The 72,089-nt window shown below is 46.3% G+C and overlaps 1 protein-coding gene across 1 annotated transcript; it reads right to left on the reverse strand.

Annotated features, from left to right (window-relative positions):
* Positions 1 to 1,535: 1,535 nt before the first annotated feature.
* Positions 1,536 to 36,858, reverse strand: RGMA (repulsive guidance molecule BMP co-receptor a). Its single transcript, XM_074966508.1, has 4 exons — positions 36,589 to 36,858; positions 27,194 to 27,309; positions 9,504 to 10,015; positions 1,536 to 5,754 (listed from the first exon to the last, which is right to left on the reverse strand). Exons 1-4 carry the CDS (start codon positions 36,600 to 36,602, stop codon positions 5,044 to 5,046), a joined length of 1,353 nt encoding a protein of 450 aa, XP_074822609.1. The 5' UTR covers positions 36,603 to 36,858; the 3' UTR covers positions 1,536 to 5,043.
* Positions 36,859 to 72,089: the final 35,231 nt, after the last annotated feature.

Genomic DNA, 72,089 nt, shown 5'->3' on the forward strand with positions numbered 1-72,089 from the left:
CAGGCATTGGCTATGAGGGGCAGGTAGACAAAGGGGCATCTTGGCAAACCACTGACCAGTCCTGTGGGTAAACCATGTACTGAGTTCATAGCAGGGCAGATGGAATTAGTAACAGGCTGCAGTTCCTGTGATTAGTAGGATCTACTCCCCCTCCAATAATCCTAGTTAGCTAGTTCCGGGGGGGGCTTCTTGGGGTGGCATGTCAGGTATGTCCCAGCTCCCTTTTAGAAATGGTAGGGAAAAACAATCAGGCAGAGGAGAGGGAGGGTCAGTGGTTTGACCAGCTGTGGTGTCAGGCATGCGTGACGCTGTTTGTATGAAGGCCTTTCAGCAAAGGGCAAACCAGGCTTTCCTTGAGCTCCTCTCCCCCTGAGCCACAGTCAGCCACCTTCAGGCCTTGTCTGTTGGGTCAGGAAAGATAGCAGCTAAAAATAACAGTTTAGGGCTCTGGGGCTTTCTTCATCTAGTACTGGCCTGCTCCTTTTAGCGGGTGAAAGCCTAGGGATTGGGGTAGTCTGCTAATTTGCCTTCATTTAATAGCTGGAACATGGGCTACTATTTGAGTCCTAATAGGAGCAGCATTCTGGTTTAGGAGCACTAATCTAGCCTCAGAGGAAATGAAATAAAGGAAAAAATACTCAGTGGTTTATGACAACCCGGGTGGGTATTACTGGGGAAGCACATTGTGGCACTTCCTAGTGTTGTGGTCCCTGTGCAGATCTTGCCTGATTGAGTTTGAAATGGTTGCTCTCAGTTCGAGTTTAGGTGGATCTCAACTGAGGTCTGACAAAGTTTGGTTCATGTGCTTTGATGGTAGATTCAAGAAATCTGAATAAGATGCCCATAGGGGAAGTTTCTTTCTCAATCCCAGCAGTCAGTGAATAGCTCATGCCCTAAAGCATAAAGCTTTATATCCCATATCAAATGTTCTTCATCCTATCTATAACTGTGAATGTTTTCATAATCCATATTAATGGCTAATTCTTTCCTTCATTCTTACTGTATCCTTGGCCCCAATGGTATCTGGTGGGAGTGAGTTCCACAAGTTAATTATGCATGATGAAAATGCGCAGTTCTGATTCCATCCAGGGCAAAAGCTGACCCCGTTGGGCCAACAGCAGGGTTTGAACCTAGGCCCTTCAGCATTAAAAGCGTACACCTTTTAAGCCTCTGAGGCAGACCAGCCACTAGAGGAAGACCAAGACCCACTCTCTCCTAATATGTTACACACTCTCCTAGTATGTGTATTCTCAACCTGGAAGGCTGCAGTCATCCTAAACTTCCCATGTTGCCCAAATGGGAGGACGATCCCAGCTAGATGGGGGAGGTTGCTGAGGATGGGTCACGGCAAGAAAAAAGGGGCTCTGATTTTCCATAGAGTGAGAATATTCCACAAGAAGGCAGAAGCTCATCAGGCTGTCCTTAGAGTGTTATCACACTTTCTCACATCTTTCTCATTTTCCTTCCTGATTAGAATCAAACACAACACAAGGCAGAAGGAATACACTCACTAGGTTGTTGTCCAAAAAAAAAAAAAAGAAGAGAACCTTTACTTGCATTTTCATCAATAAATAATTTACAGTATGTACATGCAGTGACACCCCATATGGGTCCAGAACACAAGGAGCAGTCAGGAGATTCTTCCCCCGTCCCAAAACCAAAATCTTTTGTTTTTATTCCAATCACATCAGGTCTTCCTTGGCCACACTTCACCTTTAACTAGAACTGGGTCAAACACAACCAAAATAAAGTGCTTAACTGTTTGCTTCTAAAAGAGGGATAGCCCAACCACCATAATATATTCAACCACCACTGGAGCACTGACCTACTAGGGGGGGCCTGGGCTATGGAGAGACAATCAAGATCACGGAGGACTTTCCTCCTCCAGAGAGTAGCTCTGACCCTGGCATAGCATGCTCTCTTATGCTGGCATGACAGGAAGTGGCACCGTTGACAGCAGATGTCACGTGGCCATTATGGACGATACTGATTGGCTAACAGCAATGTCACTCTCCGATGTGCTGCCTACACAGGGCAGTACTATTCCTGTAGTGATGGCAGCTCCATGACCCACCCCTCAATATAGTTGGGATTATTTGTGGGATACCCAGGTGTGTCACTGCCCCACCATAAAGCTGATAATGTGACTTTAAATATTCACCTCTCCAATTTCTAGGGGCAATAAAGATTCAATTTTTATGTAGTGAAGGAACTAAAGTGATTGAATAACTCTGGCCTTGGCTAGTCGCACTGAAGCCAGAGAACCTGCCGGCTGCTAGCTACCAAACACACTAAGGGAGTGTAGTTCCCCCACTGACACGTATGCACGGGGTCAGCAATGGAAAGTTCCTAGGACTTGTGCTCACCCAAGAAGGTTGGAAGCTGTTAAACTCGGCAGAAATAGACCATTGGTCATGCCATATGGCCAGGATCAAACCCAACTCAGAAACAGGCAGTTCATAGCCACTATAGGAGCCTTAAGGGAGGCAATGTGGTCTAGCGGACTGGACTGGGACAAAGGAGACCTGGGCTCTGTTCCTAGCTCTCACACTGCCCAGCTGTGTTACCCTGGGCAAGTAATTTCATTAATTCTGCCTCAGTTTCCCCTTCCTTCCTTAGCTATCTAGATTGTAAATTCCTTGGGGCAGCAACTATCCCTCACTAGGTGCCTTGGGGTCCTGATCTCAGCTGGGGCATCTAGGCTACTCTAATTTAAATACAGATAATTCAGAATGTCTCAATTATTTCTTTTTCGAGCTGCCTCCCCCTCCCCAAGAGCTCTGTGGCCAGCGAGTTGGTAGATTTACCCTCCAGTGGTTGGTCTCCCCAGCTCCCTACATTGTGAGATCCCTATTTTAAAATCGCCCTAAACAGAAACACGGGCCACCAGCGGACAAAGCAAGGAGCGAAGTAGTAAACACATCTTTTTGTTATTTCTTTTCTGTTTTTTGTTAAACACCTAAAAACCAATGACATCTCTTTATCTGTACAGTCACACGAAATCCATGCCAGGGGTCCATAGATTAGAGACAATATAAATTACATCCAATGACACACGTTGCATTTCTCTGCTGCTTTACAAATGGGAGTTCTAGAGCTGGCAGGACACAATGAATAGTTGCTTAGAATACCAGGGTTGGAAGGGACCTCAAAGCAGGACCAATCCCCAATTTTTGCACCAGATCCCTAAATGGCCCCCTCAAGGCTTGAACTCACAACCCTGGGTTTAGCAGGCCAATGCTCAAACCGCTGAGATATCCCTCCCACCCTTGAGTATTTACAGGAGGCTGCCACGTGGCGCTAGTTTGTATGCGCTGCAGGGCACGTCACACACCCACTCCTCTTTGGGCGCCGTCAAGAGACCATCCATGATCGCTGGTTGTCCCAGTGATCTACCTGCACTTCTGGGGAGATCTCTGGGAAATTCGTGCTGTGGGAACGATGGAGCATTCCCCCAGAGGTGTCCCAGCTCCAGGCTGAGGTACAGATGGTCTTGTCATTTGCTGAGCAAACCATCAGGCAAATCCCAGAAGAACACAGAGAAGGGGAAGGGGCACTCCATCCTAGTAGAGGAGATTATTGATCGTTTACTGCCAGGGAACAGAGCCTTTGGACAGCTGGGATTCCTCAGGGCCTGCCCTGGCTGGATTTTCAAACAGTGCCCTCCTCAGAATCGAGCCAGGAAGAACTAAGGTGCAACCGGTCTGAAATGAGATCATTCGGAGAGGAGCAGGGGCTTAGCAGCAAACAAGCAAAACTCCCCCCCACGCTCCCTGGGCACTGCCTTTCTTAGAGCTTTGCCCCAACCCCACAGCTGCCCTCCTGTGTGATGAAGAGGGACAGGGCTAGAGTGGCGACACTCCAGCCTGTCAGTGAGGGGCTTGATGTGGTCTGACTGGTCACCCTGAAGTACAAATCTGGGAGATCACTGGCACCTCCCGCCTCGCTTTGCCTGAGCACCCTGGGAGCTAATGGAATCAAAGGGCCACGTCACAAGGAGCACTTCAAATGCTGGGAGGAGGCCAAAGGCAAATGACAGAAACCAATAGAATACTGGCCAGGTTTCTCCCTTTGCATCTCTGAGGCGAGGAGGCAGGGCAGGGAGGGCCCAAAGGATTCAAAACCTCGTGGCTATGAAGTGAATCAGAGCGTTAATGTGCCAGGATGGGATTTCCCAGATCCTATTAGCTCCCAGATGCCCTGTGAAGCACAGCAAATATAATCAGTGACTGACTCCCCCACTCTCCCCGGAATGGTGCCCATCAGCGAAAGATGTACTGTGCGCCTCAGACACCTGCAGGGAACTGGGTGCTGGGAAGAGCAGGGTCTTTAATAAGGGACAGATACCATTCCAGCCAACTGCCCGCCCCTGCACCCTCTCTCCGCGTGGGTGTGTGCCCAGCGCCCGGAGGGCACCGTTGTAGCTCCTCTGTCTGGTGTTTAGCACCCACGTTTGCACAGACAGCCAGCTGAGCCCCAGGGGTGAGTGGGCCCCGCTTAGGTGCGTACCACCAGCTGTTTGCATACACAGTCGTGGGGTGGGGTTGAGGGGGGTGAGCCCTTTAGCAGGTGGAGTCATTTGCGTGAGCAAAGCGGGTGTGAAAATCAGAGGCCAGCCTGTCTCTGTGTCCCGTGATGGTCTCTAGGCATGGGCCCATCTCGCCAGCACGCCATCCTGACCAGCTGGGGCGCTCTCCCCTCCTCCCAGGCAGCAGCTGCCAACTCTCCTAACATGAAGTCACTTTCACAAATGCCAACATCACAGTCACCACAACCGTTTGCAGTACCACGAGGGAGCACTAGGGGGAGGCGGGGGCATCCCACCCTCCTCACCCGCATGAAGAGGAGAGGGTGAGCTGGGGAAGGGCTGTATGAGGTCTGGCTGCTCTCTGGGGCAGGCCCATGGCGTTCCAGGGGGTCTAACTCTGAGGACAGGGGCTGATTCTTTAGCTCCCAGCCGGACCTGCTGTTCAACCTCTCCTCATCCAGCACAGACCATCATCCCCTCCTGCTGAGCTCTTCCCCCCGCAACCGAGGTCACATCTATAGGAACACTGACCAGCACTGACTCAGACACACCAGCGCCACCCAGAGGGCAGGGAGGGTCCGGGGATGCCCCGAGGGGGCTGTGTTTCCTGGGCTCAGCTCCCGTGTCCTTTCATAGAGGTGCAGCTTGTCCTTGTTGGAATGAAGCATCTTCACGTCCTCGAAAGCGTAATAAGCTGCCAGAGTGAAGTTGACGTCCCCTGTGGTCAGGAGGTCGAAGACGCAGGACTGGAAGTACAGGTCCTCCACGGGGAGCTTCTCCCGGCACTTGGCCGTGGCCGTTTCGTAGGTGAAGAACTCGGGGGAGGAGACGAGGCTGGGCCCTTTCCTGCGAGCCCGGCCTTCCGTGCCCTGAGCAGAGCGGAAGGTCTGGAAGTCAATCTGTTGGTTAAGCGGGCAGCCCCGGAGGCAGAGGTAAAGGCCCTGGTTGTCCCTGTCCTCCACGGCGTTCACTACCTCCTCGGGCATGCGCACGGCGAAGGTGAGGTAATGCCCCACCTGCCTCACCACAATGGTGGTGCCGATGTACTTGGCTTGGATCTCGATGTGCTGGCCAGACACCTTCTCGGTGATCTTCAGGCTGTTGGCGCCATGCTTGTCGCCGCCGTTCTTGGAGCCATCAGCGAAGGCAGCTGGGAGCTCGTCCATCTCCGCCTGGTACACTTTCTGGTCCACACACTCCTGGAAGCTCTTGAAGATGATGGTGAGCTGTGAGGGGATGGGGGGAGAGAAAGGGGCATTAACCAACGCTGATAACCCATTGAGCTTGGTCACCAGTACATCTCAATAATGAGTACAAGGGGGTTTAGGCCTGAGTGGTTCATTCATCAACCACCACCATGTGCCTCCAGAAGCGGTTTGGAACACGGAGAATCAGTCTTTTGGGGCATTTTAAATTTCACAAGCACAGAGTTCCCACTACGAGATTTCCCCCTCTTATGCATAAGGCCACCAGGCTTCAGCCTACAGGCGGATGCATCAAGGGGCATATCAGCTACACACAGGAAGGAACCAGAGACAGGACTAGAACCCAAAGGTCATGCTGCCAAATCCCACAGAAGTTACTTGTTGGAGCTGAGCTGTGACCCTGAGACCTGGGAGCAGAGGGGGAGGGAGAGAAGAGTCCATTGATTAGCCCCAACTAATATGCATCATGTCCCCAAGCCACTGACCTATTAATTGTTCTTTACACTTAGCGCATGCTTCCCTTCTTCAATTCACTGCAGGCCCCTTTGACAAGCCTGTGAGCCAGAGGGGTATCCAGCCCCTTGTGGTACGACCACAGAGAGGAAAAGGGACTTGCTCAAGACCATGCAGCAAGATGGCGGTTAGACTCCCAGGTGTTCCTGGCTCCCAGTTCTGTGCTCAGGCTGACCCCCTCTCTCTAGCTGGGATTTCCCTGTGAAGCTACAGCAGGTTTTAATACCTCATAGGAGAGCTTACAGGGAGTTTAGAGCTTATACGGAGTCTATTTATTAGGGATGTGTCTGAACCAAAGTGCTCTCAAAACCTCAGTGAAGTTCCAATCTGGATCTAAAATACACAGCTGACAACCAGGCTCCTGGATCTGACTCCTGGGACACTTGGATCCATCCTGCTATTTATTTACATTGCTTCTGGAACAAAAGCCAATTTCAAATGGCTCCCAGTGGGGCCCCAGCATTCCCCTTGGCTCTCCCCCTCGGGGGGATCTGCACCAGCCATTCTACCCCAGATTTCCCATTGCTGCTCCCACCAGTTCAGTCCCACTTAGTACAGCAACGGGGGAGCTGTAGCACAGATCAGCCTCCACCCCTGCTCAGCATAGCTTTACACAACACAGGGCTTAAAATCCCCACAGCCTCCTGGAGCCAAAGTGGGTACCACTGATGGAGCTGAACTGGTGGTGGGAACAGCGGGGAATTCTAGGTAATATTTCCTAGCACAGCCGAGGCTACCCACAAAATACCAGCCACCCCAGGCCCTGTTTTGGCAGCAGCACAGGGCCCATTTCTTTGCCCCTGCAGAATACTCTCTTAGTCTGAAGGGTTTAAGTGGAGTTAAAAGGTGTGTCCCTGTTTTCCTCGCCAGATATCTCTATTAAAACTTTCAGGTGTTGGCAGGTATGCACCAGGTTACTGGAGGTTGTATCCTCTCGCTGAGAACACCCTGCTCCAGTGAACAGCACCAGAGCGAAAGCCTGGTTGCACACAGACACCATCTGCCTTGGAGCCAACCTGCGGAGCGAGGGCTGCCTGTTCCAACAGCTCTTCCTGCTGGGTAAACTTGCTGAGTCGCCACCCTGAGCAATGACTCATCACTTCTCAGCACCACGGTCTTGACGCAACATGGTGCAGCGCCCCAAATAAGTTCCAGGACCTAAGGGCCCTGCAAGCTACAGGCCAGCCCTCATTGAAACTGTGATGCTTCCCCCTCTAAACAGGGATGGTGGCAAACCCTCTCCTCAGTCACCCCAGGAGTACTGTGAAAAGGGCCAGACACGGATCGGTGCTCCCCCAAGGCCTGCTAAGCAAGCAGATCCCTTCTCACCAGCCACCCTACCTTCCTCTGGATCAGGGTAACTGAAATGTGTTCCCTTCCAGCTTTAGCTCTCAAAGAGGAATTCAGCCACAGTGTCCCTCAGCTCCAGAGCCGTCCTCAAGCAGAAGCCAGATCTAACACTTAAGCCATGTCACTTTGAGTTCCATTGTGCTACAACTGGGCATTTGCCACTGGATTTACTCACCGCTGCACCCGGTCCCTGGAGAACATTTATTTTGGCTGCCACAGTGCAGCGAGAACAGACTGCGCCCCACAAAATGCCTCGTCCTGACCACAGACACAATTACTAGCTAAAGCAGCTGGGAAGCCAGCACTAGAAACCCAGCTCTTCAGCTCCAAACCACAGGCTTTCCCATGTCAGCCAACACTCTCTCTTACCCGTCATCGGTCCTACAGCACGTCAGGTGACTTATCCTCCCCGGGGGACTAGCCACTGGGGACACCACCACACACAGACAGCCAGAGCGGTATGGAGATGGTGACAAGGGAACATGATCCCTGAGGCTCCCCCACTTCCACCAGGTTTTCTTCTCCTCTGGCATTAAAACCGTGGTTGGTTGTGAGGGGGTGGATGGATGAGAGGGTTTGGAGTCGAGCTGGGGCCGGATGGTTCAGGCAGACTGGGCAGGGAGCCTTTCACCTTATGGTGACTGCTTCAAATCAAATGCTGGTCAGCTGAGAGCAACAGAGGTGACCACCCTACGGCTGTGTGGTGGCACACATGAAACGCATTGTGTGTGTGTGTCCTGTTCCCATCACAGCTGGCACTCACTCGCCCCCTCGATGGCAGAGGCACCAGAGAGGCCAAGTTGAAACCTGGCCTTGGATACTGAGCGACTCGCTCTCCTCTCCAGACGGCGCCTGCCCATCCGGCTTTGAGGCAACACGGAGAGATCTCCCCCTGCTCAGCCTGCTCTGGAAATGAAGAGAGGGCTTCTAGCCTCAGCGCTGTCAGCCTGGCACGACATTCGCTTCAAAATTAAAAGGACACAGCCGAGGAAGCCACTAACCTACGGGGCTGAATTCCCCCCCACCTGGTGGGGGTCTCTGCAGAGAGACACAAATAGCAGCATCGTTCTTCTGCAACCAACAAACTGCTCGTTATCTGCCCACCCCCCTGCAGCTGAGTGCAGGGCCTGGGACAACTAGACAGGACAGGCAATGTGCACAAAGAGCACGGGATCTCTCTCTCTCTCTCTCTCGCAGTGGGGGCCTTGGCAAGAAGGTGAGTTTTCACCCTGCTCTGCAGGCTCCTTCAGCTGCCATCTCTGCCACTTTGCACAGGCCACAAAATAAACAGGAGGGCGGGTTCAGCGAGTTTTACTTGTTGCCAGCCATCTCTGGCACCTTGTCATCCGCCTCCTGTTCCCATCCCTGAATGGGAGTGTCGCAGTGCCCTGCAAAGGAATCTGGCGGGGGGGGAGGGGGGTCTGGAACACAACCGCAGCTGCAATGCCATGGGGAAGGGCAAAAGGGAGAGACGTGTGTGTTTGTGGTTTGCCCTTCAGGGGCTGCTGACAGCTTTAGATCCCTGGGCCTGCCCCCTTCATGATCTGTCCCTTTCTTCGCAACCCAGACCTATGCCAGGGATGATACATCTCCTCTGACGATGCTCAGCAATCTGAGGAGGGCCAGATGCGGTGGTGAGAAACCAGAGTCCATCTAAGGGGAGGTGGGGAGTGGGGAACCAGGGAGAGGGGTTTGATTTTCTGGCCAGAACTCTGTACTTGTGCTGGGCTCGGACTCTGTCTCAATCCGCTGAATAACCTGGCACTAGTGGATGAGACTCACCAGCTTTCTGGGACCCTTTTGTGGGTGGCAGTGGGAGAGAAAGTGATTAAAAGGGCGACCCCAAGGGAACAGTGTCAGAATGTCACCATCCCCCATGGGACAGCCAACCCGCCCCATGCCTTTACCTTGGTCGTTGCAGTTGCTGAGGACCCAGGTAGCACTGGCGTGTTGGTGACCTGGACATTCAGGTAATTATTGTCTATGAGTGGCCAAGCCCCCTGCACTTTGCAGGTCTGGAAGCTATCTGTGAAAGTCCTGAGGTGGGGGTCCCCAAAGAGCCCACAGTGGGTGTAGTTTGGGGGGGCTGAGTGCTTGTGAAAGCTCTTCTCGTAGTGGCAGATCTCTGGGCTGTCGGAGCGCTCCTGGCTGTCCCCGGGGGGCAGTGTTCGGAGGCGGGGCTGCGAGGTGGGGCCATCTTTGGAGCAGTTGTGTTGGACCATGAGGTCATCTATGCCATGAACGGCGGAGTGGTAGGCCAGGTCCCCTCTGCAGGTACGAGCCGTGCGGCGGGTGCAGTGGGCGTAGGTGCGGAGAGCCGTGCAGAACTCCGGTGCCTCCTCCGTGCCCAGGTGGTGAGAGCCAGATGTGGCTGCCCAGAACTCAGAGTTACACTTCAGGATCTTGCACTGAGAGGTCGCTGGGGGAAAAAAAACACAGGCGCTGTCAAGATGCCCAATACACGGATCAAATACAGCACACCACCAAAATGCCACCACTGCTGGAAATGTAGGGCTGGAAGGGACGTTCAGAGGTCATCAAGTCCAGCCCCGGATTCTGAGGCAGGACCAGGTAAACCTTGACCATCCCTGGCCGGTGTTTGTCCAATTTGTTCTTAAAAACCTCCCAAGACAGGGATTCCAGAACCTCCCTTGGAGGCCTATTCCAGAGCTCAGCCACCCTTAGAATTAGAAAGGTTTTCCAATATCTAACCTAAATCTCCCTTGCTGTAGATTAAGCCCATTACTTGTGGTCCTACCTTCAGTGGGCGTGGAGAACAACTGAGCACAATCTCTTTATAACAGCCCTTAACATATCTGAAGACTCTCCATGTTGGCTGGGATGCTGAGAATAGCTTAACATCATTGATTCGGGGGGGGGGGGGAATACCATTGGGCTTTTAACGTCAGGAGGCTTTTAGGGCTTGACATTCAAAAATATGCATGAGCAATTGCGCATCCAAAATGGTGTTACAGTGGTGCCATTGATTTGCATTCGCATTTACCACAACTGCATGCCCGAAACAGGTGTTTGTGTGCAGTGGGCTAGCTAGATGAATAACTGGTCTCCCCATACAGCTGATTTGTGTACAGGGGCATTGGCTGTGAGGCTTGGCACACAGCCCTGGGCCTGTCTGTGGACAGTGGGATAAAACCAGGTTCTCAGCAGCCGTAAGTGGGGAAGCCCTGGTTTTACACTCCACCCTGCTCTCAGGAAGGGAACTCAGTCAGTTCAGCAGATCCTCGCATGTCTATTTTCTGACTGACAGGTATGGTTCCGAAGACGGGATTTTTCACGGATGTAAATGCACTAGTGCAAGACCCTAGTGCAGACACACCACACTAGCATGAACAGTGACTCACACCAGCACAGCACCCCCTTGTGTCAAATTGGGCTCTCTGCATTAGGGCAGCTACAGCAGTGCAACCCCCTCAAGTGTAGACAAGCCCTGAATAAAGCCACACCCCTAGCCCAGTAGGAAAAGGCATGGGGCCAAGATTCCTGGCATCGGGTTTGCCTTCTGGGGCTGTTTGTTCACACTCCCGATACCTCCCCACCACTATATTGTGCTGCTCTAGCATGGTCCCCAATTGCTGGATCCCTCTTGTGAGTCTCCTCTACTGCACTAAAACCTCTTGCAGTGCAAATGCCTGGCTTCTCCAGGGTCGGCAACTCACTCAAACCAGCCAACCCGGCAGCTGTCTGGGGAGTCCGAAAGGCACAGAGCTGAGGAGGAAATACAGTGCAAAGGCGGAACAAACAAAGTACAAAAGAGCCTTCTCAAGCAGCTATCACTCACCTGATCTCCTGTACCTAGCACCTTGACACAATGCACGTTCCAGCGGCTTCACTAATGCTGGGAACAGTGCGTGCCGACCTCTGGCCCATCTGCCCCCGCCTCAGTGCTTTTCTAAAGCTGCAGAGATACGGGTATCAAAGGGAAATGTGTGAAAGGAAACAGGCAAAATCCTAATCAGCTGCTGGCCTCGGTTGTGTAGAGAACAGATCAGCTTCAGCAAGACACTAAAGCAGCCTGCTCCCAGGTCAATGCAGCCAAAGGGGCTGTGCATACTGACGGCCCACTGCCAACCCTGACTTCTGCAGCTGAGCACTCAGAGCTGCGCTCAGGTGCCCAAAGCCTAGGTGCAAGACAGGGAAAGGCAAAGTACAATGGGAGTTTAGATTCAGTTCTTTCGGGGGGACATATTTTCCGCAGAGGGACATGAAAGTGGCAGTGCAAAGGCACTTGGCCTGCACTGCACATTGCACAGACAGTGCACTGCCAATGGCAATTTGGAACCTCTCACTGCTCACATTGCTTAAACATTCATGGTGTTTTCCTTTCCCTCCTCCTCATCAGTCCCATTGGAGCTTGGAGGGCATGGAAACTGTGCAGGATCGGGCCCAAAATTAATTTCCAGATGCATTCTAGGGGTGTCTCAAAGCCCTACATGTTTATGCCTGTCTTGGGCTTTGTTTAGAGGGGAGTTCACAAGGCAGTTACACATGCACAAATAAAGCTACAAAACCCAGCACCACTTCATACGGAAAACAGTATGTTCAAGTTTTAACTATTCCCTTGCAGTGTTGGAAACACAACAGGTGCTGGAGAAAGAGAAGGGGAACAGAACTACAAATGAAAAGAAACCCGGCATGGAAGCCATCGATCTCATGTCACTTTCCAAGAGGAATGAAATGCAAAAGGAAATGACGGAAAGTTTCTGAGTTTAAAAAATCCAAGTTTAAGAAGCTCAGGTGCTAGTAATAACACAGGGAACACAACAGAACCTCACCTGATTTTATCAACACCAAGCTTATGAACCATTTTTCCTGACTGGGCGGAGGAGGGGGTAATCAGAGTGAAAATGATGTCAATGAAGAGCAAGTCGACATCCCTTCACATTGCGATCTTTCAATGCATTGGAAATCATTTTGAAGAAGTTGGAAGAACAAGAGGAAAACAATGCAGTGCACTAGACAGCAACGTATTAACTGGACCTATGGCAATTTGGAGGTGTTAAATTTTATGAACTTTCCATTCCATGAACTCCTTAATCCCCAGTTAGTTTGTAAAATGGGTGTTCCACTGCATAGGATTATTTTTATTTCAACAGCGTCCACTTAAAACTGAACATATTATTTCATCAACACCCCTTTTCAGTGGATTGCATTTTGCTGGAACATAGTGAATCCATGTCACATAAGCGTGGGTTTTTCATCACAGGCCGCTATGTGAGTTGCAGAGAAAGCCTGTTGCTGTGTGTTTCAACCAGATGAGATTTTGCTGTTTGATCACATTACCCCAGTGGTACTTATCCCGGGGTCTGGATTTATGACCTCTAACTCTAGGCCCTGAATATTCTACCAAGGCTAAAAGCCACACGTTAAAATTGTCGGGGATTAAACATGGCTGATATAATACTGTCCAACAGGACACATGTGAGGGCATGGTGCATTAGAGACAGAGAGCGAGTCAGAAGTGAAGAGTGCTACGGAGTCAGGGACGCTGCTATAAACCATCACATTAGCACGCGACGGGACACCTCTGCCAGAGTATCAGTCTGTCGTTGTGATGATTCAACCAGACTTTGCTGTCACCTGGAATGCAAACAGGCAGCATTTCAAGGTGAGACATTCAAGGTGTGGGTTGGAACGACAAGTTCAGCGTGCAAGGCTGTCATGAAGGGAAATTGCAGCTCCCTTTCTTTGGTGACAAGCCACCCAAGCTCAAGGTTTGTAATGCCACTGAGAACCTCATGACGGAAGAACTAAGTAGCTGAAAGGAGCACTGGGGTGATAAAAACAGAACCATGTCCAGAGACCCCATGGTCACCAGCTAAACCATAAATCCATGGCATCAGGCAACAGGACTTGCAACAGACGACTCAATAAGACTCTCAGCTGTCAGTAACAGTAGCGCTTAGATGCTCATTTGTAGGAGCCCAGCTATTATCAGGAATAGGTACTTTGTGCTGGTCTCTCAGTTTAGCTTGAAACAGGAGGTACAAGCCAAGTTCTTTACTGGCATTTGGGCTACAACCCAAAGCTGGCAATGCAGTAACCAGGGTTTTGCGGCTGTGTCACAGATCCCGTCCTCCTTTTGAGACAAGCTCGCCGGGAGGGAGTTAAGGATCCAGTGGCACTCAGAGCAATAGCCTCAGGGCTGCTCTCTCAGCACTGCAGGCTCTCATAGCTATGGCCATAGGCACGTTATCGCTGAGCACAGGAGGGCTGCACATGGCTGGCGTCTAACTCATTACTTTATAAGGTACTCTGGGAAAAAAAGAAAAGAAACAGAAAACAAAAAGCCTGTTCCATTTCTTCCCTTGGCCTGTAGGGGGAGCATTTTTCTTAAAGATCTTATCATTTGGGTTTTGGCAAAATGTTCCGATTTGCTGTTTCGTGCAGGGCCCCATATAAGGCCAGATTTCCAAAGCCAGGTGGCTAAGGAGCAGGACTGCACTGTGTGTGTCTGTGTCTGCGTGTAAGTATGAACGCAGCAGAAACACTTTCACATGCAGTTCTCCCATTTACAGGCGATACGCCGACTGGGACGGCACCTCCATTATGGAAAAGGCAGCCCATCTCGCTCTGGGTTTGCACCTGGAGCAAGCCAGGGAGGTGGCCCTTCCTTCCTAATCTCTCCTCTGCCAGCAGATAAAGACGGCGGGGTCAATTCCATTTCACAGGGCACTGAATAACCGTGGGTCTCAAGTAGGCTGTTTGGCCTTGTTCTTTTAATCTGTTAGCAAAGCCTCTCTCTCCCCTCCACCCCTCGGTCCTTGCCTCCCTATCCAATCTGTTCAATAGTGTGATTGTCTGACACCTGGAGCTCACACAAACACCTGCGTGACTCACCCCACCCCCCAGCAAGACACGTGTCAGGACCGAGGAATCCTACAGCCCCGAGGAGCGAGGAACCCAGCAAGCAGAACTATGCAGGAAAAAGACAGCGACCCTTCCCACTCCCCCCCCATATGTTTCTCCTCCCGTCTCCTATTGCAGAAGCTTTCGTATAAAAGCAAAAACTCATTTGAACAGAAGCCAAGAAACTATGTTTATTCAATTTCATATAATCTATTTTCCATCTCCTCACAATGGATCTGTTTTTCAACCGCAGATGACTTAGCATGAAAACAGGCCCCTCTGCTGCTATCGTTCAGCGACGCACGTAGCAAGTCGCCTGAGCACAGGGATTCTGGGCACAGGCCTCGCCCAGGGGGCTTGGACCTAGGTGTCATTTCGCAGACTGCCCACCCACATGCCCCCACATCCCATGCCCGCGGGCCTGCTCCCTGGCACTGTGATCATGAACGACGGGGGAGGTGGGTCCTGGAGACTCTTTCTCTGTCTCAAGATATGGTCCATGCTATGTAAAGATCTGGGAGCCCGTGGCCTTTGGAAAACTGATCGGTCACTATTGAGCAAAGTGAGACCATCTATCTATATCAGGGGTGACATTCATGGATTCCCCAGGGAATCCGGACTAGCCCTCCTCAATTGAAACTCTGTAGGGTGCCGAAAAAACAGGCCCCTGAATGTGGGAGTTTAAAATGGAGGCTAATGGATGTGCAAGAGTTCAAGTAGCCAGTCAAAATCTATTGACCTTAAGGCTGGCAGGGATCATTAGATCATCAAATCTGGCCTCCTGTATATCACAGGCCACAGAATTTAACCCAGTTACCCCTGTATTGAATCCAGTAACTTATGTCTGGTTCAAGCATCTATTTCAGAAGGAATGCACCACTTCCATTGGCTGTTTGTTCCAATGGTTAATCACCCCCAGTTAAAAATCTGCACCCTTATTTCCAATTGGAATTTGTCAGGCTTCAGCTCCTGGCCCTTGGTTCTTGTTAGGCCTTTCTCTGCTAGATTACAGAGTCCTTTTAGTACCTGCTATTTTCTCCCCAGGAATGTACTTATATTTATACCGTAATTAAGTCAACTCTTAATCTCCTTTTTGATAAGCTAGATAGATTGAGCTCTTTAAGTCTCTCGCTATAAGGCATTTTCTCCAGCCCTCAGATCATCTTTGTTTGTCTTTTCTGCCCCTCTCCAATTTTTCAACATCCTTTTTAAAATATGGACACCAGCAGTGGATGCAGCATTTTAGTCTTGGTCTTGCCAATGCTGTGTACAGAGGTAAAAGGGCTTCCCTACTTTTACTCATTACTGGGGTAATTTTTTGACCAAAACTTTTTTTTGGGGGGGGAGGCAGATTTGGTGACACCAAAACATTTTGTGAATTCGTGGCGATTTTGCTGCATTGGTTTGGTAGAAAAAGAAAAATTTGGAATCATTTCATTTTGACATTTTTTAAATGAAACTTTCCAATTTTTTTTATTTGAAATGACTTTTAATTTGAAAAGAATTCAAAATGCTTAAAATCAAAGCAAAATGTTTTGCTCTGGTTTAGATGAAACATTTTGTTTGACCTGAAATAATTTTTTTCTGACTTGCCAAAAATGTCAAAAATGTTATTTTTGGTTCCACTCAGAATGATTTAATTTTTTTTTCAGAATTGCCAGCAAACCAAATAATTTGTTATCCCTTTATATTTACTCACTGGACCCTTGTGTACAGATCCAAGGATCACACTAGCCCTTTTCGCCACAACATCACCCTGGGACCTCATGTTCAGTTGCTGGTCATATGATCCCAAATCTTTCTTACTCCTTTCCAAGACAGAGTCTCCCATTCTGTTCCTAGAGGTATAACTAACTTTGCATTTGGCTGTATTAAAACATATTGTTTGACTAGGCTCAGCTTACCAAGAGATCCAGATCGCTCTGCATGACTGCCCTATGCTCATTATTTACCACTTTGTGTCATTCACAAATTTTATCAGAAGTGATTTTATATTTAGTTCCAGATCACTGAGAAGACGTTGAATAATGTCTAGTCTGATAACAATCCCTGCAGAAACCCACCAGAAACATTCCCAATTGATGACAAATCCCCATTGACAACTAATTTGTATGAGCTGTCTGTTAGCCTGTTTTCAGTCCATTTAGCATGTGCTTTATTGATATTGTATAATGCTAATCTTTTAATAATATCATGCGGTACTAAGTCAAACACCTTACAAAAATCTAAGTCTACTACAGCTATGCAATTTTCTTTATCAGTCAAATTTGTAATCTCATCAAACAATAAAATCCGGTTGTTTGACAAGACCTAACTTTTTTTTATAAAACCATGTTGACTGGTGTTAATTCTATTCCTATTCTTTAATTCTTTATCAGCTGAATTCCATATAAGCTTTCCCATTATTTTGCCTGGGACTGATGTCAGGCTAACCGGCCTATAGTTGTCTGGGCCATCTTGCTTGCCCTTTTTGAATATTGGCACAACATTAACACTCTTCCAGTTTTTTGGAATTTCCCTGGTATTCTAAGATGTATTAAAAATTAACATCAGTGGGCCAGACATCTCCTTAGCCAATTCTTTTAAGACTCATGGGTACAAATTATCCAGGCCTGCCAATTTAAAAACGTTTATCACTAGTAGATGTTGTTTAACATCCTGGATGGACTAAAAAGTACTTCATCCTCTTCATGTGATAGGAGTACATCCCCCTGCTTCTTTCCAAATACAGAACAGAAATAGTTACTGAACACTTTTCTGTATCATTAATAACAATTTTACCATCTCCATCTAGTAATGAGCCTAGCACTATACTATTGCATAGATTTCTTTTGTTCCTAATATGCTTTAAAAATGCATCTTTATCCATCATAATGAGATCCAAAATAGAGTTGGGTGCAATACCTTTGGTATCAGAAAATCATCTATAATTTTTAGAAACTCAAATGATAATTTACTACAGGCTGCAAGAGGCCTCCAGCATGACTCCCAAGTCCTCTCATAACAACACAACTTTGCTTTCCACACATTACAGACAGGTGATTTTAACATTCCAATCATGTGAATCTTCCCACCAGATTTCAGTAATGCCAATTATATCACATTTCTTCTCATCACTGAGAACTTCCAATTCCTCTTGACTTCGGCTACGTTTGAAAATGGGACATAGGCTCCTAAGTCACCGAGGTGCTTTTGAAGCATTTACCCATAAACTAATTGTATATATGCTAGTGTGTAAATATGTCTGTATGTAAGACTCACATTCAGTATGAATTTTTATTGGCGTACGTATCAAAATACTCTATTACCTATGGCCAAACTCCTCAGATCTGAGGACCTAGATTTCAAAGATGCTGTATGCCTGGGATTTTGGGTGCTCAGCACATGTGAAAATCAAGTCATTTAGGTACAGTGCCTAGCTAGCATTTAAGGAACCTAACTTTGGGTTTGAAAAATGTGACCTGTATATTTTCATATTCCCAGTTCATTCTTCCTACACACAGAGAGAGACACAGGGGAGGGGGTGGACGGAGGGGGAGGAACAACATATAAACTACTATTTGAAAAGTCACAGAGCAAGGTCAATTCCACCAAGACTTCAGGGAATCCAAAGACAAACTGATGAGCCCTGGTCTACAGTTAAAAGCTAGCCACCCATGAGCACCATAGTTAAGCTGACCTAACCCTGGCAGTAGCTGCGGCTAGATTGAGGTTGGAAGTATCTCGCTACAGTGGCACAGCCCAGTGCTGCCATTGTAGTGCCTATACATAACCTTAGTTACAAGTCCCTGTAAGAAACCCTCATCCCAGCACATCGTTCCATACCAAACACCTACCAGTGGCTTTTCCCTGGTTCTCCTTCTGGAAAAAGAAACTGAATGAGAAATGCAGTGGTTGTTGTCTTTTGGTGGGGGTCATAGGATGCATCGAGGGGGCAAGGAATAGCCTGTGTGTGCATGTGTATATGTGCATGAGTAGGAGGAAAAGTTTGGGACTGGAGGATATGGAAACATATATAACACTGCATATTAACATCTACTAGAATATATCTCATGTTGTGTTTGTGTACTCAAGCAGTCAGAATCTGCACTCTTTGTGAATGCCTGTTTGTGCATCTACTTTGTGTCACGTGCGTGTGTACAGTGAAGGCAGTGTGTGCATAATGTGCACTGGGTATATTATGTGTAATTACTCTGTGTGCATGTATACCTGAGGTCTGTCATGCTGCTGATAGAAATAAACCCATAACTGCCTGTTCTGTGGTGTATGGAGAAAGTTGACAGAGAAAACAAAAACCTCCATCCCACTAGCTTGACTGATTGATGGCGTCCCTTGAATAGAGTCCCACCGTTTCAGCAGGAGGAGGGGGAGGAACCATGCAGTGAAGAAGAGCCCAGTGGCCATCTGACCCAGGCTGTGTGAAAGGATTTGTGCATCATGGCAGCATTAGTTTCTTCCAGGGACCTCCTTTGAACTGTTAATCAAGCACAATCTTGCAGAATAATAGCCTGATTATTATTGCCTTGTTTGCATAACAAAGAGGCCCAATAAAACTGATTTGATTGAGCTCAGAGGGGGTGTGAAAGATCTGTCCTGAGAAAGTCCCTGCAGGAATGCAGCAAACTGCTCCCAAGTCTCAACCCAGGAAGAAAGACAATGCAATTTGCCATCAAGAAAAAACCCAATAGACCAATAAATTACCCATGTGCAAAGGGATTAGATCAGGTTTCAGCTGCATTGGCGTGGGGGGTGGGGAGATACTGAAGGGGGAAAATAAACCTGACTCTCTTAAAGTGGCAGTGCTCATTTTTGAAGGAATGGAGGGTGGGGGATCATTTTGAAAGGGGACACTCTGTATTATGGGCTGGATTCTGCCCTCCTTTACACCAGCTTAAATCTGGAGGAAATGCAAGACTTCAAGGTAAATGCACTTTGATGGAGTTGCTCCAAACATCTGTGGGTGTAACTGAGAGCAATGTTCATCCATGCAATCTCCTTTTTAACCCAGTCATCGTCCTACCTGCACCTGTGCTGGAGAACATGGGAAAGAGATTTCTCAAGGTGTTTACTTATGTTTAAAGAAACTGAAGGGCCAAACAACCTGACTGGGCTATTCCATTTCGAATGTCTGTCATTCAAGTGAATGGACATTGGAGCCCCTGTCCCTCATCCTCTCCCTTTTGTTTCCCACTGGGGAGTTCCTCCTCCCCTCGTATCACAAAATCATGGAGCAAGTAGAGGTGGAAAAATGCAGTCAGGGTCTTCTTTGGCAACAGATGCTACAAGAAGAGCCCTTGATTGTTCTTATCACTTTGCTTTTTGTGTTCAGAGAATCAGCTGACCATGGATCCAGAATACCTTGCAAGGAAGCAAATGTTTCTCCTCCCCTACAAATGTCCTCCTCAAGTGCAGCAAGGTTTTCTCCTGCAACCAGCAGAAGCTTTCACCTCTGATCTTTGCATGGAAAGGAAAGAGCCATTAATCAAAGCTGGGGAGCTCTTCACTAGTCCCCACAGCAGCTGGAAGCAAGTTTCCCAACCTGGGTAGGCAGACCGTGCTAACACGTCTGGAGCTAGCATGCTAAAAATAGCAGCGTGGGTCTTGCAGTTCTCAAGCCTACGGAGTCAGGTGGGCTTGAGCCCCGCTGGTGTGAGTCTTGTCTACCCAGGTCTTGTCACTCCCAGCTGCAGGGTAGACATAGCCAACTGAGCCTCCTGTGTGAGATGCTGCTCCAAGAATTACGGGCAAAACTTGAAAAGGTGAACGTCACAGCTTGGAAATAGGTGTTCCTAAGAAATGAGATCACTAACCGGGCTGAAAAATGATCGGGGCATTTACATTTGAAGCCACAAAGAGCCACAGATCCACCCCTCCTTCACTGTTAAACTTCTTGAGACTCAGGATCAGGGTTCAGTGTTTCTCTTGCAACAGATACTGCTAACAGCTAAATGAAGGTAGCCTGGTGTCCAAGAGATCACAGGTTCTATTCTTTGGTCTGCCACTGACTCACTGTAGATGAGGCCCCATGCCTCAGTTTCCTCACCTGTAAAATGGTGTTAGGGAAACTTAGATCTATGGGTGAGAAACAGTGGCCAGGAATACTGGTGTGTCATCACAGCAAGCACGAAATCTTGAAAGCCAGGCTTGCTTGGCAGGTAAGGGAAGAAGGGTTGCTTTCACAACACCAACAGGTCATCCAAGATCTCCACTGCTTAATAAAGGTGGGTAAAGCACTGTTTATAGGTGAGAAAACTGAGGCCCAGAGCAGTGAAATGACCACCCAAAGCCACTCAGTGACAAAACGGGGAATTCACAACAAAGCTTTCCAACTCCTAGTTCCCTCCTCTAACCAGGAGACTCAGCGCCCTTCTCAATACGCCCGGATGGGACTTTGTATCCAGCTCCATCAAAAAGGAGCAGACAAATCCATTCAGGCTCTGCCAGCAGCTTGGACTCTTAGATCATTTGTCCATTGCAGTTCCTTTGCCCTTCACCTTTAAGGTGGGATTCCAGAGTCACTTACAATATCCATTTTCCCACCTCCGAGTTTGATAAGCCATTGGGATGAGCCAGGCGTGAGACCTTTCTCCATGAGGCTCAGGCTCACAGCTGAGCCATGGTTGTTTTCACACCAACAGCGTTTTGCCCAGGCCTTGTTCTGTTCAGACTGTGTTACAGGCACAACCCCTCACCACAGCTGTATGACTGTTGTCAGGCCTGGTGAGCAGATCCTCTGCCTTTCAATATCTTGTGAGAGGATGGTGCAGACAGTGCCATGAAGGCTGCTGTGGGAAAGCGCTTTGCACGAGAGGTGTGTGTTTTCTCTAGGAATAATCTGCCCCACCACTTTCTTCTGAAATTTCAACCCTTCAACACTTGGCTAAATGAGATGCAAAAATCAGGAGACAGAGAAAAGCCCCAAGCACATAAATCTGAACGAGGCAAATTTACACAATTAAACAGCCTGCCAAGAATTGCGGCATTTCAATTAGAGGCGTTGATTTGAGTGCAGGGTGTGGAGAGTCAGCTGCCTGTCTTTCACAGATGTCAGCTAGAACCTCGCACAACCTAGGGGGAATTCACACAAACACACATACAGCCCTGTGTCTTGCACTGTAGCCTCTTGCTGTCTCTGGGAGTCTGATGAGGGTGAGGAACAAATCTTTTAAGTAGATCTGTTTACAGGTACGCTGTCTCTCACCTCCCCACCCCGCCCTATACAACCCCATTCGCATACCACCAACCCAGCTGATACTCAACTTGTTCTATCTGACTCATACTGCAATGGAAATGATGCACGAAATCCATAAACCCTCCAAACACTATTGGCCCACCTAGATGTCAGTCCCTGATAGTCACTGGGTTATTTCTAAAAGATGCCCAATGCTGGAGCCGCTGGGCGCAAGTTCTAAATGTCTGAGAAGAAATGAAAAAAATCAAAACCAAATGTATCCCCCCGGCTCTCCACTCCCTGCTCATTCATCCATCCCCGCCCCCAGCAAACGCCTGTGAAGAGAGATGGGTTTTGTGTTGTGCCATAAAGGTCAGCAAACTCAGCTCTGTCAGAGTGCTGTGGGGAGCAAATTCCAGAGTCAGGGGTCCTCCAGCAGGAACACCCTGCCACATGCACTAGCCACTGAACCCCACGGGCATGTAGGGGATATCACATGACCTCACAGCCATGGTCGGGGTGGGGAAGGAAAGATGGGTTTCTCAGAACCCAGGCCATTTAACTGTAGGGCTTTGGAGACTGAAGCCAACAGCACTCAAAAGAGTCCAGAAAGCCAATATCTAACAGGAGGCTTACGCCACAGAGCCCCCTTCCTGGTGGGTTATGCCGCAGAACAGTCATGACTCAAGTGAAATGCATTATCTGTCCTACTCTCCACATATCATCACACATTTAGGGCCAAATCTGGCACCCATGAAAATAAATGGCAAAACTGCCATGGGATCAAGGCTGGGCCTTTCAGCTCCTCCAATAACCCAGCTGATGCTCCACCCAGAGGAACTCACTGATCTCGCCTCTGTAGAGACTTGCATTCTCCCTCCCCAAGTGCAGCTAGCTCCCTGTAGCCATGTGCAGGACATTAGACAGAGCTGCTCAGTCTGCACTTAGATGGCTACTTGTGCATAGGGAGCCAGCTTGTTCTTTTGCAGTAAAAGCCCTATGACTTCATCTAAGGGATGGCATCTGGTTTTGCAATTGGACATAATTCAATTCTCCCTCCTCACTACAGAAACTTCTGTGGGTGGAGCGGTGATTTTGTGAGCAAGATTGCACTTGAGTGCAAAGAAATCTGTAGATTACAACTGAAATCCCCGTTATTGTTATTACAGTTAATGCACAAAAAAAAAATGGCCCAGTTATGGGACTCCTGCTCTTAATTACAATATTTGTCAATTGTAGGTTACAAAGCCTTTTAAAAGCATTTATGAGTGAATTTAGTCCTCATGAAAGAAAGGCACTAGCAGCCCGTAGAGCCAGGCTCAGTGTGGACAGGGCTCTGCCAATGCAACTCAATCCTGACCTGCAGCACCCCATATATTTCAATCCCAAATCCTCTGTCAGTGTCCATCAGTTCTCACTTGTAGCACTGCCTGCTATTCCAGTCCTGGGCTGCCAACACTGCCAAAACCACTCCATCCTGACACACACACACCCTGCAAACCCATGGCTGGTATGTCAGTCCTGGGTTCCCCACGCAGCTCCGCTGATGCACCTCAGTCCTGACTTGCAGCGCCTTCTGCTAGTCCAGTCCTGGGTCGTTTCCCCACAGTTCTGTCAAACAACAAAGCAAAAAAGAGCAAAACCTGCAGCATCCCCCTGCTCTTCTAGTCCTTGACACCGCCTCGGATCTGCCAATGCACCTCCAGGCTAACCCACAGCAACACCCCGATAATTCAAGTTCTGGGCCTGTGCTGAGATGAGACTGACAATTGTGTGCAACTGTGCCAAAGAGTTTGGTAATTTAAGTGATGTGTCCCTTAGGGATTCGGATGAGAAACCCTAAAACTTTTTGTCATTGTAGCTTGACCCAACATTTCAGCCCAGGTCTCCAGAGGCAGCAGGTTGGTGTAGAAACCCACTAAGCCCCCGGGTAAAGAAGTTTTTATGACTGCACAGCTCTATGATCACTTTTATGTGCACGTCTGACATGGTGCAGCTGTTCAGGCCACAGAAGAAGAAAACCTCAGCTGCTGCTATTATAAACCCAAAGTTCCCCATAACGTCTCCCGGTTCCTATTAACCAGGGGCTTGGAATTCAAGAGAGGCAATTCCCATGAAAAAAGCCCACACCATCTGCATTTAAAGACAAGGCACCTTCTTTTAGCCCCAGTATGATTCTCAGCGGCAGTCATACAAAACTCCCCATTCCAAATAAGAGACCCGCTTCAGCACAGCAAGAAACCTGTGAAGCCAAAATACTTCCATGTCTACATCTGAGTCCTGTCTCCATGATAACGCCTAACGCAAGAACCATCCCTGTGGCCACTCTGCCATATCTCCCCAGGACTGGGAATACTCCAAGTGCTGTCACTTTAAGGGTTTAGAAGGTGTTGTTTTAACAACCTCTAAGCCCCACTTCTCAGTTTCAGTTTAGTGCTGAGATCACATCCCTCACTGCCGCTAAGAGACAAAAGCCATTTATCAACCTATCTGATAAACCTCCAATAGGCTGGATCCTTATCTGGAATAAACCACACTGCCTGGATGGATTGGAGGCATTCATTCCCACTCCTTGGAGAAAGGGGCTTATTTACAGTTTGGGGACAGAAAATATCAAGGGGAACTGGATCGGCTTCTCAGCTAGACCCAAAAGCTACAGCAGCTTCCTACAGAGTGTGGTACAGGGGACAAACCCTGGAGTCCTTCCTTAGGCAAAACTCATAGGGCCAGATTTTCAATACAGTTCAGCTCCCATTTAGGCCCTGAAATACAGGGCTGGATTTTAACGAGAGCTGGGCACAGGGTGTGCTGAGTGCCACATATGTTACCCTAAGGGTCGCAAACGGGAGCTACTGGATACCGAGCACTTTTAGAAACAAGGCCCTAATAATGAGGGCTGAGCACTTGCAAATTGAGCCTTGAGAAATCTGGCCCCTAGACTCCTCCGTAGGAGATTTGCTTACGGAACAGGGAATAAAAAATGTCAGGCTTTGGTCAGACTCTCCCGCCGGCTGTTTTGTACCAGTGCAACTCCACAGTGGGGTTAGTCCTGAGCCATAATGGGGTGAGAGGAAAATCCTGCCCCAGGGTGCAAATGAGGAGGAACTCGGGGGTACGCCACGAGGGTCAAAGCACCGGGAGATCTGAATCCGGCCCGATGTTTCATAAAAAGCAAAAAAAAAAAATCAAGAAAAAGTGCAGGGCTTGGTGGGGCACTCAGCTCACACACTGAGCGCTCTGTTGGGCCAGGCTGGGAGCAGCGCTTGGCATGGCCCCTCTAACACAGGCTGTAACTTTCAGAAGCAGTTTTAAGACTCCATCAGGGTTATGCCACCCCTTTACCATGTGCTGCTGAGATGTGAATTCGCAGGAGGCAGAGTGGAGAGAAGGGGGGGAGACACCCAGGTGCAGACGCCCCCTTTTCTTCCTCCTACCTCGTGGACCCCTATTAAAATGCAGAGCGAGGGACAAGCATAATGAATGAGGAGTATGGTCTAGATTTGTGCCCAAACTCCTCTTAGCAGTTCACAGTGGGTCTTGATTACCCAGTTTTGCCAGTTCCTTGAAATATATTTGGCTGTTGAGGGGAGAATTCAAAACAAAACACAAACACACAGATCTAATATCAAGTTCTTTCTTGCATGGCAAACTCAGCCCCAGCACTTTGACTCAAAGGCTGCGTAAAGAACTTAAGCAACATGTATCAGATCTGATCAAAAACTCCCCACTTCTCTGCGTTCAGTTTTCTCGGGGCTAAAATAGCCCAATGACCAGGGAGATCTAGGTGGACATGTTGATCCTAATATTTCAACAAAGGGGTTTATTTTACTGTATCAGGGAGGTGGATAATTTATTTATTTATTGCATGTGTGAGAGAGACATCTTAGCTTAAGAGATTTAGATAGTGCCAAGGAAATGCACGGGCAATAGAAAAGGGAGAAATGTTATAAAAAATAAAACAGGGGATTTAACTTTAGGGCTTTTCTTTTTCTTCCCCCTTTCCCCCCCCATGAAAAAAAAAGGAGGTAAAGAAACTGGAGAGTTTTGGAAGGAACAAATCTGCCTCTGTGGAGTTGGTTTCCCCTCCCCCAACAAAAACAAGCACTCACCGCTTGAAGGAATTTGCAGGCACAGATCTGCCAAAAACATTGTGAAAAACTATGGGGGATTCATTGGAAACAGATGGCGTTTTCAGCTGTAATTCTGAAATTCTCTCCTTTTCTGACACAATACAAACAAACCGGGGTAAGGCGGAGGGTGGCCCTCAAATGTTATCAAACAGAAAGATTAGCAAGAGCTGCAAGTGTATGTCGGTGTGCGGTGCAGGGGGAAGCAGTAATGGGGGGCGCCAGGCTTTGGGAAGGGGGATCAGACCCTTGTGGGGCCATCTGACTTGCTTTTACCCTGTGACCGGGGCAACATCTTCCAACCCAGCTAAGTGAAGTTTTCTAACTGAGCAATGGCCCAGCAGAGGAGGCAGGCAGTGCTAAAAACCCAGCCAAGGCCAGGAGGGAATGTGTGGTGACCCCCTCCATCCCAAAGCTGTTCTGTCGGGTGTAGGAGGACTTGTGGCACCTTAGAGACTAACCAATTTATTTGAGCATAAGCTTTTGTGAGCTACAGCTCACTTCATCGGATGCAGACTGTGGAAAATACAGAAGATGTTTTTATACACACAGACCATGAAAAAAATGGGTGTTTATCACTACAAAAGGTTTTCTCTCCCCCCACCCCACTCTCCTGCTGGTATGCATCCGATGAAGTGAGCTGTAGCTCACGAAAGCTTATGCTCAAATAAATTGGTTAGTCTCTAAGGTGCCACAAGTACTCCTTTTCTTTTTGCGAATACAGACTAACACGGCTGTTACTCTGAAATCGGTTGGGTGTGTTACTCCAGTTTTATCACAGTGTAATTCCCTTGAAACAAATGAGGTCCAGCTGCCGTGAGGTAGCAGTGGATCAGGACCATTAATGTGTATGTCTGTGTGTATTTAAACATCCCTTCACATGGCCAGAGCTTGCATGAGTGCTAAACCTGACCCCCACATCCCAAATCACAGCTCAAGATTCAATCCCCAGTCACTGCCTTGCTTTTTAAAAGCCCAAGAAACATTTCAGACTTGAAGCCAACTTCTGTCGCTCCCCATGCAACCAGGCAATGGGCACAATCTGGCATTGAGTATAGATTTCCCTGGTCACTTTTTCCTTCTTCCACTGCACACGGCAAACCTAGCCTAGCCTGCCTCTGAGAGGGCAGGAGGGGAGATGTTTTCTGCCTCTTCAGAACAATGCTCTGATTGCATTAGCCACTGTGTAGCCACTCTGATCACCTCCCTCCTGGAGGGACAAGGCAGGTTTGGGTAGGCACCAGCGACAGACAGAATCAGAGATCAAGAAAGAAGAAATGTGGGCTGAAACCTCAGCCCCGCTAGCTTTTAAACATGTGGCGAACTGCTGCAAAGAGAGAGAGAGACAGAGAGGCCCCCGGACAGGGGGTAACTCAATCTGCCATCAAAGGCTTGATATGAAAAGTCTTCAACCCAAGGGGCTGTTGCTTACCTGCAGGGAAGATGCAGAGAAAGACAGGGAGGATTTGGAAGAATCCCAGGGCTGTGGATCCTGCCCCTCTCCCCATACCCATCCATCCAGCTCGAGCTTTAACCACTATCCTTTCCCTGGAAGAAGAGTTAAAAAAAAAAAAAGAGAGAGAGAGAGAGAGAGAAAGAGAAAGAAAGAAAAATAAAGGGAAAAAAATAAATCAATCGAAAGGAAGGAGAGAAACTGAAAAGAATCCCTCAGACCCCCAGCGAGCGAGTCTGTCTAGCTGGGCAGGGCAGGGAGCCCTAGCTGGCAGGCTCCAGTCGCCTCTGCACTGAAATTACACAGACTTTTTTTCTTCTTCTCTCTTTTCCCCTGTACAAAACAGCCAAAACCATCAATCATCCCCGCTGCCTTCCAATGTCTACTGAGCTCTTCCCTTCCTCCAGTCAGGAGCCAGCGTCTCCGCCTCCCAGGCCAGGCCGGCTCCTGTTACAGGCCAGCAGCGCACTGAGACAGGGGGTGGGAGAAGGAAAGAGGCGGAGGAATTAATTCATTCCATGCACTAGTCTCGAGTAATAAGAGAGAGAGAGAGAGAGAGGCTGGTTACACTAAAGAACTAACCACAGGAACCCCTAACCCCCAGCAGAACACCCCTCTGGAAAGAGAAACACACCCACATACTGGCTAGGCTGGACAGGCTTCCTTCTGCACTTACAGCGGGACTGACTGTACAAGTGACCGTGCTGGGTCCCGGATTTTGCTCCTGGCCATTTCACAGTTTGGTTTGCAAGTCACCAAAAACATTTTTTTTTTTTTCTAGCCGCCAGCAAGTGCCTGGGATCTGAAAATCGGGCAGGGTTTCCTCTGCCGCCTACTTAGTGAGACAGCCACACTGAGCACGGACACAGCACTTAGGTTTTCAAAAAGCTGCACAAAGGTTAAGTGGCGTAGCCCCCGGAAGGGAAGGGGAAGGATCAATTATACCTCCCTTGAAGTAAGGGGGAGACTGAGGCATGGAGGTCCGGCTCCTAAATCTCATTGAGGATCTGGGCCTGCAAGCTTACATAACTTAGCCAAGGTCACCCACTGAGTCTATGGCAGAGAAAGAGGACATAGGAGTTTCTGGCTCCCAGCCCTGTGCTCAGTCCACTAAAGGATGCTGTCACCCCTTGTCATTGGCAATGAGCATTCTGCCATCAAAAACCAGCTGACAGTTTGCTGTAGGCGTACGTGTTTCACAACAGAATCCAGCTCTTTCTTCCACAGCTGCATTAACAGGAGTGAAGTAAGCCCGTATGACTCAGAAACACACATGGAGCAGATTTCATAGCTTCATGTCATTAGTCTGATAGATGTTAGAAATGGAAATGCTCTATTAAGTCACTTAGTCGAGCTCCCAACCAATGAAGGATAGATCCCTATCATACATTTACTGGTGTTTTCTCAAGACCAATGTTAACTAGCCAACCAAATACTCTTCCGGAACTTCCATAGGATAACTATACTGCAGCCTAACAGATCTCACTGTCAAGAAGTTGTTGCTGATATTCTGCTTGTCCCTATCTATCTGGGAGAGTTTTACCCATTATACTGATATAGTCATACAGGTCTAGTTGTACCAGCGTAACCCCCCTGTGGATACTCTTATTCCAGTAAGAGTGATTTTCTTCAGTTTAGTTTATGTCACTTGGGAAGGGGTGGCTAAACCAAAGAAAGTCGCTCTTAAGAGTATCTCTGTAGGAGAATCATACCGTATAACTAGATTTGTTTAAATTCACTCCTTTGCTTACAGCAAAAACACTTTCCTTGAAGCAGGTTCAAACTACATTGAACGAAGGCCACTGTAATTCTGAACGAGAGCATCTGTACAGGGGTTTAATGCACTTTAACTTCACAATTTTAGTTAATTCATCCTAACTTTCCATGCCACTGTAATGCGGATGGGAAGGGTTTTTCCACTGATGCCGGTAATCCACTTCGACCTAGCTGTGTTTACAGTTGGGTTACCTCGACCTAACTACAGCTCACAGAGGGCAACATTTTTCACTGCCCAGAGTGATGTAGCTAGGTTGACCTAAGCTTTAGGTGTAGACCAGGCCTCAGCTTAACAAAAAATCCTGCCTGGGGTGAAGTGTAGAGGCTGCAATAAGATCTCATATTTTGAGAAGCAAATTCATCAAATATCTCCATTTGGCTATTGTGTTAAGTTGTGGGGTTTTGAGTTTCCAGTAATCCAAACAGCTGCGTGGGCTGAAACCATATGTGTAGTTGGTGGTGGTGATGGGGTGTTACTGCCCCCCCCCAAACTGCAAGCCTTGGGCAGGCATGGAATTTGCCTCCCTGTGTGCGGCCCTGTTGGCTTGACTGGAGCTGCCCCCCAAATACAGAAGTCAAACTACACCTATGGCTGAAACACTGGATTTTTATCCAGGCTGTACTAGGAATAAAGGTGAAGGTGATTCTGGGTGGAATCAAAAGAGCGCAGTTGCGAGCGAGGGGCCTTGCCCGCTTGACAAAAGGGCTGCAGCCGGTTGTGAGTTTGAACCAGCGCCATTTCCCTCTGTTCTGATCCTGGAGCCTGCACACTTGGATGCGCACAAAAGTCAATGCGAGGTTTGTGTGCAGAAGGGCTTCAGGATCAGCCTGAGCAGGGAAAGAGATTAAAAACAGACCCACATGAAGCTTCGGCCTTCAGGTCAGTGGCAACTGTGCTGCCAGAAAACAAATATCTGGTTCTACTGACTCCAATTTGCAACCTTCCCCTTTTCCCCCCCATGGCCCGTGGACACATTTCGGCTCAGCTGCATTAGGTATTGCACGTTTGACAGCTGTTTGTGCACAACTGAAGGCAGCCGCTTTCATTGGTGAAAACTACACATTGGTCTAAACAGACCCAAAATATGGATGTTTCTGAAATTCCACTCTGGATCCAGTTCCACATTTTGCAAATGACCTCTACCTTTGTAATGAGTTGAACCAAAGACCTGGATCACTAGCATCCCCAAATTGTTTGAAAATTTGGGATCTGAACTTTTTGCCTATGGGAGACAATCTAGGCGTCTAGCCTTTGAAATGAATTGGGAGGCGATACTGACTGCATTTTCCCTTATTTCTTTTCTTCCTAAAGCCTAAACGCTGTCGCCAACAAGGATCTCATGTTTTAGATTGCACCTTTCATCCTAAAGGATCCCTAAGTTTTTTACGAACAACACTTCATCCACCACAGAAATGCAGCCGCTGTGAGGTAGAACACAATAATGCTGTACAACAGCTTTGTACAGGGAGCAAAGAGGCATCCTCGATCTAGTGGGCTTCTGGGAATATGTAGGGTAGTAGAATATTGTGATCCGAACTGGAATTAGAACAGGATGCTAGAGCTAACACACCCTGGCTCCTGAATAAAAGTGTCCATAGGATTTAAATCAGTGCTAGCAGGCAGGATCTCTGGTTTATGTATCTCATGGAAGACAGGATGACCTGTGAAATACCACTCACCCTGGTGAGACTCCACCCTGTGTAGCCACAGTGGAGTGAGTTATGGACTAAGTGTTGCCTGACCCTCTAAGGGTCAAATGTATCCCTGATGTAACTCCATTGATTTCCATAGGCTCACAACCAGGATGAATTCAGTGCTAACTCTTTGGTTATGAAAGAAGGATCAGCTAATCAGAGGCTCCTACAATACCAAGGACAGGGGCCAAATCTACCCTTGAAGCCAATGACCTGATTCTGCTGCCACTGAAGCCAATGGAAATAGAACTGGGCCTTATAGGAATCATAGAATCATACAATATCAGGGTTGGAAGGGACCTCAGGAGGTCATCTAGTCCAACCCCCTGCTCAAAGCAGGACCAATCCCCAATTAAATCATCCCAGCCAGGGCTTTGTCAAGCCTGACCTTAAAAACTTCTAAGGAAGGAGATTCTACCACCTCCTTAGGTAACACATTCCAGTGTTTCACCACCCTCTTGGTGAAAAAGTTTTTCCTAATACCCCAGGAGCCCAGATTCACTGTCTTCTCCTAAATAGTCATCCTTCCTATCTACAGAGACCATCCTGTTTCATCTAATTATGTGTGTGTGTGTGTGTACATTACATACACATGCAACTTACAGAGAGGATGGAGAAACCATGGCCAGCTGTACAATCTTAGCCTATGCTGTTCTAAGTTAGACCATTCACTGCCATTGAGTCAATGGGGCTGAGTAACTGAATGAACTGAATAATTAGAACCATTAGGTTTAGCACTGATGCCTCCCCTTACAGCCTTTCCTAATGAATTTATTTGATATCTATAATTATACTGCTAAATAGTAAATATGGGCAATTTTGAAGACTTTCTGCTGCCTGTAGCTAGTGGTTAGACTAGGGGAACTATTCCTGGCTCTCACAAAACCTGACTGTGGCCTCTATCCACCAATCTATCTAACCACTATGAATTTATTTGCCATTCAGTTTAGCATCTAGGCACCTTAAGAAAATAACTTCACTGCTCTATGCCTCAGTTACCTCCTCACAGGGGCTGGGAAACTTAATCAATGGATGTTTGCCAAGTGCTTTGGGAGCCTGGGCTGAAAGTTTTCAGAGCACAATTCTGCTCCCACTGAATCCAATGGCAAAACTCTGATTAACTTCAATGAGTGAAGAAAATTGGGCCCCAAAACAGCAAGTATGATATAATCTTTTGTAACAGTGCATGGTATCATTTCAGTTCATGAACCACCATTTAATATCTAGGGCTATAAAAGCCTGTAGTTTATAAGCCTGGTATCAGATACTCATGTATTATCTACATTACGCATACATGGACATTTAAACAGCTACTGATGAGAGATTTTTGGAACTTTCTTATCACTTTCCCAGTGTTTCCATGCGATTAGGATGAACCCCAAATGTGTAGCTACCCAATGAAGGTGAATGAAGATGAGAGAGATGATGTGTGTATGGGCATGTCTCTAAACATAATGAGTGCTGGAGTATTTGGACTAGTAAACAGTTTTGGTGCCAAATATGAATACCATGAATAGTAAAAAATAACCAAATTATTCATCAATTTCAAAACTGGTTCGAAGGACTAATGCCAACCTCAAATCTAGAAGATTCCCATATCAGAAGATCCCCATGTTCCGACCAACCCCAAAGGACAGTGACTATCTGCCATGCAAAAAACTAGAGGGGATAGCACACAGCTCTGAAACAGACATATTTCTCCCATACCCATTTTGAAGGATCTCCCCATTGGCACAGGGTGACTATAGAGTAGCTCACTGGCTACCCCTTGCTGATTGGCCTTGCTTGTATTGTTGTTACCCCACCTTCCCTGCCTATTTGTTTGGCTGACTTCTTGTGTCTTGCTTTAAATTTAAGCTCTTTGGGACAGGGGCTGCTTTTTACTATATGTTCATATAGAGCCTAACCCAACAGGGCACTGTTCTGGGGGGCCTCTCGGTGCTGCTGCCATACACATAATTCTAATAACAGCCATTGAGGCATGAGGGTTCCCGGGATTACATGTGTTCAGGTTGGCTGGTGTGTTTCACTCATGCTCTGCAGAGAAAGAGCAGCTTTTCCTGACCTTTCCCGCCACAGGAATCTGAATATGAACGGTGCTTCTACATCATGTAGGGTGGCCAGATAGCAAGTGTGAAAAATAAAGGAGGGGTCTAGTTGCGTATATAAGACAAAGTCCCTAATATCAGGAGGTCCGGTCACCCTAACAACATGTATTGGGATTTGGTTTATACAACAGAATTCTGATCAATTCCAAAAGCCAATAGAAAAGGGGAGGGAAAGGGGCATTGACTCTTTGGAGAGAAAAAGGATCAATGAAACTCCGGGAAAGATTGACAAGTGATTTTAAAATGAACGTGCAAATCAAGCCAATGCTTGTGCTTTGGAGGATTCCCTTATTTTTTTAAAAAGCCCAGCAACTCTGTATCTTTCTTGCAGCAAGGATCCAAACCTTTAGAGGTTGCAAAATGGTTATTAGATGGAGAACATTGCAGTATTTTTTAAACAAGAACTGTCTGTACCCTACATTGAATTACCGCTACACTGCAGTCTCTCTCAAAATGTGGATGTGTGCAGTAACTCCCATTGGATTAGCATTTAGACCCTTAGACGTTAGGGAGCAGCTTTATATTACTGTGTGTTGTCCTAAGCTCTTGTGGCTGCTGGATAAGTGTCTCAAAATGCTGCTCTGCTAACATGTTTTCCTGCCCTGAAAAGTCTGTGTATAGCAACTAATAGGGAAGGTATTCTATTGCAGGCTTCATTAGTGCATTGGGCATGGTAGTGACAGTATCTTAATGGGGTAGGTCAGAGGAGATGGTATTTGAAAGAGGCTTTGAAGAGAAGCATGCAGGCTGACTATTGCTTGGCAAAGAGCAAAGAGGATTCTTCGTTTCAACAGCTGAGTTTCTGGTGCTTGGGCAATCTAAATATACATCTGCTTATATGGATCCTGGACTCAGTAGCCTGTCTCTTTAAAGGGACACTGTTAGGTGTCAGTTTTGGATTATTAAGATTTTATAATGCTACCACCAATAAATAAAATACTTTGCTTGTATACAGCACCTTCCATCCAAGAATCTCAAAGCCCTCTACAAATCAATTAAGCTTTTCAAAACCCCATGAGGAGGGTAAAGTTATTTTGGGACAGCTACATGAAGCAATCACCCAAAACAACTAGTGCAAATACAAGGGCTTGTCAATTCCTAATGCAATAATGATCCAGCTAGAGAGGGAGGAGGAATGTTTGAGAAATCCTTCATTCCTACCCGCAAAAGAAAGCAAAATGAGCTGGATATTTTCAATAGAATAAAGCTTGTCACGTCAACTTGTTTACAGTTGTAGTGGTGTGGTATTATAGAGACAGGGCATTATAGAGACAAGGTGGGCGAGGTAATATCTTTTATTGGACAAACTTCTCTTGGTGAAAGAGACAAGCTTTCGAGGTTGCACAGAGCTCTTCTTCAGGTCCTGAGTAAGCTCTGTGTAAACTCAAAAGCTTGTCTCTTTCACCAACAAAAGTTGGTCCAATCAAAGATGTTACTTCACCTCCCACCCCCACCTCCCCGTGTGACAGGTGACATTCAACTCCTTCCTCCCCCTAATTTGTTTGCAGCATATTGTGGGGCTGGGCTTGAATCTCACACATCACAGAATATAACCTTTCCTTGTTCTGATGTGTTTAGAAGGTTGGCTGGAATTCTTCTTCTGTATATTTAGTTCTCTGCAGGGAGCTCCGCCTTCATCCCCATCTCCTACCGGAGTAAATCCCAAACAACATTCCTATTGCATCTATTTCACATCTGAATGAACCTCTAATAAACAACTGGACTAATAGGTGGTCATGTCTGTGAGCAAGTTTCATGACTGTTGGTGAAATGTGCGTGGCTCAACTGAAAATCTGGGTAACTTCTAACTGCCAAAAAATAAACAGAAGGGATCTTCAACCCCCTTTTGACTTTCTGTCAGAACAGAGAGAAATCAATTTAGTATAACTGGACATTAATGCTGCCCCTTCTTTCCCAGCTGCTTCTAAAATTGACTTTTGTCTCTAGAAATTGCAAGAGTTCCTACAAATATATTTGTCTAATCTGCCTCTCCCCATCTAAACACGATGTCTAAGGACCTCTCCTAGATCTCGTCATTAAAAGGTAACAGGCCTTTCTGTGGAACAGCTGGGATGGAAATACCAATTTTTCTGAAGGCTAGATCGTCAATATACTGTGGCTGGAGAAAGTAGAAGGAGTTTAGGAGGGGCACAGAAGCAAGGAGGAGCCTGCTCTTTAAGGTGCCTTCTGACTTTATGTGGAAACACTGTACCTCCCACTTGGGTTGTTGAGTGTGGATTCCTGAAGATGATGCCTAGAAATGTGATCTACCACACCATGCCATTTCTGCTTTCAGTTATGAAATGGACAGTCTAGTAGATGTTGTCACTATGCATTTTTAAAAACTTTAAAAAACTACCTGAATATCTCCCAGGAAAATAAATCGTTACAAAAAATGAGGCTAGTAAAAATCCCAATGACCCCATCCCTCTGGATTTTCCAAACCCGTTATACTCCCTACAGAGGATGCAGTTGGATGAAGGCTGTATTTTTTGAGCAGGGAATAAGCACATGTGCGCTCTCCCGGGAATAAATAGAACTCGAAGCTCGTTTCTTCCCGCTAGGTGGCGCTGTTTTCCCTAAACAGTTTGCAAAAATAGCCAATTTATGAAATAAATGCAATCCAACGCTGCCTTAAACCACATGACATAACATCAGCTTACAAGCTCCCATTAAAATCTCAATTTGGGGAAACTGATTCTACCTCTGAGCAATGGCAATACAATTACTCCAACAGGCAGCAATCAAGAATCACATCAAAACAACACCAAACTTTCATCTCCCGCCTAAGAACAAGCACCTGTCTTGCAAACACGACATGATTTCCTTGACTACCTGTAACAACGGGCAAGTCCCTGGATGAAAACAACACTTAAAGAGGATGTTTTGCAACCTGGCTGGTGGTTTTAAAATGTCCTAACTCAAGGCTTTATTCTTCCATCCTGACACTGATTAATGCCTTATTACCCGCTGAAATCAGTGGGACTTTTTGTTGAGTAGGGTGTTACTCAGCACGAGTAACGGTAGCAGAATCTAGCCCTCTGAGATGAATGTAATGTTTGCTTTAGCCTATATAGCTATCCATCTCTCTCGGTACTTATTTGGCTCTCATTCGCATGGTATCTGAGTGCCCGGATAGCTGTCAAACTAGCTTGATCTTGAAAACATTCTGTATTTTTAAATCATAGTAGCTGGGGATAGGAAAACGTATCTACATATCGATCCTTCTGTGTTTTGCAATAAGGATGCCAGCTATGCCCCGGGAGCGAAACCCATTCCAAAAAAAAAAAAAAAAATGTTTCCATTTTGATCAGTGTTTTGCCATTAAGTTCACTTTTTCATTTAGATGGGAATAATTTGGCACAAGGACGCTGCAAGTCCGGGGGCAACCAGAAAAGAAAAGAAAGAAAGAAAGGACTCGTCTCTCTCTATCTCTCTACATGCACAGAGCATGCAATGAAGAAAAAGAACCAAAGCACAGAATAAGCATTTACAAATAGATAGAGAAACTCTACAGAGGATCAGAACGGAACGCCACGGACTCTCAGGCAGAAAGAACACCTGGTTAGGAAGCAAATCAAGAAGCAATTAGGGAGGGGAAGGGTGGGGGGTGGATATCATGCCGGAAAGAGAGTCCAGGTAGCAACCCCAAAGCAGGCTAAGAAGGAAGCAAGCAAAGGTGCAGAGGAATTCCTTGGGAGGGGGTGACCCTTTGTTGCAGGGAACAGACCCCAGGGGTTGGTGCCTTTCCCCTCCAATCCACTTTCCCCCAACCTCACCGGCTCTGGTGCTTACCTTATCGGCTGCATCAGCCCCTCCAGCCCGCTGGGGGGGAGGGTGTTAGTGGTAGGGAGGGGCAGGTGGACGCTGGCAGGACCGGGAGGGGGGAGATGGTGGGATTGTCCGCAGCAGGGCAACCCCCCCTCCCTTCCCAAAGAGCCCCCCCTGTAGGGTTAAGAGCTCGCCACTCTCTTCAGCAGCAGGACAGGGAGAGCAGCATCTTCCTCTCCAGCTGCATGTCTGCGAGAGACTGGCTGAGCCAGGGCAGGGTGTGAAAGGAAAGTGATTTCCCAAGCAGATCACTCAGCCTGGGAGATAAAACGAAGCAGACAGACAGGCAGGCACAACAGCCCCCCCCCCCCCGCCCCTTCTGCAAAGCTCTCCGTGTGCTGGTGTGAGAAGGTTAGTTAGCATGCAAAAGGGGGGATGGAAAACAGGCAGCTCAGTGCAAGGCGAGGAGCAGGGGGTGAGAGCTGGTCTGTGGGTGTGCGCCCCAGTGATCCACAATCACAGGGATGGGAGTGAGGGGTGGTCAGCAGAAGAAAGAAAGTAATTAACAGTGGACAGGAAATTAGGGTGCAGGTGAACAAACGGGGGAAGTGAATACACACGACCCTGCCCGCCCAGGGTTCATTCCTGTAGGGTTTAGATCTGGCACCTTTCCATTTCTGCCCTGAACTAGTTAGGATTGTCCACCTGCAGCTCAGAGGAGGAGCAAAAATCTGACATGGTCCCAGGAAAAAAAAGAGTTGGAAATGGTTATTTCCTGGGGGAAATTATAATCACAGATACAACATACACACATACAGTATGTATGTATGCCTGTGTGGGGAGTACATGCATACACATGCACAAAACACAGTTGTAATCTCTCTATGTGGTGTTTTCTTAACACAGAGAGTGGGAGGGAGTACAGAAAGGATTGTCTAGAGGATAGTTCTGCTAATGTATGCATGCATTGTAGATAATGTATTGGGTAAAGCAAATAAACCCCAACATGCTTGGGCAAGTTGATTTTCTATTTTCACATTTTCCTCGCTGGGGAAAGGGAAGCAAACAGTACAAATGAAGGAGTGCAGCCGGGAGAGAAAGGAGAAACCAGTGCATTGTTCTAGATGATAGAACCATACAAATTACATAAAGAGGTAGATCTTTTGTGTCCCATAGACAGGGGGGAAATAAATAAAAGAGGAGAGAATCCATTCAAAGCTGTAACTAAAATGGAGATTTAATATTCTCTGAGCTGCTGCTGTCAGTCCCACCACTCAGGTGCGGGATACATGTGTGTTAAATCAAACTGCACATATTGTACACGTCACACAACTCATTAGGCGACCAAAGCTGTTGCCTATGGAGTCAATGAGAGTTTTGCCATTGATTTCAATGGGAGCAGTGCGACGAAGAAATTACATACAAACCCAAATATTTAGGAACTTGGTCTAGTCCTGACCTGGATCCCTCATTCATCACAACCAGCAACCAAGGTTGTGATACTGTAGAAAGCCTGACCGACTGAATTCAGAACTAAAGAGAGGCTCCGGCCTACTCTGAGCTATTTCCCTATATATTATTATTACTACGGCCTTTACTTTATTTTAATAGAAAGTGAATGAATGCACAGCTCCAAAAGTCAGTGTGCCAGACAGACAACTAATTACTGCAGTCCCAGAGCGGTGAACATGCTAAATATGCAGTTGCCTTTGCAAGTGTGCAAATAGGAGCAGCTCTTTGCAAAGAGTTTTTCAGTGTGGAAGGCAACAAATGCGAATGGCAGCTATCAACTGCTTGATTAAGTCTGCAAAAAAAGAAATGTGTCCGAGTTTAACAATATGAGCGAATGTGTATCAGGTGCAAATTAGAAAACGGGCATGCATTAACAATAACAAATATAAACATTCCTGCTGCAAAGCTCCAGTAGAGCAAAGACGTCTTTTTTTAAGCATGAATCTCCCAAGTATACACTGCTGAACAAGGACTAGTTTAACCTTGGGTCAGATGTGAACGAGCTAGGGATGGTTTGATGCCTGGTATAAAACCAGTAGCATCTCTCTAATAATAACTAATAGTTTTATCATAGTATCCTGATGCCCCTCCATCAGGGACCCTCATTGTGCTAAACACTGTACAGACACAGTGAAAAACAGAGCCTGCCCTGAAGACATTACAGGCTAATTTAAGACAAGACACAACAAGTGAGCGTAACAAGGGAAAGAGGTGCAGAGTGGAAATGAGAACATGCATTTCTATAGGCCAGCTGTGTGCACAGCAGGGTGGATTCCAGTCAGATAATTAAAAACCATTGTAAAGGTGCATATAAACACAGAACTAAAGTCTTCACTGACCCCCTACCTAGCTGTTAACCTTAGGCATCATCAGAGGAGTTGGCACCCATGGGAGTTGCTGTGTGCGGAGCACTATTGAAAATCTGGGCTTTGTTGAGATGCCTGAATGGGAGCTACGCTTTTTCGAAAATCTGACCCTAATCCTGGATGCTGAGGTCTTGGAAATCAGGCCCTGAGCTTCTCTTGGAATATCTGGTCCCTGGTGCTTCATGCAAAGTACTGGATTGACATTGCAGGAGTTTGGAGCCTTCTCTCTGCAGAACAATCTCTTCTCTTCTACACTGCACTCACATCAGGCATGGTCATCACCAGTGACTGGTGACGTAGCTATACAAGGAAGTAGTTTGTGGACAATCTGACGTAGCCACTTATTAGAATTCTCTTGTCCTTTCAAGTGGGCCTTTCGCTCTTTGGTGAAGAAAAACAATCCATCCTTCTGAACATGGACACGATGGTAGGGCAACACAAGCTGAAAAGGAGATGACAGTTATTCCAGACGAACCAGAGAATTGAGGGAGAAAAGGAGAGGAAATCTTTGCTCTCCATGAGTTAATGGATCCTGTGGTTCGCAGCCTGGTCTAGATTGTGTGGATACTTTGGGCTCTGGCCTAGCCACCAGTGTAGGGCAGTTGATGGGATGTGGGAAGCATGTGAATCCAAGGATACCCACATGCCACTCCAAAAACGTCTCCTATCCAGTTAGAATTCCCTTTGGGTAGAATGCACAAATACACGTTAATTCAAAAGAGAAGTGTGGCCCACTGAGGTCTCAATATTACATGGGCTGAGGGCTGCTGTCCAGGAATCCCAGCAGCTTACTGCAGCCCTGGTCCAGGGCTCAGCACTGCAGCGGATGCGGTACCATGGGCATCCCTCTCCTCACAAGCTATGCACAGTGTAACTGCTTGCTTCAAGGTCAGCTTCTCTGCTATGAGTTGGTGAGAATGGGGGACGGAGGCTAGCAATGGTCAAACCAGTTCAAGATTAGATGAGACCCAACCTGAACCTTAGCCCAAGACTGTTTCTGAGGTCCACTAAAAGATGATCAACTGTTAAAAATGCATCTTCCTGCTTTCTATGCAGGGCTGGGACCTGGCTGGGAAACAAAGCAGCTAAATAATATATTTCTACAGGTTTTCTGGCCTGACTGGAATCAGGAACCATTGGAAATATCAAGACCATCTTGTCAGTATGAGTGGGTGTATGGGGTCCCTGGAAGGCAAGGGTGTGATGGGGTGATCCTGTCACCTGCTAGGGAAAGAACTCCCCCCCCCACCATGAGAGACGTGCTCCTCCTGTGGGGTGATTGATTGACTGATTGCCTCCCAGCCACAGAGGGCGGAGCTAGGTGATGAGCCATGAGTCAGCTCAGCCTTATAAGGAGCGTGAGAGAGTCTGGGAAGACAGACTGCAGAGGGTGCAGGACTCTTCTGCAGGCAAAGGCTGCCTTTGGCTGGAGAGCTGAGCCACAGGAATAGAGCTAACTCCTGTGGTGGGCTCCTGGGAGAAGGCGCTGGGCAGCCAGGGAGGCAGCCCTGGAGTTGTTGTGCCAGCTGGGGAACAGGGAGCAGGGTAGGCTGCAGTTAGGGAGGAACCCTCAGCTAAGGCCTATAAGGAACAGGGAACTGAAGAGAAGCCCAGGAAGGCAGAAGACCATTGGGGTTTCTGTGGTATCTGGACTCCCCAGCCTGGGGAGTCTGTGACCTGGGCAGGGCCGGCTCTAGGCACCAGCAAAACAAGCAGGTGCTTGGGGCGGCACATTTCTAGGGGCTGCCTTCCGGCGCCGGCCACACCACCCCTAGAAATGTGCCCCTGCTGCCCCAGCTCACCTCCACTCCACCGCTGCTGCTTCTCCCCACTCCCTCCCTCCCAGGCTTGCCACGTGCCAAACAGCTGTTTCACACGGCACGCCTGGGAGGGAGGGAGGAGAAGCCGAGCGGCGGCGCGCTGGGGGGAGGTGGTGGTGGAGCGGAGGCGAGCTGGGGCGGGGAGCGGTTTCTCTACCCCACCCCCCCTGTTACTTCCTGCGCTCCCCACCCCTCGCTTCCCTCCGCCCCGCCTGCTCTGCTGAACGTGCTGCCTCTCCCTCGCCTGAGAGGGAGAAGCAGAGCGGCGGTGCGTTCAGGAGACCAGGCGGAGTGGAGGTGAGCTAGGGTGGGAGGTTGTGGGGTGAGGAAGCCACAGGAAGCAATGGGGGGGGAAATGCGGCACGCCCGGGGGAGGAGGCGGGGCTGGGGATTTGGGGAAGGGGCGGAGTTGGGACAGAGCTGGGGGCGGGGGGGGCACGAAAAAAAGCAGGGGAGGGGCCCAAAATTTTTTTTGCTTGGGGCGGCAAAAATCCTAGAGCCGGCCCTGGCTCTGGGAAGAGAAAGAACTATGAGTTGAGCCCGCAAGTGGAAAAGAACCTTTTTGTCTATGTCAGCTTGGGACTAGTACTGAAGACTATATTCGTGGTGGGACTTTGAGTACCCTGGAAGCAGATGGAGCCTTTATGTGACTTGGCCAGAGAGCCAGGCCACAGCAGACGCAGACCGAGAGAGGGAGGGAGGCCATCACAGGGCCAAGGAAGCGGCCACCACAGGGACACTGGAGATGAGGACCCCTGGTAACATCGCCACAAAGGGGTGCTACTTGAGGTGCGGACTACCCTTACAAAGGGGTTAACTTCGACTGGGACCCAGGACTCCTGGGTTCTATTTCCCGCTCTGCTGGATGATGATTTGCTTTACTCTCCTGAGCAAAATGCTTTCCTCCTCTGTGCCTCATTTCCACCTTATTTCCAAAGTGGGGCTAATCGCTAATATCTCATAATAATATCTAGTTCCCTAGGGCAGCGGCGAGGACTCAGTCAAAGGGCCCTGAGAAGTGTGATGGGTTACATCATTAGCCACAGGCGGCTTAGGAAAGAGGTGGCAGCGTCTCTTCCTTCCATAGCCCCGGTCAGAAAGCACAGCACCAGGACTTGGAGGGGAGTTGGGCAGCCCTGAGACCCTCCGCTTCCTGGCTCCCAGAGGCCCAGCCTGAAGGAACGAGTTGTGAATGTCTGATGAGCCCCTCCCCCAGCCCTTGAGAGATGATCTTCCTTCTGTACCCGTGCAGCAGAGTGTCTCATCGCTTCACTCCAGCGCTTTCTCACCCTTAGAATACACTGGACAGGGCTGACGCATGTGGAGGTGAAGAATGTTCAGCTGTGACAACCGGGGCTGGGTATTATACAAACCCAGCCACCAGCACAGCACCTTTTCAAAGGCTTCAGATCCGCTACAAATTGCTTCTGAATGACAATGGGAATTTCTCGCCCTTCACAAAGCCCCACTATTAGCATCTTTATTGGAATAAACTAGCTAATTTCTCCAGTCAGAAGGCTTGTCTGGAGAATACCTAATTCCAATTAAGTGGATATTCATCAGCAGCTCTGGCACTTGGAAGGCAGAAGTGGGGGCTGTTGCCTGGCCTGGTGCTTAGCTCGCCACCTGCTGAGGTCCAGATCTCAGGCAAAGACCATGAGAAGGGACCCAATCAAATCCAAGTGCAAACAGCAAGGCAGGAAACCGCTAACGACCAACCCAGCCACAGGGAACTTGCGTTTCTCAGTTCGGCTTTAACTGTGTCCAATAACTCACAGTAAAAACCAGTGAGATATAGTGTAATGTGTTTGGGGAGGGGAATGTGAAGAGGAGATACTCACTCAGTAAATTAGCCCTTTGCTCAGCTGGGGTGAATCAACAAATCTGTTAATTTCTGCATGGATCAAGACTATGGGGCACTGGGTGCGGGGGAGAGATAGCTCAGTGGTTTGAGCATTGGCCTACTAAACCCAGCTTTGTGAGCTCAATCCTTGAGGGGGCCGTTTGGGATCTGGGGCAAATATTGGGGATTGGTCCTGCTTTGAGCAGGGGGTTGGACTAGTAGACCTCCTGAGGTCCCTTCCAACCCTGATAATCTATGATTCTCTGATCTATGAAATCTGTCCTTGGCCCAGCCAGGCTTCAGCACTCTTTGACTTCAACTGGAGTTGCACCAGGGAGGGATTCTACTTGGTCTCTCTGCCTGTTGTAAGTAATGCTGAGGCACCTATCGCTATGCTAAACGTTGCTGTTTCTCTTGTAAAAGGTAGAACAGAGTTTCGCAAAGTGTGGTCTGCAGAGCAACAAGGGGCTGTTTTGGCAAAAGTGGAAGGAGTTCACATGGTGCGGGTTCTCTTTGTTTCCACATGCAGAACTGCATTAAAAGACAGCCCAAACTACCTTAACCACATACCCAAAAATCTACAAAGAGATAAAGCCCCTCGCTGTTCTTGCTCTTGAGGATGCATGAGTAAAGCAAGTGAGATCTGGGATGAAAGTACTTAGATGATAAGCTCCTTGGGGCTTTTTGTGTGCTTGTATGTTTGAACAGCACCTAACACAATGAGGTACTGGTCCTTGGCTGGGGCTCAAATATTACATAAAATACCTCTTGTCACTTTCCCGTGCAATTACTGTGGTAGCCACAGGGATATTCTGAGCTTACCCGTGGGAGGGGAGGTGGTTCGTACGATGGTGAATGGCAGCAAAGGTGTCCAGGGGATGAGCTGCTAAGATGTCTTTCACACTATGAAGAAGTCTGACAACCCTGGTGTCTACAGTAAATCTGGAGACCGGGCATTGGAGAGGGTGGACCAGTGCCCCGAGGTGGTACAGATGCCTGGCTAGTGTGTCTTGCTCATGTGCCCAGGGTCACACTGATTGCCAGATTTGAGGTTGGGAAGGGCAGACTGGCTGAGACCTTGAGGATTTTTTTGCCTTCCTCTGTAGGATGGGAGGTGGTTCTCCTGCTGGGATCATCTGGGCACATCCCACTGAATCAATACCCAGTCATTGCAGGGGCCTTGAGCATTGGCAGCCCCTCAGTCTCTTGCATTCTCTGCCTGAGGCACACAACAGGTTAATCTCCTGAGGATGAAATACTTTAGTCTAAATAAAGTCATTGGGCTCATTGTAGAGGTATTCTGGCCACAAACTCTCAACTCTGTGACATACAGGACACGCAATGCAGCTGAGTTAAGGTTGCTGCTGGAACCTTCATTTTTACAGCACTGGACTATTTCTGATTTTAGTGGTGCAGTGTCCACAGTGTAGCCATGTGGTATTTTTGCATAGAACAGGCATGGTTAGGGCCCTCTGATCAGCTGGGCCTGAACCCCTGCTAGACTAATAGTAGTTGATGGCTGCTGTGACTTACAGTCTGTCTCTAGTAAGGACACTTTCTCTATACTTTATAGAAAGGACTCAGATGTAACCCATGCGGCCTTCATAGTCAAGAGGTATTTATGCTCTCCAGTCAGTCTCATTTTGGAGATGGATTTTTTAAAATATTTTATTCATTTACAAGGAAAAACTCAATTTGGGAATTTCAGAAGTGTAATTTACATACAGTGACTAAACACATCCCTGGAATGTGGAACATCCACCCGGTTTTCTGAAGAGGCTTCTCAGATATAAGACTGCTGCAGTGGAAGCCACAGAATAAGACAGGGATCGGCAACCTTTGGCCTGCGGCCCGCCAGGGTAAGCCCCCTGGTGGGCCAGGCTGGTTTGTTTACCTGCTGTGTCCGCAGGTTTGGCCGATCACAGCTCTCACTGGCCACGGTTTGCCGTCCCCGGCCAATGGGGGCTGCGGGAAGCGGTGCGGGCCGAGGGATGTGCTGGTCACCGCTTCCCGCAGCCTCCATTGGCCTGGACTGGTGAACCGCGGCCAGTGGGAGCTGCGATCGGCTGAACCTGCAGATGCTGAAGGTAAACACCCTGGCGGGCTGCGGGCCAAAGGTTGCCAATCCCTGGGCTATAGGGAGGGGTGGCGTGAAGCAGGGAGAGAAACTTGCGGCCTCCTTAGATCTGGAAATGGTGGATAAAGTAAACCTCACGCATCCACCCAAACCTTCCTTCAAAACAGAACCAGAATCAAACTTCTTCTGTGCTGTGAAAAACATGTATGTTATCTTTGCACTCCCACCCCATAATTCTGATGCTGCTGCTGAATGCCTGGGTGCCAACTGGGAATAAAAGGGCCAAAAATAGCCCACTTTAGGCTCCACTGTCCCATGTTCAAACCACATTTGTGTGTGGCGTTGTTGACAACCACACGTTGCACAAGCCCATCTCAATCTCTTTATGGAGGGAGAGTGGGTGCATCTCCAGTGGGCTGTAGCACACTGCTGCTCCACCAAGAAGATTAGCCAACAGGTTGGGTGTAGTGTGGATCCTCTAAACTGGCGTGAGGGGAATGGTCACATCAAAATGGATTTGCTTTGCTTCCTGCTTGGACGGACAGAGCTTATGCAGCACACAAGGGGTCAAATTCTCTGTTGGTGCAGTTCCACTGAAGTCCATGGAGTTATATCAGCAGGGGATTTGGCCCAGGGCAGGCAGCTCCTTTAGCTTTCATCTCCCCACGGTGCCAGTTGCACACACCCTGCCTTTATCTACCTCGCCGCTTTGCATGGGGCAATAAGGAAAAGCCAAACGTGTTTACTCTTCTGTGTCACCTTGAGTAGCAAAGCGGTGCTTAGAAAACAGCAGCCACACATCAAGCTTCTGTCTGCACATTCTCCCCCCTGCCACTGACTAAGCTCAGCTACCTGCCTTTCTGTCCTGGCCTGATGGCACCAAACATGCCGCACAGCAAGCCCGTTCGTGATCTCCTTCTCACCTCCTTGGTGGGTTTACGGAAACAGGAGATGGGCGACCTAACCTCTAGTAAACAAAGCATGGGTGCCTGGTGGGGTCAAAAGACAAAAATGAGAGCAAGCCCATACACGGACTAGGCTAATGCTGCTGCTGCTCCTTCTGCCACCTGCCATAAGGCCCCTGGATCGAAACTCCTGCTTCTCACTTTATCATGCTATAAATGTCGCCTTTTATCTCGATTGTGGTTATATGATCTAAATAATTAATTGTTCTGTTTGTTAGAGGGGGTTTTGCTTTTTTGCTTTTCTGGACACTTTCTGCTCATGTGCTATTTTTTCTAAAGGCAAAATGATTCTTTAATGCTGACATTAATATTGCATGATATTTAATACACATTATTAAAAAAAAACTGATCAAGCTCAAATCCACAATAGGAAGCCAAAGTTCTCAGTGCTGAGTTCTCTTTCCAACCCAGGTTGTATAAATAGCGCAGTACAGAGCAGTAAGTGGGAGACTTAGTCATGACCCCCCGTCTGTTTTCTTATAATCAATTAATAATTATTAGGATGTACATCTATATAGGGTCTTTCATTCCAAAATGCTTTACAAACTATATACAGGGGTCACTTCACCTACCACTGACATGCAGCCATTGCTGGGGTGGAATGTGGCAGCTGCTGACCACCAGTAATTCTCTCTCTCTATTCTACATAGGTTTTTATAGTGCTCTCATCACCGTAGTATCTGAGCACCCTCCAGTCATGCATTAAGTGGCAGGACTAACATCTGTCATGTGGAGTTTGTTTTCTCATCCCCTCCCCAGGAGGAGACGTGTGTGCAGGGGAGGGTATTGTTTTGGTAGGCTTTGTGCGTGTGTGTGTGCATGGGGGGGTGGTTTTGTAATACACGTTGCAATGTATGTATGTTAGAGAAGGCCTGGTCAAAGAAATGCACATTGTGCTTGGAGGTTTGGGGAGGTTTGTGATCCTCAGTTCCTGGGGGAGTTCATTCCATAGTCTCAGACCAGCCGCTGAGAAAGCTGTGTCTCCCTCTCGGATGACCTTTACCCTTATTGTAGAGAGCTCCATTGTGCCCAAGGAGCAGAGCTGTTGACCATGGTCTTCATCCTAGAGCTTCAGGTAGAGTTCAGATCTCCTGGGCCAAGGCCATGGAGCACCTTGACGATAAGAACAGAAACCTTGAACTTGACTCAGTATTCCCTGGGAAGCTAGTGTAGAGAGCAGAGGACAGGTGTGATGTGCTCACGGTAACCTGAACAGCAATACTGCACAATTGTTTAAGGCAGGCAGTGAAGTACAATACCGTATCCACTTGAAACAACAGAATTAGAGCATGGCAGCATTTGAGGCTAGGTTTAATGCTCCTCCTCTTGGGAAAGTGCCACGTGATATTCAAATACCACAAAGGAAAAAGGGTACTGGGCACTTTCCACAGTACAGCGCCCCTTGCCATCAGACATGGGCATTGGCTCAGTACGGACTCAGTGGAAAGAGGGCCCAAACAGTGCTTCCTGCAGCACCTGGGTTTTCCACCCAAGCTGTGACCTGACCGATGTAGCTGGAGCAACCTAACTTTTGAGTGTAGACCTGGCCTAAAGCAGATGTCTGGTAAGCACCTTAAGCACTGAGTGATCATTGGACACCACACTTCTCATTCCAGCGGATCTCTGTGTGCTTTACAAACGTTACCAACTATGTGAGGAAAAAAACCACTTTGTCCACCATCAAAGGACGGCTGCCTGACTGGACTGGAACAGCTGCGCACAAAAAAACACAACACAACAGAAGGAACAGAAACTACAGGGTAAAGGGGCGAGATGAGCAGCAGAATGAAATCTTAAAATACACAGATACATAGAGGTGAATGTTATGGAGAGAAAGTGATCACTCAACTTGGAATTTGGCCAGGACACCATGACCAATACCCCTCTGCTCTTGTGAAAATTGTCATTGGATAATTAATAACCACATGAATATCCCATCCCATCTGAATCCAACAGTTAATAATCAGGACTCTACGACATTTACATTGAGTTCTCCTGTTGATCAGTTCTCCTTTCCATTACAACTGAAATGTATATGAGAAGTAGTGCACCTGCCTCCTGCACACCTTCTAAAAGATGCTTAGACATCTGCCGCTCTCTACAGTCGAGTGGTAGAAAACATCAATTTTTCTCACCTTAAAAAGGACATAGGAGTAAAAGTCCATCTATTCCAGACTTTCATTATCTTAAGAGGATTTTAGTGTGTGTGGTTGGTGAGACATAAAGGCCAAATGAAAATAAAATCACACACTCAGGAAATTGCAGAGAATGGGCAGGTTTTTTTTCCTAAACCAGATTTCAGTCTTTGCAGGTTGTGTCCTTTGATTCCTATTCTCCTCAGTATGTCACCTGTCTCAATAGTGTTGTATGCCGGACAATTTTATAACCCAGGGCTGCTGGGGCTATTTGGAGTCAATTCAGTAGCTTCTTGCTGAGCTCTTCATTATTATTAATTTTTGTATTAAGCTCCAGCCCAGCTGCTCGTTGTTGCTTTTCACTTGGCATGCGTGCTATGGAAGAGGAATGCTTAGAATTTCCGTTTCCATCCTGTCAGGTCCTCCGGCTTGGGCCTGACCTATCCCCAAGAGCACAGTGGATACAGCTGGAAAAGGGCAGGCCTGGTCTTGTGGCTAAGCTGGGAGACTCCACTGACATTCGCCCTTCTCTGCTGCCTGATCACCAGGCAGCTGGAGGCGGATACTAAGGCCTGTCCCCGGATCAACTGCTGCCTGGTGAAAAGGCAACTTATGATGCAAGGGAGCTTCCTGCTCAGGGTGGGGAAGGAGATTTGGGTCCAGGCTCATGTGATTGAAGAATTTTCTGGATCAGGATGGAGCTGGTCTTCCCTGATCATGCTTTGAACTATCAATCAGCATTTGATTAGTTGACCAGACAAAGAAACCAAAAAACCCTCACGAAGTTTGCTGCCAAGAGCACCACTCTGAACCCTGCAAAGGTCAGAACTGATTGCACTGGAAGCCTGGACTTTGCTCTTTGCATTAATGGTTGCATGTACTTTGCATGTACTGTATATTAGAAATCAATGGGGGACTCTGAGCTAAGTCATAATGGGACCAATTCATCCCAGATGTAACTCTGTGGAAGTCATCAGGGAGGAATTTGAATCCATTGTGACAAATTCTCTCATTTATAGCTATGCAACCCCATTAACTTCAGTGAGACAGGACATCTGCAACTAGAATTTGGCCCAGTTCTTGCAGGTGCAAGGCTAACACTAATACACTGATTTATCCGATGCCTAAAAATGTCAGGGATCAGTTTGTCTGGGCCAAGAACTCAACAACCACAGCTTCCTTCCCTAAAACAATCAGCCCTTCAACAAACAGAGACGTGAATGTGGCCTTTTCATGGGAGGTTCAGGAATAATGGGAGGATGGTTGGACCCCTTTTTGACACAAGCAGCTACTCAAAGCTTGTAGGTTGTTCCATCTGGGTGCGAGCAGAAATTGGTGATGGAGGCCAGTATTTTCTTTGAGACCATCTTGGTTTTTTACAAGTAATGTGTTCAGAGAAGCAGGACTTTGCCCAAAAGTCCCTGCAAGCTGCATGAAACCTTTTTAAAGACACTGTAGTAGAGGCTCAATATAAATGTACACCCCAAATTAAGAAAACATAGTAAGAGGATGAAAAAAGTGCCACTTGTGGCTAAACAACAAAGTAAAAGAAGCAGTGAGAGGCAAAAAGGCATCCTTTAAAAAGTGGAAGTTAAATCCTATTAAGGAAAATAGAAAGGAGCATAAACTCTGGAAAGTGAATTGTAAAAGTATAATTAGGAAGGCAAAAAAAGAAAAGCTAGCCAAAGACTCAAAAAGTAACAGCAAAAATTTTGTTAAGTACATCAGAAGCAGGAAGCCTGCTAAACAACCAGTGGAGCCACTGGACAATCGAGATGCTAAAGGAGCAATCAAGGAAGACAAGGCCATTGCGGAGAAACTAAATGAATTCTTTGCATCGGTCTTCACAGCTGAGGATGTGAGGGAGATTCCCAGACCTGAACCATTCTTTTTAGGTGACAAATCTGAGGAACTGTCCCAGATTGAGGTATCATTAGAGAAAGTTTTGGAACAAATTGATAAATTAAACCGTAATAAGTCACCAGGACCAGATGGTATTCACCCAAGAGTTCTGAAGGAATTCAGATGCAAAATTGTAGAACTACTAACTGTGGTATGTAACCTATCATTTAAATCAGCATCTGCACCAGATGACTGGAGGATAGCTAATGTGACTCCAATTTTTAAAAAAGGCTCCAGAGGTGATCTTGGCAATTACAGGCCGGTAAACCTAACTTCAATACCAGGCAAATTGGTTGAAACTATAGTAAAGAACAGAATTATCAGACACGTAGATGAACACGATTTGTTGGGGAAGAGTCAACATGATTTTTGTAAAGGGAAATCATGCATCTCCAATCTACTAGAATTCTTTGAGGGGGTCAACAAGCATGTGGACAAGGGGTATCTAGTGGATATAGTGTACTTAGATTTTCAGAAAGCCTTTGGCAAGGTCCCTCGCCAAAGGCTCTTAAGCAAAGTAAGCTGTCATGGGATAAGATGGAAGATCCTCTCCTGGATCAGTAACTGGTTAAAAGATAGGAAACAAAGGGCAGGAATAAATGGTCAGTTTTCAGAATGGAGAGAGGTAAATAGTGGTGTCCCCCAGGGTGGGACAAGTACTGTTCAACATATTCATAAATGATCTGGAAAAAGGGGTAAACACTAAGGTAGAAAAATTTGCAGATGATACAAAACTATTCAAGATAGTTAAGTCTAAAGCAGACTGCGAAGAGTTACAAAGGGATCTCACAAAACTGAGTGACTGGGCAACAAAATGACAGATGAAATTCAATGTTGATAAATGCAAAGTAATGCACATTGGAAAACATAATCCAAACTCCACATATAAAATGATGGGGTCTAAATTAGCTGTTACCAGTCAAGAAAGAGATCTATGAGTCATTGATAGTTCTCTGAAAACATCCACTCAATGTGCAGCGGCAGTCCAAAAAGCGAACAGAATGTTGGGAATCATTAGGAAAGGGATAGATAATAAGACAGAAAATATCATATTGCCTCTATATAAATCCATGGTATGCCCACATCTTGAATACTGTGTGCAGATGTGATTGCCCCATCTTGAAGAAAGATATATTGGAATTAGAAAAATTTCAGAACAGGGCAACAAAAATGATTAGAGGTATGGAACAGCTTCCATATGAGGAGAGATTAATAAGACTGGAAGTTTTCAGCTTGGAAAAGAGATGTCTAAGGGGGGGGGATATGATAGAGGTCTATAAAATCATGATGGGTGTGGATAAAGTAAATATGGAAGTGTTATTTACTCCTTATGACACAAGAACTAAGGGTCACCAAATGAAATTAATAGGCAACAGGTTTAAAATGAACAAAAGGAAGTATTTCTTCACACAACGGAAGTTCATGGAGGATAGGTCCATCAATGGCTATTAGCCAGGATGGACAGGAATGCAAAATCTGTCCGAATCACTTGTGCACACAATTTTGGTGCACTATCTGTGTGTGCAAATGGATTTCTTGTGCATGGAAATGCCACCATGTTAGTGTACAGTTGAGAGTGTGCAAAAAGTGCACATGCAAAAATTTCCATGCGCAAATGGGGGCCAATCTCTGAAAATTTGGCTCTCAGGATGTTGTACTGATCAAAATAGTCCTTACTGTCTTATACTACACTGGGATACTGCCTAGGAATGAGGAGGAAGGAGAAGTTTTTAACCATGGAATATCCCTAGTTTATTAATCACTGGAAAAAAGAGAGGTTTTGATCAAATAGTGTTAGAAAATATTTAGAAGAACTGTAACTATAATTTTCTCTCATTCGAAGCAAGATGCCTTAAAAGTGACCTGTAATAGAGTTTGTTTGTTTGTTTGTTTGTTTTGGTGGTGGTGGTGGTGATGATTGGGTGGAGTGTTTGTTTCATCACTATGGATGAAAACATGCAAGAACGAACAATGTACCTGTGGATTTATATATTTGGGTGAGGTGTTTCTAGCTATTTTTTTATCCTGCTTGTTTTTTACCTTAGAAATGTTGGGATTGTCAAGTCTTGTCTTCCCTGCTTTTGCTGGAGGACTTCTTGAAGGTCACAAAGAGATGATTATTACTTTAACTGAAACTTGAACAAAGGCCTCTTTTCAACGAAGTGTTCATTTGGCATTGGAATGAAGTGACTGTGAATAAAACCCAAGAGTTTAAAACCAGTCTGATTACAGATTCTTTACCCTCTTAATTGCTCAGCTTTCAATCCCTTATGATGTCTTAGGCCATATCTACACGCTAGAGACCTTACAGTGAAACAGCTGTAAACTTGCAGCTGCGACACAGTTAGCCTGCGTAGCCGATCTCTTTTACCGCCCAAAGTGCTCGTGTAGACGTAGCCACAGTTTCGCTAGCTCTGCAATCGTCATATAGGCTAGACAAGGATAGACAAGATCTGAATTCCTAATGTAAAAATCAAGCAGGGCTTCTGGACAAAAATCTTTCAGGCCTTCTTTATCTGTCAGAAAACAGCAAAAAAGGGCATAAGCCCAGGTCCTCCACCCCTTCTTTTCAGGTCATCTTTAAAAAACAAATAGTGCCCCTTCGGGGATTATGCTGGATTGGATTTCGTTTAACCCAAAGCAGTCACCAAATCCCTGCTATTAGGCCAGGAACACGGCTACTCTGGAAACAGTTTTCATAATTTGACTACTTTGGTGTCGTCTCTCCCCCACCGTTGCTGTAATGTAAAAGGGGTCAGTTGTCCTTTCCCCAGAGAGATCAGCAGCGTTGTGAGGAACAAGCTCTGTGCTAATGAAACCCTGTCTTTGTTTAATCAAAGAGGGATTTCAGTTATGAAATGATGACCTGGCAACATGTAGCACAGGAGGCGGGCTCACCCTGTAGGACATCCCTGGACAGATCAGATCTGGTGACTCAAGCACAAGTGAGTACGCAGGGGCCTTCAGTAACCCCAGCTCCTGACACTGTGCTTGCTTCATCGCGCATAGAAGGGAGGGGGAACCCATGGCTCAGGCCACTTCTTCCCCACCCTGCTTTGGCCTCACATTTTGGCTGGCTACCACTGTGGCTCCTTGCAGCTCTTCCTCATGTGAATAGTGCCACTGAAGTCAACTGTGAGAATAGCAAGGGCTACGAGAGAGAGGCAGGACAAGTCAGTGGTTTGGGTGCTGGCCTGGGATTTGGGAGACCCAGGCTGGATTCCCTGTTCATCCACAGGCAGCTGATATGACCTTGGGCAAGTCACTTAGAGCTACATTCACAAAGGGACTTAGCCCCCACTGAGATTCACAAAACCCCCACTCAGCTGCCCCTAACCCTGTAGGCGCCTAAATTTTTGCAGTAAAAGTTCCCTAAGCACCTATGTTGGTCCCTTAGCCAGGAGCTGTAGCAGAGCCATATCATCTGTGAATGAGGTACACAGGGGGACACATAACACATGCTGAAGTTGCACTTGCTTACAAGGTGCACGTGTGGGGGCGTGCCACACAAAGGCTCTCAGCTACAGGAGCTAAGGCCTGGTGCTGGCACCCCCTATCTTCCACTCTCTCCAGAGACAGCAGGATCGTGGTGGGGAAACCACTAGTTGCCCTGCTGTCCCACATACAAACTCCTTCTCCTTGTGCTTCAAGGCTAGAAAGTGTTAACCAAAGGAGGACTGTCCGCCCCTAACGACCAGGGTTGCTGTTCCATGCAGATTGGTTTTTCTTCTATTGATCGCAATCACTGAGAGCTGTGCCTGTAACACACTGCCTTGAATTATTGCAATAACAATAAGCACACCTTGGTAAATAATACATGAGGCGTATGCAAGTCTATAGTCATTAGAAGGAAGGGGCCCACAGTGCTTGGTAATCAGCCGGGCTTAGTGGGTCTGATTGAGATGTAGTGATCTGGCATGAAGCAGGATTTGTTTTCTTGCAAGCGTTCCATCCCTAGAAGAGTAGAGAAAGGCCACTTTTCACGGTCATGAATTTTGCACAAGGTGTCTAAAAATGCCTCCAACGTTTCATAGCATAATACAGCTCAGGTGGGAGTGGGTTCCCGGCCAGTCTCCAAATGCCATGATACTAAGGCATCACAACTGATAGTATTTAATATATCCTAATGGCAACAAAACACACCCTGGGTAATGCATTGCTCTGTGTTAGAGAGAGAATTATAGCTGAGTTAGTGGACTAGATGTTTTCAAAATGCAAATTAAAAAAAAATGCATTGATTTCCATTTGTCTTCTGAAGAGGAGAGGTGCATTAGAATGCAGTGTTTCCTTAATGAAACTACTTCCAAATGGAATGCAGGATGACATATTCATGGTAGACAACCCATAGCTGGGCAGGATTAATTAAGAACTCTCACAGAGCATCACGGGATTATATGTACAGATTGCTAGGTAAATTAGATATGCTATATTTTTGCATGGTGGGTGGGTTTATAAAGTCTGATAAAGTCATAAGAACATAAGAGCTGCCATACTGGGTCAGACTATGGTCCGTCTTGCCCAGTAACCTGTCTCAGACAGTAGCTCATACCAGACCTTCAGGGATATTGTACAGAACAGGGTAATTATGGGGTGATCCACCCCTGTCTTTCACTTGGGGTCTTAGGGTCACCCAAGTATGGGGTTGCATCCCTGACCAACTTGGATAATAGCCATTGATGGACCTACCCTCCATTAACTTATCCAGTCCTTTTTTGAAGGCAGTTGTACTTTTGACCATCACAACATCCCCTGTCAATGAGTTCCACAGGTTGGTTGTGTGTTGTGTGAAAAAGTACTTCCTCTTGTTTATATTAAACTGCTGCCTATTAATTTAATCGAGTGACCCCCTATTTTTTTTTATTGTGGGAAAGGGTAAATAATACTTCTCTATTAACTTTGTCCACACCAGTCATGACTTTAAAGACTTCTATCGTATCCTCCTTTTAGTCATCTCTTTTCTAAACTGTACAGCCCCATTCTGTTTAGTCTCTCAGCATATGGAAATGACTACATTCCCTGAACCATCCTTTTCTGAACCTTTTCTAGAGGTTCCACTATATCCTTTTTGAAATAGGGCGACCAGAACTGGACACAGTATTCCAGGTGTGGAAACACCATGGATTTATATAATGGCATCATGTTATTTTCTGTCTTATTTTTCTACCTTTTCCTAATAGTTCCTAACATACTGTTAGCCTTTTAAACCACTGCTGTGCATTGAACACAGATTTTCAGAGTACTATCCATGGTGACTCCAAGGTCTCTTTCTTGGGTGGTAACAGCTAATGGGAACCCCATCATTGTATATGTATAATCAAAATTATTTTTTACAATGTGCATTACTTTGCACTGATCAGCGCTGAAGTTTGGCTGCCATTTTGTTGCTCAGTCACACAGTTTTGTGAGATCCTTCTGTAACTCTTCACAGTCAGCTTGGGACTGAACTATCTCGAATAATGTTGTCTCATTTGCAAACTTCACCACTTCACTGTTCATTCCCTTTTCCAGATCGTTAATGAACATGTTGAACAGCAGAGGTGTCAGAACAGATCCTTGGAGGACCCTTCTGTTCACCTCGCTCCTACCCTTTGTTTCCCATCTTTCAACTAGTTAATGATCCATGAGAGGACCTTCCGTCTTATCCCATGAGTACTTAGTTTCCTTAAGAGCCTTTGATGAAGAATGGTGTCAAAGGCTTTCTGAAAATCCAAGTACACTACATCACCCTTATCCACATGCTTGTTGGCACTCTCAAAGAATGCTAATAGATTGGTGAGGCATGCCTTTCCTTCACAAAAACAATTTGAATTTTCCCAAATAAATTGTGTTTATCTATGTGTCTGATAATTCTGTTCTTTTCTATAGTTTCTACTGGTTTGCCCCGTACTGAAGTTAGACTCACTGACCAGGATTGCCTCTGGACCCCTTTTTAAAAATCGGTGTTACGTTAGCTACCTTCTAGTCGTCTGGTACAGAGCCTGATTTCAGTGATAGGTTACACAGTACAGTCAAGCTAGATTTTACAAAGAGTAGAAAAGGAAGCACTCGCAGAAGAGTTCCTCATTATAGCAGGCAGCTGTGGATGGAAATGAGTCATTTCACTCTATTATGGTTTCTAGCTGATGAGTATTAAAGAGTGTACATGGGCATCTTTTCCCATCTCTGACTTCATCCTGCAGTCTAAACACAGAGTTGTTTCTCACCAGGTGCCAGGGTATCTTCTATTTCGTTTTCTTTTTTTAGACGAAAAAAAGTGAAGTTAGTGCCGGTGAAAGTATCAAATTGGCAGCGTGGGAGATTGAAGCTTGCCATTTAGGCATAGGACAATTACAGAATGGGCAGTGGCAGGTCCCCATACAAATGCTACTCATGTCCCTCAATTTTGACCTGGAGGAACCCATTTCTAGGAGTCAGAGGAAAGTTTATTCCCTGTAGCGTATTTCCTCCTTGGCATAATTGTTGTGATCTGAGTTGTCGTGCACACCTTCCATGAAACTCAAATGGAAACTTTTTCCCCCCCTTGAAGTTAGAATGGAAAATGCCAAAGTCCCTTGAGAGCAGCTGTTCTCCCAGCATGTTCGGACTGACCAGGAGTGAGAATGAAGGAGATAGTTCTCATGCGATTTCCAGCCCAGTTTTACAGACTGAAAAGGGCTGTGTAGTTTGGAGAAGCATCTCAGTGTTTGCATGTTCATTCAAACCAAACCAAAACAAATCACTGGAGATTTGTGGCCTTTAACAATTAACACTGGCTACTATAATTTACTAAATTTGGTGCAGAATACACCAAATGCCTGCCATGTTGGGGTATAGTTAAGTACATGGGAGAAATACTTGTGACACTCTGTACCTCAAAATAGCATCTTGGAACGCCCATATTCACCACCGTCATATAATTATGATATGTTTTGTACAAAGTGTGCCTTGTGAGGTATCATTTTAAAAGTCTTGATCTGTTGAACATTAACATCCTGTTGGATTGTATGTGCTATCATTACAAGTTATGTGTTACTGAAATATGTTGTGAGGATGGGAAAACCCACAACCAACTTTTCAGTAGCCATTACCGGCCAGACGGTTGTTCATGGCTCATCAACACCCAATCCACTATCCCAGAGACTACTCGGAAAGGCACGTACACAATGGAGGCTGCTTGACCAATGGGGAATGATGGACTCCCAGGTCACAGCAAGGATCTCTCTAGCAGCTGGAGGAAGGTATAAAAAGAGAGACTGTGACATCATCACTTGGCCTCTCCCCCCCACATCTTAACACCTGGAGGAATGTCTGAAGGAAAAAGACTTTGAACTGGGGAAGAGTGGTCCCAGGCTGGAAAAGGAGTCCAGTTTGTGCATTGAGGAACTGTAAACCTCCTTGTGTCATCTCTTAGGGTGAGACATTACTTGATTCAAATCTTATTTACTCTAAAAGTTTAGGATTTAGAATGCGTGTTTACTTTTTATTTTCTTAAGGTAACTATTTCGGACTTTTATGCCTACCACTTATAATCACTTAAAATCTATCTTTCTGCAGCTAACAAACTTATTTTAATATTTTATTCTTACCAGTGAGTTTGTCTAAAGTGCTTGGGAAATCTGCTCAGGTTACAAAGGCTGGTGCTTGTCCACTTTCCTTTGACCCAGTAGCGAATTAGGTAACAAACTTACACTGGCTAGACTTCTGATCAGTGCAAGACAGTACAGTTCTGGGGTGTAAGACTGGGGAGCTGGGGGGAATTGGCTGCAGCCTCCTTACTGATGGTTCATGAGTGGCTGGGAGATTTTTCATGCAACTCAGTTGGGTGTGTCCCTGCCTGTGGATGTCTGTGTAAGTGCAGTGCTTGTCAGAGGCTTGTAGCTTGACATCAGCATCACAATGTGAGAGGCAGCCCAAGCTGGTGCATTTGAAGGGCTCAGCAGTCCTACAGTCCTTGGGAACCCCGTCACAATGCTATAAAACCACTTTTCTCTCTAGAAATATAAAAATGAGCTTTGTGCCAAACTCGGCATTATCACCTGGAACATTCAGAACCTCTGAGGATGATTTTAAGGTGCTGGGTTTTCTCCAGTATCTGTTCTCTTGCTTTCGTCTAGTGTAATTAACAAAATAAATCTGCAGCTGCCTGCTATCATACAGAGCAGAACTCCTACCTAAAAAATGATGATCCCTGTAATTTTGTGCTATTGCTAAACCTGTCTTTTTCTGTACTATGCACTGCATCATCTGCCCCAGAAAAAACAGAAGGAAAGAGAGAGAAACTAAATCTCAATCTGACCCATGTAGGCTAGAGAAGAAAGTGAGGAGAGGAGAAGGAAAGACCCACTGACCATGAAGAATATAGACTATGAGAGACGAGGAAACAACATTATCTGAACTGCTTTGATCCAAGCACTATTCAGGTCCCAGTGCAGATCCCAGCTCAGACCTCCCACTCCCAGAGGACTTAGCCAATTGGCATAGGCCAAACATAGGCCAGTGTCCCCTTTGAAGTGGAGTATTACGCTGCTATCAATAATGCTCACGCTTAGTTGGTGAATAGAATATGTGCTTTCATGGAAGGTGCAGTGGTGGCAAAGGTGGAGTATGGGGGGCATACACCAGGAAAAATGCATGTAGGCCACTGGCTTCAATCCAGTTCAAGTCAGTGTCTGATGACTGTTTAATGGCCTGTGTGAAATGAGGTGGTGGTCTCAGTCCAGTTCCTAGTGCCCCAGTGCACATGTTGTAAAAAACACCCCCTCTGCTGTTCCAGTCCATCTCTCCCCCCAACCTCTGCCAATGCACATGAGTCTTGAACTCCCCCAGAGATATTCTAATTCCTTCCCACCCCCAAGCCAACCTTGACCTGGAGCACCCACTACTGCAGTCATGGTCCCACACACAGCTCCACTGATGCATCTCAACCCTGACCTTCACAGCTTCTAGTGATTGCAATCCTGACCATAGCTTTGCCAATACATCTCAGTCCTAACCATATCACCCCCTGGAATTCATTCCTGGGCTTTCCTTGAGTAGTGCCTGCCAGCCAGGCCCAGTTATGTCAAGTGGCACTGTTGTTTTGTGAATGCTGCCAATTGTTTGCTATAAGGATGATGATTAGAGACCATCAGACTCATTGTTCTTGGTAACTGGAGCCAGGATTTGAACCGAGGCCTCCAAAGGCGAAAGGCTAATACACTCGCCTCCCTCGGTGACACTGAGACCCCTTGGCTTTGTTAGGGCGACGTATGAGGGTTGTGAAATCTCGACTGCAAGCCGTAAATGATGCATGAAATGAGAAATCCCTGCTTAGTGCACAGAGAGAATGCAGGCAGGCTGATCACTGATGGGCTATTTGCTCTATAATATGCAACTAACACATTGTGAGAAAAGCTTAGCAAAGTCTTAGACAAAAGAAGAGGAGAATCCTAAACAACCTCCAAAGCTTCCTAAATTCAATTATGACCTGGAATTAAATTATAATGGATTTTGGCCCCCTCTTTCCCCCCCGCAGCCATTTTCACCCCAGGCAAAATCCATCTCTTAAGGAGGTTTCTCTGAAGGCTCAGGACAACATGTAGTGGTGTTAGCCACATACAATGTTTTTGATTCACAGAAAGCCCTGCAGATACTGTTGACTCTTGTACAGATTTACTTCTGGGTGAAATCATAATGCTGGAAGTGAGAGAGGTTCTCATGTTTATGAGGCTCAGAAATCCAGGCTGCAAAGGAGGGAGGTAAAGCCCATAAATAGTTATGAAATAATAAAATAAAAGGTGAGGAGTGGGGGAGAAATGTTTCCCTTTCAAGAGGATGAGATCAAAGCCCCTTCCTGCATATTTCCTGCTCATAAAAACAAGTCTGGGTTTCTAGGTAACAAAAAAGGAGACACCAAGGATAAGATGTTTCCAAGGGTTTTGTGTGGAGGGAGGGATTTGAAATAATAGAAATGCGATCAGCCTTATCTTATTCTGAACCCCGCGCTCGTAATCCAAACTCCAGTGAAGCCCATTATAACGTGAACCAAACTGGAAAGCTGAAAATCCTTTGCATCTGGAGTCCTTCTGTAAGTTGCAATCCATTGGTTATTTGTGAATCCTCTTCTAGCTTTCTATGGATACTCATCTCATCACTAAGCCAACATTCTGTCTGGCACTTAGCAGGCGAGGGAGGGCCAAATCTGGAGTAGCAGCGAATGTTGCAGGCATGGCTGGAGGTGCACTGGGAGAGCTGCGTGTGGTCCCATAACTGGAATAGCAGAAGGTTTGCAGATCAGGAGAGAGCTGTGCATGGGAAGTTCACCCAGCTCCATGTTCTACTGATAATGCCCTGCCTTCAGGAGCACTAAATTCATTCACCCACAAAAAGAGCACAAAACATGACTCATCCCTTGTTATATCCAGCTCTCAAAGCCTCCTCCTTGAGTTGGGGGCGCTCAAAGTTGCCCTCGCCTTGAGGATAGGTAACACCATTGTGCAGTTCATAATATCAGGGATGCTCTACGGTTTAGTATAAAGTAGGTTAACTTGCAGGACTACCAGATAGTGCAATGGCAGAAAGCACCCAAAGCCTCAGCCAGTGAAGGATAGAAATTACTCTCTCAGCCATTGATTGTGCTCTGTATTTTTGAAAGGTGCGTTGTGGGGGGTGCTGATCATTGTAGCAGGGAAGATACGTCTTCAGGTTTTGATCTGTTTTTCTGGCAGGGTCTGGTGCCCCTTTGAGTTGGCGTGTCCTGGTCTGTAGGGAGCTTGCGTCTGATGATGAGCTTGGAGAGGTTAGGGGGTTGTTTGAAGGCCAGAAAAGGGGGTTCAGGAAAGATTTCTTTCAGGATGGGGTCCCCGTCAAGTATGGGTTGTAGTTGTTTGATGATACCCCATGTGGGTTCCAGTGTGGGGTGGTAGGTGACAACTAGGGGTGTGCGGTCAGAGTGAGTTTTATTTCTGTATTGAAGCAGGTTCTCTCGGGTACATGGGTGGCCCATTCTATGATGCTTCAGGGTGGCAGTCATGGGCAAATGCCTGTCCAGAGGCTGCTGGGAGAAATGAAAACAACCTCCACCCCCTGCCCTCTCTTCCTTAATGAACAGTGTCAGTCCTCCTGCTGGCAGCAGGCTGGGCCTCAACTTCATTAAGGGAAGGGGATGGATTTGAATTTCAATGAGTGGCAGGGCATTTGTCAGCTAATTTAAGGCAGGCAAGGTGCTAAAGCCACAAGCTCATTAACAATTAATTGCTTGCGAGGTGGGACAAGCACATTAATGAATGCTCACCTTTGGAGGAGGAACTGGGATTGCCCCAGTCGTTATCAATGCTCCAAAATCAAGAACAGAGGTGCTTATTATAGCAGGCAGTTTGCACTGTCCATAGTCAGTAGGAGGACATGGCAGGGAATCTGCCTGGAGATGCAGTGCACTATCTGAGCTACTGCCTAGCCTGCCACGCTGCGGAACCATTTCAGTGCTAAGCACTAACGATAAACACTTGGTGCATGCCGGGGAAGCTGCCCCCCTCTGCCGGGCCTGGGCAGTTAGAGTTGTTGCTCAATGAGGAAGGCCATCATGGCAATTTAGAGCATGACAGAATGGATTTAGCCCACTGGTCCTGGAGGTGAGGAAAGAAGGGGCTGGAAGGGAGAGCGGAAGAGAGAGAAAATGAGAGCAAGGCTGGGAGGCTAACAAGAGGGGTGACTAGCACTTTCAGACTGATGCTGGCTTGCAAACTCCACCTCCCACAACATTGTTGCAGGACGGTGGCCTAGCTGGCCACTGAAAAATCTGGTCACTCCTTGTCATGAAGTGCAGAGGAAGAGAAACACCCAGAATGTATAACACAGAAGGGCGCAGAATTGTCTCTATTTCCCAACCTATTTCCAGAAGAGCCAAGGGCTCTTTAAACTGCCTGGTTGACGGATGTCCTATTGGTCCCACCTACGTCCTTTACACTAAAGACCTGGGAAGGACCTTGAATACCACTCTTCTGCCGGGCTGACCTCGTGTGTCTATCTACGTGTCCATCCATTTCTAATGTGCCTGTCACCCAAGTATCTAGGCACCAGTGTAGTCATTTAGGGCTAAATTTCCATCCAGTCTCAAGCTGACCTCCATGACCTGCTTTTTTTTTTTTTTAAATATACACCGGACCCTCGCTAGAATGCGCCTCCATATAGCGCGAATTTGCATATAATGCGGTCGCGGCCATGGATCCCAAATTTAATTACTTTAATTGCAATTCATTTTAACGCAGTCCCCACTATAACGCGGTACCGCGCACGGATCCCAAATCCCGCTTTCTAGCGAGGGTCCGGTGTAGGTTAGTTCTGAGCAGATCTGGTAAATTGTTACACCAACACTTTGCAGCACTAATTTTACAGTTCCACAAAGCACAGCTTTGGCGTACCCGCACGTTCTGTTACATAAGCCTTCCGAAGTCTGTAAAGCTAGAGGGATGACCAGCTGGTAAAGGAATAGTACAACGGTTTCCCCAACGCTCGGTAGTCAAAGAAATGTTCATTTATTTGGCCGATCATGCCCACAAATCCCAGCCTGCATACACTTTTGGTGTACTGACCAAGCAATCGGGACCAGCTTGTGTGCACAAATGGCTGCTTGCACATGATAAATGAGTGCACGCTTATGTGCATATGCTTTCAGCGGCGCTTCGAAGTGCACACATAAAAAATAGTCCAGGGCTGGGAGTGGGACTCTTAATTCCTCTGAGTTCATTTTATGTCCCAGCAGCTTTTGTTATCTGAAGCTTTAAAAACTCTTCTTTTCACTCGACCCTGCTTTCAGCTCTGAGCGCTCCTCAGGCTTTCACCTCTCTCCCACGCTGTAATAAGGTAGGTGGGCCAAATTAGCTGTCAAGAGCCTAAAAGATACAGGTGCCAGAGTCGATTCTTCCCTCACTGCTCCTGCTTTGTTCCCAAGAAAACAGGGTACATGTGCATTTTCTTTGGCTCCTAGGATGTCAGGACAATATTGCTAAAATAGGGATTTGATTACTCTGTTGATGAATACCTTCATAAGGGTAAAGAATTTTATGTATGACATTGTCGTAACTTTCTGTATCGTCCTATGAAATTGATTTACACAGGGTGTTGTGAAGATAAATACATAAGAGAGGCACTAAGATGCTATGGCAATGGAGGCCAGCCATAATCTAGGACAGTTGACAGTTAGATAAGAACATTTAATGAAATGGATGATCTGTTATGGGGAAAGGTTATTTATATTGAGAACAGTGAAAATTGACATGTGATTGAGACGTTAAAGAGTAGGCCCATCCAAGAAAGGTCACAATGATTAGCTGTTTTATCACAAGGTTTGTTAATAACTTTAATAATCACAGAGACCCATTAATTTCTGTGAAAGCAAAACCCAGACCCAGCTTAAACACAGAGACACAAGTGATTTTTTAACTTCTCAATGTAAACGAGGAGAATAAACAAAAATGCAAAAGTAAAGAAACATACAGCGATTTTAACCTGCTGTTTTTAGTATCTAACTCAGACAAAATGGCAAAGTAATCATATAGTTTATATGGACTGAGACTGAAAATATAAAAATAGGCAGACAGGCTGCATAATGATCAGAAATTAAGAACATAAGAACGGCTCGGTCAGCCCAATGGTCCATTTAGCCCAGTATCCTGTCTTCTGACAGTGGCCAATGCCAGGTGCCCCAGAGGGAATTAACAAAACAGGTAATCATCAAGTGATCAATCCCCTGTCGCCCACTCCCAGATTGTGGCAAACAGAGGCGAGGGACACCATTCCTGTTCATCCTGGCTAATAACCATTGATGGACCTATCCTCCATGAACTTATCTAGTTCTTTTTTGAACCCCGTTATAGTCTTGGCCTTCACAACATCCTCTGGCAAGGAGTTCCACAGGTTGACTGTGCGTTGTTTGAAAAAAGACTTCCTTTTGTTTATTTTAAACCTGCTGCCTATTTATTTCATTTGGTGACCCCTAGTTCTTGTGTTATGAGAAGGAGTAAATAACACTTCCTTGCAATATAGGCAAGGATCTTACAGGGAAACTTCAGTCTGAAGAGGAGGAAACACCAACTCACAAGAGTAACGAGGCCTCAGTGGACTTATGAAAAGGCCCTGTACAGCAAAACCAGGATACTTTGAACAGATGATTACCCCCCAACTATGAGAGTTGGAAAAAAAGAACCAGGAGCGTATTATGACCTGTTATGCACATACAGTCGATGGACCTTGAAGCCTGAAAATAAGTCCACAGGCGTCCAGATGCAAAACATGAAACCACAGAAGACGCCCTGTTTTTTCTCAGTGAGCTGTGAGGTGACGGCTGAGCTGAAGGTTAGACTTGGGGCGGATAGTGCCAGAGCCTCATCCGGGACAGAGACTGCACCTTGATTGGTTCCATTGCAGAACAGTCAGAGAACCATCTTCATCTTTGTTTTTGTAATTTCCCATTTCTTCTCTAAATCTGGTTCTGATTAAATAAAACATACATTTACAAAGACATCTCAGGTCTGTCCTTGGGCAAAGCAACCTGCTAGCCAACGAACCTGTGAGAGAGATGATAGACTGACTGTGTGAAATTAATTAGCAAAGGCAGTTAAATTGCATGTACTGCCTACGGTTCTCGCACGTGGCTTGGGTGGGTCCCAACATTTCCCTAAGACTCATCTTGCTTTGGAGCACATGGGAATCTTTAAGATCTAGCCTGGGTTTTCGGCATATGCTGACTTGTAATATAAGCAACCATCTGCCACTCTACCTGCCCACAGTCCCCCCACAAATACAGATTTAACTTTAGATTTATTGTATTTCTCCCGTAGAACACTGGATGCACTGATATAAATTTCAAATCTGTTTATGCAAGTCAAATAATGCAACTTGCTGCCATCTCTGGGCAGACATCCTCCCACATGCTGGATAAAGTGAACCGCCATTCCATCAGACTAAAACCTAAGGAAAGCGGGGGAGTCCTTACCCCAGGCCTTGAAGGTCAATAAATTCTGACACTGTGTGCATCATGCATTGCTGGGGCAGATTTTGAATAGTGCTGCATCAAGCAACTGCCTGTCCTAGAACGTAAACAGAGCATTCCTGGTTGGAGAAGCTGTTGAATTCAGGGGACAGATATCAGATCAAAAAGCAGAGGAGATAGCAAGGAATTCCCTTCACAGCAAAGACAAGTTATTTAAGTTTCTGGTCATCCTATCCAGTGCCTGATGTAGTTTGGGGTCTGCTTTCCATTACATAGCACAATCCCACTTGTAACTGATGTTGCAGGTACAGAGATCTTTAAGGAGTAGATAAAGCCAGGGAAGTGACTTTATAAAAAACAATGCAGGATATTCACTGTTCTCCTAGTTTACACATATTGGCTTTACAGTCCCTTGCTGCTGGCACTGGGAGCTCCGCCCCATATCTTAAAATCACTTGACCCTTTTTTGCTTCTGATTTCATCTTCACTAGCAAAAGCTCTGAAATCACTGGCCATTGTGTTGATGATACAAGAGGCAGAGTTTGAATGGAGCCCACATGTCTGCTGCTGCAATTGGCCATGCAGTGCTCAAGTGAGTAGATAAAACTTCTCCTGATGTTCTGTCGATAGATTCTCTGGTAGCAGAAGACTGGGAATGTGGGGTTGGCGCCCGACTTCCAGCCCAGGTCGCCTCTTACACTGCAGCATAATGAGGCATTTTTCTATGTAGAAGGTGACTTGCGGGAGTGACCTTTTTCTGAAGATGTAATTACTTCTTGTAATTGGTCTGGTAACAGAACACTCAACATATTTTCCTCAGATTCTAGTTTTAGTGGGGAAATGTCATTGCATTACTAAACCTGCTTTTAATATTTATTGCTTCATGTTAGACCTGAAGTCCCTAAAGCCAAATGCTGCCAAACTCTTGGGAAGTTTGGGTCTGGAATTTGGCCCACTGAGAATTTTGCCTGAGGAAGAATTGAGCAAGAATAAGAGCCAGATCATATCTACAGGAAAATTTGTGAGTCCTGGCATGGTAGAGACCGTACTAACTCAATTTTCATCAGATATAGTACATTTTGAAAGAGGACTCCAGAGTACGTGATAAATGCAGAGTTAGTGTTCTCTATGGAATTGTGTTGTGTGTACACATGCATTTTCCCACTGGACTAACTTGAGTTAGTGAGGACTAAACCCGCTGTGTAGACAAACCCAGAGTTCTTTCCAGAGTGGGGCAGGGTTTACATCCCCACAAGCCTCTCATGGAAGAAGCAGCAGGTGCCATACCTTACAGCTCCCCAAGATCTGTCCTGCTCTCGATAATTTTCTGGAGAGACAGGACCATCCGTGCACATGCAAAGGCCTTCTACCTTCCCCCTGCACTGGGCTCTGGGGTTACCAGTAGCCCCACTAGACCCCTGGCAGCATGGCTTCATTGGAGTCAATTTCTGAGGTTTCTGGTACTGGCAGCTTCCCAGTAAAGAGAGGTTCCATAGCACAGGGTCAGCTCTCAGCGAAAGGTAACACAGAGTGGGGCTGTACTATCTTTAGTGCTAATTCCCCATGGGGCTTTGAAGGGAACTTGTCTTTCCTCCGACCTCACCTCCAGCATTCCCCACTGCTGCCTCTGGGACATCCCACCCCTCCTCACACATGGACCCCAAGGCCTGCAGAGATCCATCCATTGGTCTGGGGATGGGGATATGGTGCCATGAAGGCATCTGAGTTCTCTTTCCATGTTGGTGTCAGGTTCCATGGGAGTTCTCCCCCTCCCTCTCAGAAGAAAGATTTCAGGCTTTGGCACTGTGTGACCGTGACTGGTACATCTGTCAGTCTTGTGTGCCATTTTGGTTCATGGAGACTGAACATGTCACGTCTCTTGTTTCAGTGACTGCTTTGTGCTACTCCATGAAGGCAGCTCCCTGCAAGGACCCCCTGGTCCTTTGGGATGTCTGAATGAGCTGTTTCAACACTTACTGACTCCCCAAAGAGGAGAGAGAAGTAAAATTCTCCCGTCAACCCCCATTCCGCTTTTGTAATCCAGAGAGTCACCTGTGTAAATGTTGCTTCCTGTTAAGTATATGCTTGCTGAACTTTAAAGGACTCGCAGCACCAAAATTAGACTGCTCCGGGGGATGCTGCAATCTGCTCAGTGCTGTTTATTGCACTGAAAGGCTCCTATAATTGCAGAGGGGTGAGATTTTAGCAGAGGAATGTTGATTGAAGAGTTTGGCTGAAGAATGCTATTTTCCCAGTGGCAGATTAAGACAGGATGATCCAGTGTCCCTTTCTTTCTCCTGTTTTCTAAAGGGGCCCTACATTTTATGATTCCTCACTCCAGAAATAGGGAAGTTGGTAGAAATGGGGCTGAGCGACCTGGACCTGAATCTCAATCTGGATCTCAGAGTGTTTGGATCCAATGTTCTGGTTCAGAGCTGTCAGTAGTTTGGGGGTCCCATGTTTTTAGTTTATTGGGCCCTGCTTTTCATTAGGGTATGACTTGGGGCTAATAGTAGGGTCTGTCCTATAGAAAGGTACAACCAGCGGGGGCAGGTCGGAGAGATCCTCTCTCAGCCCATGCTATAGATTTGTGCAATTAGGTACATGGTCAGGGCTTTACATTTTCCTCTGACACATCCAGCAGTTACCACTGTCGGAGACAGGTTCATACACTAGATGGACCATTGGCCTGTTCCAATCTGACAATTCCTGTGAGTGTCCCAATTCTACTTTTAATTGGTTACATGCTTGGAAACCATCCTGTGTGGGAATTCCTAAGGTCTGGGCTCCCTTCCCCACACATGGGGGGAAGTGTTGCCCCATGGCAGGATCAAGAGTGTATTTCCTTTGCTCACCGGTAAAGTCACCTAATGCATCTCTACTCTGACATGGCTAAAAAGGTGCTAATTAATGCGTCTTTAAATCAAACCCTTTATTCTCATCATCAGCCTCCAATAAATGCTGCAGTAATTATCTGTGCATCTTGCAGCAATCTCTGTCCAGAACCTGGGGTGGGAGAAATCAGTGACATGTCAACTCACCAGGACAGCCCCTAAAATGACAACGTTGCTCCTCTAATAAAGTTTAATGTGCATCATTGTCAGAGTTCCCAGCTTTTGAAATGACATTTCCAGTGGTAATAACACTACTGGAAACTGAAGCTAGCCAAATGATTGATAACGTAAGCCATAACATGATGGCTTCTTTTTGGAACACACATTTGAAGTAGAGAATGACACAGGTGCATGAATGAAGTATTAGCTAAAATATGCCGAGAACTGGTGGTGAGAGATAACAGGTGTTGGGTATTTAAACAAAAATCATCTCGGAGGTTTTAATTAAAATTCACACATTCAAAAGGCCTGATCCTGACCTCACTTAGACTGGTTTACATCAGCAGTTACTCCTTCGGAGCCTAGCCTTTGGGTACTAATGTAAGATAAATAAAAGAACAAATTATAATAAAAGTCAATAGCGTTGCATCAGTGTAAAGTGAGATTAGAATCAGGTCCAGCATGCTGAATTCCGTGCTATTTTGGAGACCGTAGTATTTTCACTTGACCTTATAAAAGTCTAGCTGAGGGAATTTATTTGTAAATATTTTATCTAAAACCCCAGGTTGATTCAACACTCTACCCATTTTTGGGTGTAAACCCATCAGTTCAAGATCTGTTATTTTCCGAATCCAGGGAGACTGATTTGCCAGTTTTTTGAGAGGGCTCACAAGTGCTCATTTCATCATGTGTTCAAAATGCTTGTCTAATATCCTAGTAACAGAGGAGTTTCCAGAAATGTATTCTATTCCAGCAGTTCCCATTGCCAATCAGAAATGATATTGTTTTCCATTTTCATTGGTACCTCAGGTTTTATTATTACATTGTGGCAGACGTGTGAATTGTGGCAAGGAAACAGAGATTGTGCACTGCAGGAAACAGTGAATTACTACATATATATTATGCTAGGGAATTGTGCAGAACTACAATACAGGGGGAAAATGGGACAAATAACAAACATACTAGTTGGGACAGGATGCAAATTCTCCACTGGATCCAAGCTGGGTTCTCTTAAGTAACCCTCCTTCTTTCTCACAAGTAGAAAAGTCTTTTGTGTGTGTGCGATGCTATGTATAACATAGGAGTGGAACACAGAAAAGAACCTTATGGTACATGAATGGACTTCAAAGCACCACCAAAGGCAAACTGGTTTATCGACTGAGAAATAAGAACAGGACTTTGAAAAAAATGGAATCCTGGGCTACATACAATGGTATAAAATAGACCCTTCCTTCCACTGTGCTTCCAATTTGCTGAACGCCTGTTGAGCATTCAGACCTCCCACTGACTCCAACAGCTCCGGGTCTGAAAAGCAAAGTGAAACTGGCAATAATCAGAAAAAGAAACTGCTCCGATTAATTTCATTGCTTGAGAAAAGTTAAAAAGTTTACAGGTAGCCTAAACGGTGAAAATCCTTTTTTTTTTTTTTTTTAAATCAAGTTTTCAAGTGGCCTGTAAATTTTCAGGGTCACTGAATCAGGTAATCAACTAATTAGATAATCAGCTATCTGCTTTGCATACTGAGAAGCCTGATTGAACATGAAGATTCACTTGTTAATGCAAGTAAATGGTTGTGTGTATATCATCTGTATGGATAGAGGTCCTTTTAAACGTTGTCCCTTAAAATCCGTTCTGTGTTAGTTATCAAAGCTGTCATTGAGAACACTGGTAAGTAATTAAATATTGATATATATCATTTTTACTTTGACACTGTCCTTTGAAATGCTAAGTGCTTATTGAGGTTAAATAACTGTATAGCAGAAACTCTATGTATCTGTTATTCAGTTGTCCACTCTCAACAAATGTGCTTTTAAGAACAGCCTGGTATACAATTCACAACAAGTTGCGTATAGATGCAGTTTTCAGAAAGGAGCTCTTATTTCTATATCTTCTGATCATTTCAAGACATCTGCAATAAAGCTATCTGCTAGTGAATACATGTGTTCAGAAGAGCTCAAGTAAAACTGCAAGCAAAGAGAAAAGCAAGAATTTTGGTCTTGGATTTAAGAAGTAAAGTATTGGAAGGATTCCTGGGTCCAGATCATCAAAGCTATTTAGGCACCAATCTCCCACTGAGGTTCTGAGCCCCAGACCTCATGAGGCAGGGAGTTATTAGTTTCAATAATTAAACAACAATATCATGCACTGCTAGAACCTTTTGGATCCCAAAGCACTTTAGAAACTTTTTAGACCAGAATCACTTTCTATATCCTGAAATGAAGCCAACTCTGGGGTAGAACACCACAGCTGTTTAGCAGCACACAGCAACATTACAGTTTAGGACAGGATGTGAAGAAGAATTCTACATCCACCTGAAACTGCAAGGGAAATTTAAGGACGTAGAATGTAATTGGCTAACTTGGAATTTGGCCAGGATAAATTCCAAGTAAGGCAACAGTTGCTCAATGTGATCCTTATAAGCACTAGAGAGACCACTGTCACAAGGCTCGGGGCCATGCTTTTAGAAGTGCAAAAGAGTGGCCCGATTAAGACAATTATGGAATGTTAAATAAAATGCCAGGTGGTTGTTGGAAAACATACATTTATTGAGATATAACAGTCAATTGCATAGTTGTTAAACAGTTATAACCATGTCTTAAAGAATCAGTTCAGCTGGTATTTATTTAATATAATAGTAGCCCATTAAACTTGAATTAGGTACAGAGTTAAATGTCTCTGGGACACGCAGTAGAAAATGCTGTCAGGAACTTTTTTGTTGCCTGAAACCCTTTGTGAAAAATTCCCATGGAAATAATCCCTGAAAATGTGTCTTTATGTTTGCGAGGTAAGTCCCAAGCAGTTCTGACCAATTAAAAAGCTAGCCGGCAACTTTGCCCAATCTCAAACTCAACCCATAATGAACTGTTTTTGTAAATCAAAAAAGTGTCACTAACTTTTGGGAACCATTCCTTTTGGGGGTTTGGTGCGGGTTTTTTGGCATTGCCACACTTAAATGTATGTAGTCATTTAAACCAGCACAAAGCAGGTGCAAAATCTACATCAAATGCTATGAGATCAAAACAAAAGCATTTTATATCCATTTTACACTGGCAAGAACGACAGCCAAGCATGCCCCTAGAATCTGGTTGGAATCAGAAACAGAAACCTCCCTTTGTAAAGTGCTTTGATCTCAATCAAATAGTGAGGTATAATAATACATACAATAATAATAATAATAATTAATAATTATTTTATTGGTTCCAAATGCAAAACAAGCTCCTGGTCTTGCAAATGACCCAAATTTGAATCAGATTCTGACAAACATCCAAATGTTTATAATACCACCACCCATTTCTTTACACCATCCTATGGGCACTTCTGTGTAGTCTACATTAGAAAAATTATCCATTGCTGACAATGGGTACCAGCAATGGGTGTGGATGAATTGGGGCTTTGGGGGCTGAACATGGTTTAACTGCAAGTGTAGGCAAGCAGTGCTTTGAACTATACCTTGACCAAGTACCTTAGAGCTTCTGTACGCACCAATTGGCACTGAACTAACTAACTCGTTTGGAATTCACACCTTTTGCTATTTTGGTGCAATTTCTGGGCATGGACATTCTTATTTTGGGTTAAGAGTATCCTGTTCCATTGGAGTTTGTTATCTTTTTTACTGACTTAGCTAAATCAAAACAGTTCACTTTTATCTCAAAATAAGAGAGTTCACACACAGGCTTGCACTGAAATAACATAAATTGTGAATTACAACTAGCTTAGTTATTTCAGTGTGTATGAACCCACCCTAAATCATGCTGTGTGCAGTATTTTATATTTCAGTAATGGGTGTTTCTTTTATTTGGTTTTGTGCTTCCATTTCATGGAGCCATTCTTGGGGTGATACCTGGTCTTTTGATACTTCAGTTCCTGGATGGTGGAAATACCAGGTCTCACTTTATTTCAACTCCAGAAATGAAGGCTTGAAGGAACCCTTGAGAGGTCATCTAGTCCAGCCCCCTGCATGGAGGCAGGACCAAGTATACCTAGACTATCCCTGATAAGTATTACCTAACCTGTTCTTAAAAACTACCAGTGGTGGGGATTCTACAACCTCCATTGGAAGCCTATTCTAGAGTTTACCGATCCTTATAGTTAGGGCATGTCTGCCTTACAAACTTTTGCCGATGAAAGTTACTTCTCTATAATACCTCTGCAGTTAGTATATCGCTTGTGTGTGCGTGTGTATACTCGGCTGCTTGCGTCAGTGCTGCACGTACTCACCAGGACTGCTTGTGTTAATACACGCTGCGGTGCACCATGGGTAGGTATTCCAGTGTGCAAGTTGCCACTGTCCAGAGCACTTCTTTCGGGAAGTTTTGACAATATACAGTGGGGTAGAAACGAGTCACGCAGCGGTGACTGGGAGCAAGGGGTCAACTTCCCAGTATGCAGCTTTCTCCATCCCATA

Source organism: Natator depressus, chromosome 10, assembly GCF_965152275.1.
Source record: "Natator depressus isolate rNatDep1 chromosome 10, rNatDep2.hap1, whole genome shotgun sequence".
NCBI classification, from domain to species: Eukaryota; Metazoa; Chordata; order Testudines; family Cheloniidae; genus Natator; species Natator depressus.

Bases quoted from the DNA above. Each gene is read 5' to 3' on its own strand.
- RGMA (XM_074966508.1), bottom strand. The intron at 10,016-27,193 runs GTAAGCAACAGC...TTTTTCCCCCAG, and splicing joins TCTCTGCATCTTCCCTGCAG to CGACCTCTCAGTGCAAGATC. The intron at 5,755-9,503 runs GTAAAGGCATGG...ATCCCCTCACAG, and splicing joins CAGCAACTGCAACGACCAAG to CTCACCATCATCTTCAAGAG.